Source organism: Arachis ipaensis, chromosome B10 (assembly GCF_059453495.1).
Source record: "Arachis ipaensis isolate K30076 ecotype BB chromosome B10, ASM5945349v1, whole genome shotgun sequence".
Classification (NCBI taxonomy): Eukaryota; Viridiplantae; Streptophyta; class Magnoliopsida; order Fabales; family Fabaceae; genus Arachis; species Arachis ipaensis.
The window spans coordinates 149,357,490-149,418,437 of NC_142435.1; the positions used below are offsets into that span (position 1 = coordinate 149,357,490).

General features: G+C 31.1%; 6 protein-coding genes and 1 long non-coding RNA gene across 7 annotated transcripts; 5 read left to right on the forward strand and 2 right to left on the reverse strand.

Moving 5' to 3' along the window:
• The first annotated feature begins 9,809 nt into the window (after nucleotides 1-9,809).
• On the forward strand, nucleotides 9,810-10,463 carry LOC148582064 (B3 domain-containing protein At3g18960-like). Its single transcript, XM_088495190.1, has 2 exons — nucleotides 9,810-9,863; nucleotides 10,173-10,463. The coding sequence occupies exons 1-2, from the start codon at nucleotides 9,810-9,812 to the stop codon at nucleotides 10,461-10,463; spliced, it is 345 nt and encodes a 114-aa protein (XP_088351316.1).
• A 1,299-nt stretch (nucleotides 10,464-11,762) lies between these two features.
• Nucleotides 11,763-13,333, reverse strand: LOC148582065 (uncharacterized). The gene is made up of 2 exons (XM_088486899.1): nucleotides 13,170-13,333; nucleotides 11,763-13,023 (listed from the first exon to the last, which is right to left on the reverse strand). The coding sequence occupies exons 1-2, from the start codon at nucleotides 13,233-13,235 to the stop codon at nucleotides 12,025-12,027; spliced, it is 1,065 nt and encodes a 354-aa protein (XP_088343025.1). The 5' UTR covers nucleotides 13,236-13,333; the 3' UTR covers nucleotides 11,763-12,024.
• Nucleotides 13,334-13,736: 403 nt separating this feature from the next.
• LOC107624356 (B3 domain-containing transcription factor VRN1) lies at nucleotides 13,737-17,153 on the reverse strand. Its single transcript, XM_016326856.3, has 6 exons — nucleotides 16,994-17,153; nucleotides 15,491-16,088; nucleotides 15,223-15,374; nucleotides 14,868-15,117; nucleotides 14,313-14,434; nucleotides 13,737-14,168 (listed from the first exon to the last, which is right to left on the reverse strand). Exons 1-6 carry the CDS (start codon nucleotides 17,096-17,098, stop codon nucleotides 13,923-13,925), a joined length of 1,473 nt encoding a protein of 490 aa, XP_016182342.1. The 5' UTR covers nucleotides 17,099-17,153; the 3' UTR covers nucleotides 13,737-13,922.
• Nucleotides 17,154-27,931: 10,778 nt separating this feature from the next.
• Nucleotides 27,932-31,433, forward strand: LOC107621184 (uncharacterized). Its single transcript, XM_088486905.1, has 2 exons — nucleotides 27,932-28,567; nucleotides 28,652-31,433. The coding sequence occupies exons 1-2, from the start codon at nucleotides 27,968-27,970 to the stop codon at nucleotides 31,193-31,195; spliced, it is 3,144 nt and encodes a 1,047-aa protein (XP_088343031.1). The 5' UTR covers nucleotides 27,932-27,967; the 3' UTR covers nucleotides 31,196-31,433.
• A 2,173-nt stretch (nucleotides 31,434-33,606) lies between these two features.
• LOC110267514 (uncharacterized) lies at nucleotides 33,607-50,400 on the forward strand. Its single transcript, XR_015883344.1, has 4 exons — nucleotides 33,607-33,742; nucleotides 33,865-33,936; nucleotides 34,032-34,160; nucleotides 50,283-50,400. It is a non-coding gene; the product is annotated as an uncharacterized LOC110267514 (long non-coding RNA).
• Nucleotides 36,069-41,906, forward strand: LOC110262333 (uncharacterized). The gene is made up of 2 exons (XM_016323548.3): nucleotides 36,069-38,784; nucleotides 38,892-41,906. Exons 1-2 carry the CDS (start codon nucleotides 38,116-38,118, stop codon nucleotides 41,823-41,825), a joined length of 3,603 nt encoding a protein of 1,200 aa, XP_016179034.1. The 5' UTR covers nucleotides 36,069-38,115; the 3' UTR covers nucleotides 41,826-41,906.
• Nucleotides 42,872-47,015, forward strand: LOC107621524 (uncharacterized). Its single transcript, XM_016323550.3, has 2 exons — nucleotides 42,872-44,155; nucleotides 44,232-47,015. Exons 1-2 carry the CDS (start codon nucleotides 43,394-43,396, stop codon nucleotides 46,887-46,889), a joined length of 3,420 nt encoding a protein of 1,139 aa, XP_016179036.1. The 5' UTR covers nucleotides 42,872-43,393; the 3' UTR covers nucleotides 46,890-47,015.
• Nucleotides 50,401-60,948: the final 10,548 nt, after the last annotated feature.

Here is a 60,948-nt window from a genome sequence, read left to right on the forward strand (position 1 = left end):
ATCATTTAAAACTCAACTTTCATACAATTAGCTCTTGATAATATTTATAGTTGAAAAAATTCATTCAATTAGTGTAGTTATTATGAAAAAAAAACTAAAGCTAATTTCAAAAGAAGAAACACAAATGGATAGATAATATTCTTTCGAGCCAATTTCTAAGAAAGAACACCAATCTTATTTAAATTTAAAAATTGATTATTATAATGGACATCTAATATGAAGTTCTCAAATTGATTATCAAGTGTCGAAAGTTGAATAAAAAATTATTGTGGGGTCAAATTTAATAATTTAATGGGGACAAATAAATATTATTATTATTATATATTACTCAATAAAATTTCAAATTGTAGCGGGGGCGCTTGCCCCACACGTATAGGAGGGGATCCGTCCCTGCATGCATGGTCTCCAAATTCAACGACCGCATGAAAGTAGGCTCCACAAACGTATGCTGGTTTATTAGTGCATTTACCACCTCTGCCACTATAGTGCCGTCAGCCTGATCTTCGTCTCCACCCGGATCAACGACCTCATAGTTACTTTCAAACTCCTCCTCACTATCACTATTATAATCTTCCAACTCAATATTTTGGTCTGCTTCAGATTGTTCGAACTCAATATACAGTTCGATGAACGATATCTATGAGGGAGTTTTCATATACACTGAAAACATATCTTGTATGCTTGCTTCATCGGTTACATATTTGGTTTGAAACTGAATGAACCCACCAAATACGGATATAGGATACCTATACAAAATGCACGACACTCTCCTAGATATTTGAGAATTCATTTTTCTCACAAACTATACCTTTTAATTCTTCAAACGATAATGTGAGTGGAATAACAATTTTAGTCATATACAAATTCAAAATTATAGCATGAATGAAATTGGGCCGTCCGATTACCATATTCATTTTTTTTTGCAAACACAAATCGGACTATCCAATTTGTGTTCCCCTTCTGCCGTAAAAAAATTGAACAGTCCGATTTCTTTCCACTAACTTCGAAAATCTATTAACCCCTCGTACCTCCATAACTCAGCGTTACACACACTTCATTGTCATATTAAAAATAAGGAAAAGTCCAGGAACTAACTCTCTAACTAGCCAATTTGAACAACTCAATTAATTATATTAATTTTAATTTATCAATTAATTTGAATCATTCTCATTAATGATTATTTTAAAAAAATAGAATTTGCAATTAACCGCCTAATTGGAACATGATTCACGGCCCTGTTAGGACTCCTCCTCTTTCTACACATTAAGCTTAATTCATTTCGCCGACGTTCTCAAGAGACGTAAACAAGTAAATAACACTGCACAAGAAAAATAATTGACCGACAATCCCAAAAAAAAATTAAGTATATGTAATTTAAAGAGCATGAATAATAGAAACCTTATTTTGTTCTTTTTCAATTTTTTGGTCTAAATTAAGTGTGGAATTTAAATATTATGTTTGAAATCTAACATAGAAAGACCCTCTTTATTTAATAGATTTATTGGATTAAGAAAATAATACGATTTTTCGTTACTGATACTACATATCATTATCACTTAAAAAATGATTTCTAATGCAAGTTTTAATTTTAAAAGAGTTTAGTTACTGTACAGGTAAAAAGTAAAACCTAAAAAATATTTTTCATTAAAATTATAAAACTAAAAAATTATGTATGAAATTTAGGCACATTCAAAAAATCTTATTTAGATTTTTATCATTTATAAATTAGAAAATAGAAATAAAAACAAGTAGGACTCATTATAAAATTTTGGCACATAACAAAGAATCTTATTTTATTCTTTTTCAATTATTTATCTAAATTAAATGTTTTTCAGAAATGGTACCTAAAATCTATGTGCATATTAGGAATCTTATTTTTTTATTTACAATTTGAAGAATTTTTTTATTAGTTTTGGATGATTTTTTTTCTTATGTTTTGTATGTTTTTTTCTTTAAGATTTAGATTATTCTTTTTCATTAATTTTGGATGATTCTTTTTTTTGTGTTTTGTATATTTTTTTCTTAGAATTTAGATGATTCTTTATCTTATATTTTATTATTTTTATCTTTTTTAGAATTTGAACTTTTTTTTTAGAAAGAGAAATTAGGATTTGCTTGATAAATAGTAAAAAGTAAATTAGAGTAAGAGGAGGTAATTAATAATTATTATTTTTGTATCTTTTAAAAATTAAAATTTAAATAATCATCAATTAATGATAATTAATGAGTATAGAATGCAATTCAAAAATGTTTGTTAGCTATACCCGTGTTGGTTCCCAAGCAAAATTGTAAAAATAATGAGCCATATTATAGGAATCTGGGAAACTAACAAAAAAATTGAAAAGTGAGACATGCATGTTTTGGAACAAGTAAATAACACTGCACAAGAAAAATAATTGACCGACAATTTCAAAAAAGAAATTAAGTGTGTGTAATTTAAAGAGCATGAATAATAGAAATCTTATTTTGTTCTTTTTCAATTTTTTGGTCTAAATTAAGTGTGGAATTTAAGAATTATGTTTGAAATCTAGCATCGAAAGTCCCTCTTTATTTAATAGGTTTATTGGATTAAGAAAATGATATATTTTCTCGTTACTGATACCACGTGTCATTATCACTTCAAAAATTATTTCTAATGCAAGTTTTAATTTTAAAAGAGTTTAGTTACTGTACAGGTCAAAAGTAAAACCTAAAAAATATTTCATTAAAATTACAGAACTCAAGAATTATGTACGAAATTTAGGCACATTCAAAAAATTTTATTTAGATTTTTATCATTTATAAATTAGAAAATAGAAATAGAAAAAAAAGTGGGACTCATTATAAAATTTAGGCACATAATAAGGAATCTTATTTTATTCTTTTTTAATTATTTGTCTATATTAAATATTTTTCAGAAATTGTACCTAAAATCTATGCGCATATTAGGAACTTTATTTTTTAATTTACGATTTGGAGAATTTTTTTTATTAGTTTTGGATGATTTTTTTCTTATGTTTTGTATGTTTTTTCTTTAGGATTTGGATGATTCTTTTTTTATTAGTTTTGGATGACTCTTTTTTTTTGTATATTTTTTCTTAGGATTTGGATGATTCTTTATCTTATATTTTATTATTTTTATTTTTTTTAAAATTTAGACGTTTTTTTTAGAAAGAGAAATTAGGATTTGCTTGATAAATAGTAAAAAGTAAATTAGAGTAAGAAGAGGTAATTAATAATCATTAATTTTGTATCTTTTAAAAATTAAAATTTAAATAATCATCAATTAATGACAATTAATGAGTATAGAATGCAGTTTAAAAATGTTTGTTGGCTATACCTATGTTGGTTCCCTAGCGAAATTCTAAAAATAATGAGCCATATGATAGGAATTTGGAAAACTAACTAAAAAATTGAAAAGTGAGACATGCATGCTTTGGAACAAGTAAATAACACTGCACAAGAAAAATAATTGCCCGACAATCCAAAAAAAAAAAAAAATTAAGTGTGTGTAATTTAAAGAGCATGAATAATAAAAACCTTATTTTGTTCTTTTTCAATTTTTTGGTCTAAATTAAGTATGAAATTTAAGAATTATGTTTGAAATCTAGCATCGAAAGTCCCTCTTTATTTAATAGGTTTATTGGATTAAGAAAATGATATGTTTCCTCGTTACTGATACCACATGTCATTATCACTTCAAAAATTATTTCTAATGCAAGTTTTAATTTTAAAAGAGTTTAATTATCGTACAGATCAAAAGTAAAACCTAAAAAAATATTTCATTAAAATTATAAAAATCAAGAATTATGTACGAAATTTAAGCACATTCAAAAAATCTTATTTAGATTTTTATCATTTATAAATTAAAAAATAAAAATAGAAAAAAAGTGGGACTCATTATAAAATTTAGGCTTATTCTTTTTCAATTAGTTGTCTAAATTAAATATTTTTTAGAAATTGTACCTAAAATCTATGCGCATATTATGAACCTTATTTTTTATTTACGATTTGGAGAATTTCTTTTATTAGTTTTGGATGATTTTTTGTTATGTTTTATATGTTTTTCCTTTAGGATTTGGATTATTCTTTTTTTTTGTGTTTTGTATGTTTTTTTTTTAGGATTTGGATGATTTTTTATCTTATATTTTATTTTTTTTATTTTTTTTAGAATTTAGATATTTTTTTTGAAAGAAAAATTAGGATTTGCTTGATAAATAGCAAAAAGTAAATTAGAATAAGAAGAGGTAATTAATAATCATTAATTTTGTATCTTTTAAAAATTAAAATTTAAATAATCATGAATTAATGACAATTAATGAGTATAGAATGCAGTTCAAAAATGTTTGTTGGCTATATCCGTGTTGGTTCTCTAGCGAAATTCTAAAAATAATGAGCCATATGATGAGAATTTGGGAACTAACTAAAAAATTGAAAAGTGAGACATGCATGCTTTGGAACAAGTAAATAACACTGCACAAGAAAAATAATTGACCGACAATCCCAAAAAAAGAATTAAGTGTGTGTAATTTAAAGAGCATGAATAATAGAAATCTTATTTTGTTCTTTTTCAATTTTTTGGTCTAAATTAAGTGTGGAATTTAAATATTATGTTTGAAATCTAGCATAGAAAGACACTCTTTATTTAATAGGTTTATTAGACTAATAAAATGATATGGGTTCTCGTTACTAATATCATATATCATTATCACTTTAAAAATAATTTCTAATGCAACTTTTAATTTTAAAAGAGTTTAGTTACTGTAAATGTCAAAAGTAAAATCTAAAAAATATTTCATTAAAATTATAGAACTCAAGAATTATGTATGAAATTTAGGCACATTCAAAAAATCTTATTTAAATTAGAAAATAGAAATAGAAAAAAAAGTGGGAGTCATTATAAAATTTAGACACATAACAAAGAATCTTATTTTATTTTTTTTCAATAATTTGTCTATATTAAATATTTTTCAGAAATTGTACCTAAAATCTATGCACATATTAGGAATTTTATTTTTTTATTTATGATTTGGAGAATTTTTTTATTAGTTTTGGATGATTGTTATCTTATGTTTTGTATGTTTTTCTTTAGGATTTGGATGATTCTTTTTTATTAGTTTTGAATGATTCTTTTTTTTTTTTGTATTTTGTATATTTTTTTCTTAGAATTTGGATGATTCTTTATCTTATATTTTATTATTTTTAATTTTTTTTAGAATTGGGACGTTTTTTTTAGAAAGAAAAATTAGGATTTGCTCGATAAATAGTAAAAAGTAAATTAGAGTAAGAAGAAGTAATTAATAATCATTAATTTTGTATCTTTTAAAATTAAAATTTAAATAATCATCAATTAATGATAATTAATGAGTATAGAATGCAGTTCAAAAATGTTTGTTGGCTATACCCGTGTTGGTTTTCTAGCAGAGTGGTAAAAATAATGAGCCATATGATGAGAATCTGGAAACTAACAAAAAAATTGAAAAGTGAGACATGCATGCTTTGGAATAAGTAAATAACACTACACAAAAAAAAATAATTGACCAACAATCCAAAAAAAAAAAAAATTAAGTGTGTGTAATTTAAAGAGTATGAATAATAGAAATCTTATTTTTTTCTTTTTTAATTTTTTGTTTTAAATTAAGTGTGGAATTTAAATATTATGTTTGAAATCTAGCATAGAAAGATCCTCTTTATTTAATATGTTTATTAGATTAAGAAAATGATATGATTTTTCGTTACTGATACCACATGTCATTATCACTTCAAAAATTATTTCTAATGTAAGTTTTAATTTTAAAAGAGTTTAGTTACTCTACAGGTCAAAAGTAAAACCTAAAAAATATTTCATTAAAATTATAGAACTCAAGAATTATGTATGAAATTTAGGCACATTCAAAAAATCTTATTTAGATTTTTATCATTTATAAATTAGAAAATAGAAATAGAAAAAAAAGTGGGACTCATTATAAAATGTAGGCACATAACAAGGAATCTTATTTTATTCTTTTTTAATTATTTGTCTAAATTAAATATTTTTCAGAAATTGTACCTAAAATCTATGCGCATATTAGGAATCTTATTTTTTTTTTAAGATTTGGAGAATTTTTTATTAGTTTTGGATGATTTTTTTCTTATGTTTTGTTTGTTTTTTCCTTTAGGATTTGGATGATTCTTTTTTATTAGTTTTGGATAATTTTTTTTTTATATTTTTGTATGTTTTTTTCTTAGGATTTGGATGATTCTTTATCTTATATTTTATTATTTTTATTATTTTTAGAATTTGGACTTTTTTTTAGAAAGAGAAATTAGGATTTGCTCGATAAATAGTAAAAAGTAAATTAGAGTAAGAAGAGGTAATTAATAATCATTAATTTTGTATCTTTTAAAAATTAAAATTTAAATAATCATCAATTAATGGCAATTAATGAGTATAGAATGCAGTTCAAAAATATTTGTTGGCTATATCCGTGTTGGTTCCCTAGCGGAATTGTAAAAATAATGAGCCATAAGATGGAAATCTGGGAAACTAACTAAAAAATTAAAAAGTGAGACATGCATGTTTTGAAACAAAAAAATAACACTGCACAAAAAAAATAATTGACCGACAATCTCAAGAAAGAAATTAAGTGTGTGTAATTTAAAGAGCATGAATACTAGAAACCTTATTTTGTTCTTTTTCAATTTTTTGGTCTAAATTAAGTGTAAAATTTAAAAATTATGTTTGAAATCTAGCATAGAAAGACCCTCTTTATTTAATAGGTTTATTGGATTAAGAAAATGATATGGTTTTTCGTTACTGATACCACATGTCATTATCACTTTAAAAATTATTTCTAATGCAAGTTTTAATTTTAAAAGAGTTTAGTTACTGTACATATCAAAAGTAAAACCTAAAAAATATTTCATTAAAACTATAGAACTCAAGAATCATGTATGAAATTTAGGCACATTTAAAAAATCTTATTTAAATTTTTATCATTTATAAATTAAAAAATAGAAATAGAAAAAATGTGAGACTCATTATAAAATTTAGGCACATAACAAAGAATCTTATTTTATTCTTTTTCAATTATTTGTCTAAATTAAATGTTTTTCAAAAATTGTACCTAAAATCTATGCGCATATTAGGAACCTTATTTTGTTCTTTTTCAATTTTTTGGTCTAAAAAAAGTGTAAAATTTAAAAATTATGTCTGAAATTTAGCGCAGAAAGACCCCTTTATTTAATAGGTTTAGTGGATTAAGGAAATGATATAGTTTCTCGTTATATCAGTATCACTTCAAATCCAATGCAAGTTTTAATTTTAAATGAGTTTAGTTACTGTACAGATCAAAAGTGAAACGTACAAAATATTTCATTAAGATTATGGAACTCAAAAATTACGTATGAAATTTAGGTATATTCAAAAAATTTTATTTTGATTTTTATCATTTATAAATTAAAAAGTAGAAATAAAAAAAAAGTGGGACTCATTATAAAATTTAGACACATAATAAAAAATTTTATTTTATTCTTTTTAAATTATTTGTCTAAATTAAATATTTTCAAAAAATTGTGCTTGAAATCTATGCGCATATTAGCAACCTTATTTTGTTCTTTTTCAAATTTTTTTTGTCAATATTAAATGTGAAATTTAGAAATTATGTCTAAAATCTAGTGCATGAAAAACTCTCTTTATTTAATAGGTTTAATAAATTTTAAAAATGATATAGTTTCTCGTTACTAATACCACATATCAGTATCATTTTAAAAATAATTTCTAATATAAGTTTTAATTTTTTAAATGAGTTTAGTTAATTTACAAGTCAAAAGTGATACCTAAAAAGCATTTTCTTAAAATTATAGAGCTCAAGGAATTATATATGAAATTTGGGCACATTTAATGAATCTTATTTTATTTTTTATTATTTATTATTTAAAAGGTAGAAATAGAAAAAATAGTGAAACTTAGTATAAAATTTGGGTATATAACAAGAAACGTTATTTTATTCTTTTTCAATTGTTTGTCTAAATTAAATGTTTTCAAAAAATTGTGCATGAAATTTATGCGTATATTGGAAACTTTATTTTGTTCTTTTTTAATTTTTTTGTCTAAATTAAATGTGAAATTTAAAAATTATATCTGAAATTTAACGCATAGAAAGACCCCTTTGTTTAATAGGTTTAATAGATTAAAAAATAATATCTCGTTCCTGATACCACTTGTCACTATTACTTAAAAAATAATTTTCAATACAAGTTTTAATTTTAAATGAGTTTAGTTACTGTATAAATCGAAAGTGATGCCTGAAAATTTTTTCATTAAAAATTATGAAAATCAAGAATTATATATAAAATTTAGACATATTTAAAGAATTTTATTCTAATTTTTATCATTTATTACTTAAAAAGTAAAAATAGAAAAAAAAGTGGAACTCAATATAAAATTTAGGTACATAATAAAGCACCTTATTTTATTTTTTTTTTAATTTTTTGTCTAAATTAAATCTTTTCCGGAAATTATGAGTGAAATGTATGTATGCGCATACTAGGAACCTTTTTTTGTTCTTTTTTAAATTTTTTTTGTCTAAATTAAATATAAAATTTAAAAATTATGTCTGAAATCTAATGCATAGAAATTTTTTTTATATTTAATAGGTTTAATAAATTAAGAAAATGATATGGTTTCTCGTACCACATATCAGCATTAGTTCAAATATGATTTTCAATATAAATTTTAATTTTAAATGAGTTTAGTTATTGTACTGGTTAAAAGTGATACCTAAAAAATATTTCATTAATATTATAAAAATCAAGAATTATATATGAAATTTAGTTACATTCCAAGAATCTTATTTTAATTTTTATCATTTATTACTTAAAGATAGAAATAGAAAAAAAGTGGGACTCAAAATAAAATTTAGGTACATAACAAGGAACTTTTTTTGTCTAAATTAAATATTTTAAAAAATTATGTCTGAAATCTATGGGCATACTAAGAACCTTATTTTGTTCTTTTTCATTTTTTTTATTTAAATTAAATGTGAAATTTAGAAATTATGTCTGAAATCTAGTGCATAAAAAGACCCCTTTTATTTAATAGGTTTAATGGATTAAGAAAAAGTTTAATTACTCTATTGGTCCTTATAGTTTCGCAAAATTTTCAGTTAGGTTTCTATATTTTTTTTCCTTTTAATTGGATCTCTACACCAATTTTTTAATTACTGCTAAGAGGGACCTAATTGAAAAAAAAATGGTGTAGGGACCCAAATAAAAGAAAAAAAAGTGTAAGGACCCAAGTAAAAAAAAAGTGTAAGGACTCAATTAAAAGGAAAAAAAAAGTATAGGAACCTAATTAAATTTCACGAAACTATAGGAACCGACAGAGTAATTAAAACTTAAGAAAATGATATGGTTTCTTGCCACTGATACCACATATCAGTATCACTTCAAAAATGATCTCTAATGCAAGTTTTAATTTTAAATTAGTTTAGTTACCGTACACGTAAAAAATGATACTTAAAAAATATTTTATTAAAATTATGAAACTCAAGAATTATGTATGAAATTTAGACACATTTAAAGAATCTTATTTTAATTTTTATTATTTATTACTTAAAAGATAAAAAAAAAAGTGAGGCTCAATTAAAATTTAGGCACATACATAAGAGGAACCTTATTTCATTTTTTTATTTTTTTGTCTAAATTAAATATTTTTCATAAATTATGCCTGATATTAATACGCGTAAAGAAAACTTTATTTTGTTTTTTTTATATGTTGTCTTTTTATTAGAGATATCCATGACTATGTTTTCTCTAACTTCCAAAGAAACAAGAATTCTCTTTCCACTATGATCCGTTTCTTTAAGATTGTTCTCAGAAAAAACCTTGATGATGAATATCTAGTGAGAATTTTCTTTCCTTCACCCTTCCTATCATCTTTTTTTTTCTTACCAGCATACTATGCTCCTCAATATTTATGCTTTTTAGTTTTGAATTTTTGATTGTTAGTTAGTTAGAGTAGTAACTGAATCAACAAAGCTGCTGTTAGGGAAGGATAATTCTTAGAAGGTTGTTAAGAGGTTGAGTGATACAAATAGAGTGAGTGGAAACTTATCTGAAAAGTTTCTATAGTGAAGCATAATAATAGTGAAACTTATCTGGCCAATGTTGTGTTATGATTGAGTTTTGATAAGTATGGTTACCAACAACAGTTCAGTAGGAAATATGGTGGTGATATGCAAAATCCAGTGCAACTCCAACCTCCAGATGGCACTGAATGGAGAATAGATTGGACTAATCATGATGGTGAGATTCTGTTTGAAAACGGTTGGAAAGAGTTTGCTACATTTTACACTTTGGAGAATGGTCATTCTAACATCAAAGTACACATATTCGACATGAGTGCCCTCGAAATTGATTATCCTTCCAATGGCCGAATCGGTGATGACAACTCGATGAACCGCCAGCGCGAAGGGGCCGAGGCCGGCCAAAGAAAACAGTGATAGCAGAACCAAAGCAATCATGTTCTTCTACAAGCCGGAGATGTTTGTATCTTTGAGCTCATTAACAGACAAGGTCCAGATCTTAAGGTTCATTTTCGTCAAAGCCATGATTAGCGAATGGCTTTGCTTACTTGTGTTGCAGATCAATGGTGTATGTTCAGGGATCAAGAGTTGTAACACTGAGTCATAGTTTTCATCATACTAAATGGTTCCATTGCAGTGTTATCTCCTTACTACCATAACTAGAAATATATAAGTGATCCATGCAGAAACAACACATGTAGAATTATATATTGTTGGTAGTATAAGATGTTATTTGGACAAAGTACCTAATCAAAAGTTGCCCGACTACTTATTTTCAAAGCAATTTATGGTTTGGATCCTATTTCACTCATTCTCCCTCATTTATTATACTTGTCACTTTTTAGAAACTTACTAACTATTTGCAGAGTTGCAGTAATTACATAAAAAATTCCAATGTAAATAACTTTTAATGAGTGTATAATTTTTTTTAATTCATTGTATTGGACTAATTGGTAAATTGTTACAAGTTTATTATTTCATATTTAAACAAACATAAAATAAAAGTTAATTTTGCTTACTTTATGTAAGATATAGGTATGAATATGTCCATAAATTCTGTCAAATTTGTTGAGAATATGTTCCATTACAATACACAATCTTGTGTATGAAATAAGATCCACAGGTACTTTTCTAATTTCTGATTTGTAGTGAGAACAACACTGCAACAATTAAGTGTGAAATGTGAAGAAAAACATGAATCCATGTCACAACTCTTAATGACTAACATAAATAAGCATTCATGACTAACATTCAAGTTTGATTTTAACAAAGTGGAGTGACACATTTCTTAACCAAATTTCTTGATACAAGAACTCCAGATACTCTAAAGATTGCCTAATTAAGCATCCTGATACTCTAAAGATTGTCTAATTAAGCATCCCTTCGAAAAATATGAGCATCAAGTTCTGCACCTTCTCTGTAAACAAGCTCAAAGATACAAATATCTCCAGCTTTCAGGTTATTGACAAAATGGCAATTTTCTGAGTTGGATAATAGTTCAATGTTACAGGCCACTGTTTCGTAACAGAATATTTGCATGACATGAAATGTTTCTGACAGAGACAAATGTGTCAACTTACTGGTGAAGATCCAGATAGTTGAGTTTGCCTTATCTTGGTTATGAAAGAGGGATTCTTTGACTTGAACTTCTTTGCTTTTTGAACAACTTTACATGTACACCATAAAAAATTTGCATAGAAGTTACTTGTAGCTAAGTTCAAGCTTCAAACAACACAGTAATTTTTATTCATTTGAACGAAATTTAAACACAGACAAAGAACAATAAGATACTTATTGCATAGTTACATGAAATGCAATACGTTCTGGTATGGTATGCAATATGCATACGCTACCTATCTGGTGAATTTGTAACTATGATTTATGCATTTTAGCCACAAAAGCAATACATTAGAAACTACAAAAATAAAAGGATGAAATGATCATGAAATTACATACTATCAGGATCAACACTGGCACTTTAAATTGTTGGCATCTTAAGACCTGTCTCTTCAGATTGACTAGCTTCTTCAATTTTGCAACACTGCATCCAGTTTTGTTTATCAGGGCCCTTCTCTACATCTCCAGTTTTGACAGAACTCCGCAATGTATTACTTGTAGAAGGAGATGATACTTCTACTGCTGCTTTCAATTTTTTCCTCGGCCGGCCTCGGCCTCTTCGTGGCAGTTCATTCTCAACCTTAACCATGTTGGCATCATCAATGTGGTCCTTGGAAGGATAGTCTATTTCAGGGCACCTAGTTTTGGCAGAACTTGTGAACATTTTACTTGTACAAGCAGATGGTGTCTTTGGTGCAGCTTTCTCTGTTTTTCTCGGTCGGCCTCGGCCTCTTCTTGAAGGATAGTCTGTTTCAGGGCACCGTTTCACTGCTCTAGTCTTGGCAGAACTTGTGAACATTTTGCTTGTAGAAGGAGATGCTGTGTTTGCTGCTGCTTTCTCTGTTTTCCTCGGCCGGCCTCGGCCTCTTCGCGGCGGTTCATTCTCAACCTTAACCATGTTGTCATCACCAATGTGGTCCTTGGAAGGATAGTTTCTTTCAGGGCAGCATTTCACTACTTTAGTGTTGGCAGAACTTGTGAACATTTTACTTGTGGAAGGAGATGGTGTCTTTCGTGCTGCTTTCTTTGTTTTCCTCGGCCAGCCTCGTGGCGGCAGTTCATTCAAGATCTCAATCGAATCATCATCGCTGATGTGATCCACGGAAGGATAGTCTATTTCAAGGCAAGTCTTGTCAAAAATGTGTACTTCAATGTTAGAAGTTTGATTGTACTCAAACCACAGCAAATGGCCATGATCCAAAGAGTAATATGAAGCAAATTCTTTCCAACCATTTTCAAATTGAATCGCACCATCAGACTCAGACCAATCCATCTTCCATGCAGTGCCATCTGGAAGCTTCAGATACACTGGATTTGGAACACCGCGACCATATTTCATACTGAACGTTATTGGTATCATCTGCAATTCAAATGAAAGTATGAAACTAGTCTTAGTAATAAGCATAAATGAAAAAAAAAACCTTACAAGGGAAAAATCACAAAGAGAAATGCATGCATTAAATAATATTATAAGTAAAGAGGATATGAAGTGAAGAAAATGCTTACAAGCTTTCCATCTTCAAGGCTATGTCTGAGAACAATTTTGAAGAAACGGATCACAGAGGAAGCCATGGATGTGGTGGTGGATGGTCTCTACTCTCATGAAAGTATATAAGCACGTACTTATATACTTTCATAGGGGATTAAAATTCTAGTGGTAGTTAAAAATGGTTTTATCCTTAATGTATCAATAAGGCTCTTAAATCTGGAAAAGAATAAAAAATTATTTTAAAAGAATTCTTAACCTCTCCAATTTTTATAAATTTTATTTGATAAATAAAAAAAAGTTTCTCTCAAAATAGAAAGCACAAATTTTGTACATTAGTATTCTAACAAAAAAAAAAAAAATCCTACAAATATTGGAATTATAATAGACATAAAATTAATTATAATTATTTTATATTTTATTTATCTTCAATCTTTTTTATGATATACTATTTTAATGCGTTCATAGATTCATAGGCAAATTACAATTTTGAATCAAATCCATGAAAAATTCTGCCTCACTTTTTTATCCTTATACCAAACACAACCTTATCTTTTACTTTGAGAAGATAACAATGCAATCATGAAGTGGCAGCAAAACAAAAAATAAAATTAAAACACTTAGTTCATACATATAAAACTGGTCCACAACAGAAAGGATTGGATACAGTACAAGTTTGATTCAACAGAAAAAAAAAGATAATACATTCTTCACGAAATTAACCTTACTTAAAAATTAAGAGTTCTTAGTTCCTGAAGTTATAAAACATTGGCCTAGCACTGGGCTCTACAGATATGAACATCAAACAGATCTTTTTTATTGATGAGCTCAAAAACACAAACATCTCCAGCTTCTAATTTACTTGCTCTGGCAAAAGAGCTCCAACCAGCCGAAATAAAGCTGTTTTTCGATGACGGATTGTAGATAATCGTAGCAGGCCACAACTCCTTTTCGAACTGTAATTTTACATCCTGTTGATTCTTTTTAAAATACTTTCTGTAAAAGATAGCTGATAAGTTCTGCATCACATTCCATTTTGAATCACCATGGTCAAAAATAATTATAAACTAAAAAATTTGTGAAACTAAGTATAAACTAGCACCCAGAAGTTTGCATGGCATATTATGTTTTGTCATGGATAAAATGTATCGAAATAAACTTACAGGCCTTGATCTCCTTGGATCACTGTCTTTTATCTTGACCATGAAAGAGGGATTTTGTGAGTTGAGCTCCTTAGCTTCTTTCGGGAGCTGAATCACACGAGTCACTGGTTTGGAAAGTGATTCTGATACATAAAAGAATTGTAAAAAAATTAGCATGAATTTTACTTGTGAAGAGTTTTGGATACAAGTATATCTATAGGGTTGGAGACAACAAAAATTTTAGCATAAGATTAGTTTATATAACAAATTGTGGTTACATTAAGGACCAAATACATAGTCACTGCATTCATACTGCATTCTTAGCAAAACTAACAATAGTTTCCTTAAGATTGAAATTCTGCTGCTATAAATGTTTCAAGGAAGGGAAGAATTAGAAATTTGTAAAATGTACTCCAAATCAAACACGGGGTCAATTAATTTTTAATATAATTTTTTTAATGAGGATAATGCTAAATTCTATTCCATTTTTAAAGTTAATTATGTATTCAATGTTGTACTAATATCTTAATTTTTTACAGAATAACACCGCTTAAGAATCCTAAACAATTGCCTTACCGCGGCGTTGTCGACGACAAATGTGAACATCAAACACCGGATCCTTTCTATTGATGAGCTTAAACAAACAAACATCTCCGGCTTGTAATTTACTAGCTCGAGCAAAAAGGTTCCAACCAGCAGAGATAAAGGCAACACATGATGATGGCCTATAGATCAACTTAACAGGGAACAACTTCTTTCCAAACCTTATATTTGCATTTTGTGGATTATTTTCAAAATACTTTCTGAAGAATTTAGTTGAAAAGTACTGCAGCACATCATATTTATATCATCATGGTTAGAAATAAGACACAGTTTGAAAGAACGATAGCACATGGAAGTTCACATGATATATGTATTAACCTATACTTACACATGGTGCTCTCGTTTGAGACCGTTGCGTTATCTTGATGATGAAAGAGGGCTTTTCCCGCTTAAACTTCTTAGCTTCTTTCAGAGATTCAGGTCTTGCAGGACAGAGCCTAACAGAAGATTCAGAATCTTTTCTTCTTCTATTCCTTTTGCCTTGGACATAGGAAATAAAGAATCAGAAACTACCACTATAATGTACAAAAAGCAGTTACAAGTAACAACGGTTGAATCCACAAAAGAAAAGGATGATTCAATTATGAGACACGTACCATTAGAATCTTGATTGACAGACACTGGCACCTCATGGTTTTTCTCTTTGGATTTAATACCGTGTGAACTGAGGCTTCTTTCACCATCCCTAATTTGTGTGTCATTTTCCAACTGTCTACTTTTAGAAGCAGAAGACACTAGTGCTCTCATTTTTTTCTCCGGTTGGCCCCGGACTCCTCCTGGCAGTGGTTCATTCAATCTTTTCTTCTGCTGTTCCTCATTAAGTCTCATGTTTTGGGTGTTGGGACTGCTATCCACATCTCTAGTTTTTGATTCTTTTGGCCTTTTCACCGGCTGCTGGTCCCTGCGTGGCAACTGCTCTTTGATATGATCATTGGCAGGATACTCTATTTGGTGGCAACTCATGTCATGTATGCGTACTTCAATGTGAGAAGTTCCAATATTATACTCAAAGTATAATAAATGGCCATGATCAAGAGAGTAATATGCAACAAACTCTTTCCAACCCTTTTTAAACAAAATTACACCATCATGATTAGTCCAATAGACTTTCCATTCAGTACCATCTGGAGGCTTAAGATACAATGGGTTTGATAAGACAGAACCATATTGTCTAGTGAACTTTTTTGTCAACTTCTGCAACATTATGAACCTAATGTTAGCAACCGTAATAACAATAAGGTGACGCACATTAGCATGTCTTTCACCAAGATGTTGACATGTATTATGTTAAATAGTTTAGTCAAATATCTCGGCTATCATCTTCATATAATAATAACATTAAACTTCCAATTCATCCTTCACTAATAATTATAAATAGTGCAATAAAATAGTCCAAACATATTAGTCTTAAATTTTATATGTAGGTAAAGATTAACCTCTCACCTCTTTTAAAGGAAAAAATAATTTCAAATTTCGAAGGACTATTTTGCAGCATTATTTGCATAATTAGAGATTAGGAGTGAAATAAAAAAAATATTAAGGACGGGATTGTCCAACATAAAAATTGGTAGGGACCAAATCAGTAGTAACAAAATCAGAATTCATGAATAATGAAAAATGATGATGAATATGATAATTTTTCTAATCACCGCAATATGTCCTATAATATTTCATAATCTTGATTAGTGAAAGTGTTACCTAGATCATTTTTCATTAGTAATAATGTAGATTTAATTGTAATTAATTTTATAGTAAGAATACATACGGAGTACATAAAATGTAACCACCTAACAAATATGTTTATAGGTTTTCATTCCATTTTATGTATTTTTTATGTACATTTGCTACAAAATTAATTATAATTAAGTCTAAATTATTACAAATAGAAAATGATCTAGATAACAAGAAGAAAGAGCTTACTGTTACTATATTTGCAGCTAAGAAGTCATGCATGTGTGTTGTTCTATGAAAAAAGTGTTTATAAACGAGAAAAATCATATATAGAGGAATAAGGAGAGAAACTTTTTGTGAACACTATCTCAAAAAATAAACAGATTAAAAGAAAAAAGAGGGCATGGAGAAGACGAGAAAATGCTTACAAAGTTTCCATCTTGAAGAGCTTTTCTGAGAATAATCTTAAAGAAACTGGTCTCAGTAGAAGTAGAAGGAGAATGCTTGTTTTGTTGACGGCTAGAGGAAGCCATAGCAAACGAATGATGGATAGATTTGATTATTGTTGAGGCTCAGTCTCTCTCACCCGGTGCTGGTTAAATAACCTTATTTTGAGATAACAATTAAATTAAAAAAAAATAACAAATGAGTACTAAAATTAATTATATATTTTTAATTTATTTTTAATATAAATTTTATATTTTCATATGTATATATTATATATTTATAAATAATTTTAATATATATTTAATATAGTTTAATAAATTTAAAGGGAAGTTAGGGACCATTCCTTCGTAATTGATTGTAGAGTTATACAACGTTAGTTGATAACGGTGTTGTTAGAGAGACAATATAAAAAAGAGAAAATTCCACTTATCTCACCTCTTTTTAAAGATGTTGAAATAATATATTTTTTTATTCGTCATTTTTTTCTTTTCTAATCTTTAAAAGATCTCCTCTTTAATTCATTTAAAATTTTTTGTGTTAACTAACATTAATTTTACCTATTTTTTTTTTAAAAAATAAATTATATTTTACTTAACAAAAAATTTATTCTTTATGATTAAATTTTAGGATAAAGTATATTTTTTGTTCTTGAAGTTTGACAAAAGTTTCAAAAATATCCCTAAATTTTATTTTGTTTTAATTTTGTCCCAAAAATTTTTTATTTGCATCAAATATATTCTTAATGGCTAAATTTTAAAAAAAATTTAAAACCAATTTAACAATAATACATGAAAATTATACTTGATTTGTTTGGGTTAAGAGTTGTTCTTATGAAATTGTTGTTGAATTGGTCTTAAATTTTTTAAAAAATTAGCCGTCAAATATATATTTGATGCAAATCGAAAACTTTTAGAATAAAATTAAAACAAAATAAAATTTAGGGATATTTTTAAAACTTTTGTCGAACTTCAAGGATAAAAAGTATACTTTATCCTAAATTTTATTTTACTCTTTATTAAATTATTTTTTTACTAATTAAATTATATTTTTATCAAAATATTTTTTTTCTAAAATATTTCCAATGAAAAATAGGCCAAATTAATGCTAGTAAACATAAAAAATTTTAAATATATTAAAAATGATATTTTTTAAAAGTGATAAGAAAAGAAAATGTATATTTTACACATAAGAAGAAGAATGATTTTAATTCTCTCAAAAAAGGTGAATAAAATTTTTTATATAAAAAATAGTCAAAATTTATCTTATAACTATTTTTTTCTATTTTTTTTTTTTTCTTTTTGCTATCAAACATTCTGAAACATAATATGAAATGCCATTAGACAAGCTAAAGAAAAACAAAAGGTGCACATGCAAAGAAACAAAATAGAGGCATAATAAAATGGCACGATGAATGTTAGTACATGGAATAAAAGGTAAATACTAATTATCAATGGAGTTAAGTTAGGTTTTGATTTGATAAAATTTTTATCTTTTAAAAGTAATTTATAAAAATTAATTTTTAAATATAATTTTTTTAAAAATGGTAGTATTTATATTTAATAAATTAAAAATATTTTTAATAAACATAAGAAATAACTAGTGTCTATCATAATATAGTTTTTAAAATTTAAAAATATTATAATAAATATTAATATAATATTAAATTTAAATATTAATTAATATATAAGATTATACTAGATTTTTTAATTTTAATAAATATAAATAAATTTTAAATTTTTTTTTTAAGTGCTTTCAAAAGTACTCAGAACTTTTAAAAGTTGCAAATACACTCACATAATTTTTTTTATTTACTAAATATAAAATAAAATACTTATGCTTTTACACCTTTTTAAAAAATTTTAAGAATAGTACAAATGTACAATTACAACGTGATAAGACATTTAAAAAAATTCAAAATCAAATTGAATTAGAATTGAAAATCAAGTTGTATCTTAAATTAGAAAGTGGTAGAAACGATAAGAATTTAAATTGTTTTTCTAGTGCAAGACAACACAATATTTATGAAAAAATAATAATCATGAATTGAAAGCTTTAATTTGATGACTAAATTTGAAGAATTTGAAACAAATTTAAATAAATAATTTGACTAGTCAAAGTTTTTATTAACTATGAAATATTATAATTGTACTTAGTTGTTATAAAAATTATTATTTTATTATAAAATTTTGCCCATAAAAAAGCTTAAACACATGTATTTTAATCATATTTTCATATGAATGAAAATGTATTGAGTTGTTAGAAATTCTCTTCTCTTCTGTGGGTGTTTTGGTGAGTTTGATAGATGAAAAATGATAGTGTTACTTAAGTGAGTGAGTGATTCTGAGACCAATAAAGTGTGGATATTATACTTATATTTGGTATCGATTCAATCCAGAACCAAGTGTTTGAGAGTTTGTGAAATGTGGGAGAGTTCTCACATAATTATTTGTTCATAGAGTCAGTATAGCAAACACTTTTAATATCGTGTCACTACCATAGTAGCTAGAATCTCGATTTAACTCTTAAAATCTTCCGATATTACGATTTTAAAAGAGTTAATCGATTTTACGAAATTTGTACTAGGTCTGACGATTTTACGATTTAAATCTTGTTAAGATTTTACGTTTTACGTACTTAATTTATTTTTTCAATTTTACGTAAAATCTCGATTTTCTCTACCTTGGTCACTACAATATTTTCAGGTTGAGGCAACATTTAAAAAGTGTTGCTTAAAGGCTGACAAAAAATTGCTTTTGATCTATGGCAACACTTTTGGACCTAAAGCAACGTTTTTGGGCGGCGTTGCATATGCAGCCGTTGCCTTAGATCAAAGCAACACTTTTTTGTTTCAGAGCAACACTTGGTAAGTGTTGCCTTTGGTTGAAAAATAACAACAACACTTCAAAGGTGTGTTTGAGACAACACTTTTGCAGTGTTGTCTCTTCTCTCGTATTTTGGTCACTACTAAGAAGTATTGTCTATTTGCAATAAAATGCAACTCTTTTACGTGTTGCTTATAAGTTGGACACTTGTATAGAAAAAGAGTTGTATAGGAAAAGAGTTGCATTTTATTGCAAATAGACAACACTTTTTAGTAGTGACCAAAATACGAGAGAAGAGACAACACTGCAAAAGTGTTGTCTCAAACACACCTTTAAAGTGTTGTTGTTTTTCAACTAAAGGCAACACTTACCAAGTGTTGCTCTCAAAAGCGTTGCTTTTGAAACAAAAAAGTGTTGCCTTGATCTAAGGCAACGGCTGCATATGCAACGCCGCCCAAAAACGTTGCTTTAGATTCAAAAGTGTTGTCATAGATCAAAAACAACCTTTTGTCAGTCTTTAGACAACACTTTTTAAATGTTGCCTCAACCTGAAAATATTGTAGTGATAAAAAAAAAAAAGATTGCGTTCAGAAATTTAAAATATACCTAATATTAAATATGTCTATTTTGCTTCAGTTTTTGAACTATTTAAAATATACCTAATATTAAATATGTCTATTTTGCTTCAGTTTTTGAACTATCACTTTTCTTCTCCAATTTTTTTTTGTATTAACTGTGATATTTTCTCCAGAAATATTTTTAATGTAGTAAAAAAAATTCGCTTCTTAAATTCCTTTTCTTTTATGTATTTTCTAATTTTTGGCCCTTTCCTTTGCTTGTGATGCTTTTAAGAATTTATAGAGCAGGAAAGACATTTGATATGATTGCACTCCCATATTTTCTAATTCATTTTCTTCATTTATTTAATCATGGTCATAATACATGCAGCAGGTTTAATTTGCATGTTTGTTGATTGGATGTCACAGAGGCAATTTTTGTCTTGAGCCTTCGTTTTTGTCAAACGAATATTGACCTATATTATTAGCCAAACTTTTTCTGTTTTTCTTCTGTTTTTTTTTTTTTTTAATCGATGGAACTGAAATTTTTTTCACACAGAATAATAATAATAATAATTTATATGTTAAATGACAAATGAAACTGATTACGAGAATCTGGAAAAGTAACAAAAATTGAAAAATGAATGCTTTGGAACAACAAAATAACAGTGGACAAGAAAATTAATTCATCGACAATTCCGAGAAAGAAAAGAAAGATATAAAATAAATAGGTAGTGGTCTACACTCTTCATGCACTGGTTATATACCCTGTTGAATGTTTATAATTAATTAGGAGAGTATCTCTAATATTAATTCTAATTTTATTTTATTTTAGGTTTTATAAAAATATTTGTGAAATTATATGTCATAAATAATAATTTAAAATTAAAAATGAATTTTGTTCTTTTAATACTTAATATTAGTTTAATTAAAATTTTATATTATTTTTAATTATTTTATCAACATAATTATACAATTAACAAAATTTTATTAATTCTTTATTAATATAATACTGTATTTCTAAAGTGGTATCAGTTTCATTTCATAAATTAATTTTAATGAAGATTTTAATTTAAAATTATATTTTCTAACTCACTTAAATAAACTTAATTCTAAAATAGTTTTTATTATTTAAATTTAATATTAAATATTATATTTCAATTTATTAAAATCAAATCCAATTTTTTCTTTCTAATTCAATAAAACAAACTTAATTATATAGTTGCTATTTTTTAAAATATATTGACCTTCTTCTTCTTCTCTTGCTATTATATCTTGTTATTTTTCTTTTGTAGTGTATTACTTAATCATGATCATAATACATGCAGCAGGTTTAATTTGCATGTTTGTTGATTGGATGTCACGGAAGCAAGTTTTGTCCTGAGCCTTCGTTTTTGGAGAATCTGGGAAAAGTAAGACACATGCTTTGGAACACTGCAAAAGAAAAATATTTGACGATAACTCCAAAGAAAAGAAAGACTTAATTAACTATGAAGAGAATGGCAACCTCAAATTTGTTTATGTAAACTGCAACATAATTAAAATTTAATAGCATAGTTTTTTTTTTCAAATTAGTTGCTAATAAGGATAACAATTAAATTGATCTTATAATTTTTACTTAATGATAAAATTGGCAAATTGATTAAAACCATACCTACAAGTTAGCTTGCCTAATTAATGGCATGACATAATGTCAAATAACGTTCTAGGTGAACTTTTTTATTAAGATAGAGAAATTATCTTCATATCTTGATTTATGGTTTAATTAAAACTGAAAATAAGTTAGTTTAAAATTGAGAAATCAATTAATTGTTATTTGATTATTTCACGTTCTTTATCATACTTGGACAATTGCTGGATAGTGCAACTATCTTGAATCAAATAAATGATTAAAATTGAGTGTATTTAAATTAATAACAAAAATTAATTCATAAAATAAAAAAGTTATCTTCCGCTTTTAAATAAACTATATTCTTGTAAATATATAGAACTTATAATATGTTTATAATCTTAAATTAGATGTGTATATTTAAAATACTTATACTTATTAATTAAAAAGTGAGAAAAGTAAAATAAATGTAAAAAATAATATTGATGATGGAAATCTGAAAAATTAACTAAAAAATTAAAAAGAAAGATATACATGCTTTAGAACAAGTAAACCAGAAAAATAATTGATCGATAATTTCAAAAAAAATAAAATAAAATAAAATAAAATAAACAGGTACGTGGTCTACATGCACTAGTTTATTATGGCACCTGTATTGTTGTTAGGGATGACAATTACATCTTATCTTTTTTCAAGTAAATGTTGAATTAAATTTTTTTATTAAATATAAAAAATATTTAATTATTAATTAATAAATTAATAGTTTTTAAATAAAAATTAGTTATATTTTAAATTATTACCAAATTTTATAATAATATTACATTTTTTTAAATTTGCAGATAAAATTGAATATATATCTGCAGTTTAAAAAAGAATAAATTAAAATTAAAATATTCTCAACATACAAATAATATTAGAATTAGCTTTAAATTCTACCGAATCCTATCTATAGTCACCCCTAATTGTTGTACAATACTAAACTACACGTAACACACTATGAAGAGAATGCCAACAATCTTTTAATTTCAAATTTGTTTGTGTAACTGCAGACATTATACTCTTTCTTTTACATTCCATAAATATATTTATTATCTTTACTTCTCTGTTGATAGTTGATACAATACTCTCTTTCATTTTTCTTATTTCACATACATTTATTTTCTTGATTTTTATTATTTTATGCCTTATTCACTCATAAATACTTGCAACACAATTCAAATATATATATTTAGGTTTGAACTTATTCTATTTAAATATTAGCAAAGGAAAAAGATATTAAAGGTAATTTTTATTGATAAGAAGCAAGAACATTATAATTTTTTTTAAGAGTCTATTTATTATATATTTTAAAGGTACATGTTAAGATTACAAAACAAAAATTTTTTTATTAAAAATATAAAAAACTTAAGAAAAATTGATAAATCGATATCTGACTTTTCGATCCGCAGATATTTAAATCTTTACGGATTTAAAAATACATTTAAGTTATTGACTTTTTCAAAATCTAGATACATTGATTTATAGGTTTAATTTGTCCCATTTTAAAAACTTTTCACGTGTACATTCGTACCAACAGGTCGGTACAACGGGAGTTACATTTAATTTTTCTGTTGGATCTACAAACCTAAGTGAACATCAGGAATCAATATGTCAAAGTTTTAAAAAAGTTAAGAACTTAAAAAGTATTTTCAAATTCTCGAGAATTTAAATATTCGCAGATCAAAAAGTCAATGATCTATTTGTCTTTTTTTCATTTAAATTTTTAATGTATTTATTTTATAGTCATTATAAAAATATTTAAAACTTTCCACTAGTGGTAAACTTATCATATATCCTTACATCACATATTAGCTAAATCCTTATTTTATGGGTGAACTGACGATTTTTTTTATGAATATTACATGATAAAATGAGAAAAAAAATAAAAAAGACAAAAAATTGTTTTCAAAAATTTAAAATATACCTAATATTGAATATGTCTATTTTACTTCAGTTTTTGAACTATCACTTTTCTTCTCCAACTTATTTTTTTTGTATTAACTTTGATATTCAATAGGCTTCTCCAACTATCACTTTTCAAAAAAATTCGCTTCTTAAGTTCCTTTTCTTTTATGTGTTTTCTAATTTTTGGCCCTCCTCTTTATATGTGATGCTTCTTCAAAATTTGTAGAACATGGAAGACTTTTGACATAATTGTACTCTCATATCTTTTAGCTTATTTCTTTATTTATTTGGAATCTTTTGACAGGTTAAGAAGTGGGCCGGGGGTTAATGCTTTATGCTTTCGTTCAGTGGATAGTTTTATTATTGACGGTCTTTTTCTTCTCTTACTGTCATATTTTATTATTTTTCTTGTGTTGTACTACTTAATTTTGTTAAAGTCCAATAGAAAATTTTGAGCCTTCGTTTTTGGTCTTAAGAAATAGGGGCTATATTGGCTTAGACTTTTTCTTCTGTTTTTCTTCTGCTTTTGATTTTTTTATTGATGGAACTGAACTTTTTTTCACACATAATAATAGGTGCAAACTAAATTATTAACTACTCTCTCTTTTTGCACCCCTTTTAAAAGGCCACCTAAAATAGAATACATCATCATAAATTATATCCAAAAGGTTGGATAAAAGCTTTTAAAAAAGAAAATCTCATCTAAAACGTAAGAAAAAGGGAGATTCTAATAGGCTGGTCTCCTCTCCTTGAATCCTAAATAAAGATTAATATGGACGGCGCTGTCTGTGTAACCACTTTGGAGGGCTGGCTGTGGAGGCATTATTCGAAATCATCAAGAAAGATGGCTAGAAGGATACATGATGAACATTAGAACATGTTCAGCATTTAAAGTAGAATTTTGAGACGTGTTCCAGGGACTTAAAATTGTGTGGGACCTAGGATTCAAAAAAGCTATTCTGGAGACAGATTCCAGAGCTGCAAACTCTGCAGAAGAAGGAAGAAATCCAGAATCATCCGGAGGCTCTGGTCAGAAGCATCGGTCAGATCGTGAAGAGAGATTGGAAGTTGAATATAAAACATGTTTATAGAGAAGTCAATAGAAGTGTAGATTGGCTTGCTAAGAACAGCCTAAAAGCTTTTTCAGGATTTCACTTCATTGACCTTCCCCCACCTGAGTTAAGGCACATTATTGATAATGATAGTAGAAGGGTTTTATACTTTTTTTTTTTTTTTGGTTTCCCACGGTATCCCCCAACCCGGCAAGTCAAGGACTAATCCATCGCGGTATTGAGCTCCATTTAAGGGTTTGTCGCTGGCCAATGGGTTGCTGCATGCACAAGGCGGGATTCGAACCCCCGACACTTGCTTAAGCGGACTAGTGAGCTAACAAAAAAAAAAAACTATTATCTTTTTTTTTTTTAAATATTATGTTGGGTAGGACAAAATTCGGTATTCACACTAGAAAATTAAAAAAAAATTTGAAATCAAATTGAATTAGAATTGGAAATCAAGTTGCACCCTAAATTAGGTAATAGAAAATACAAGAATATAAGTTATTTTTTTAGTTAAGACAACACAATATTTATGAAGAATGAAGAATTATGAATTGAAAGTTTTAAGTTGATGAGTTAAAGAATTTAAAACAAATTTAAATAAAGAATTTAATTAGTCAAAATTTTTACTAAATTCGTAAAATATTACAAATTTCATATGAATGAAAATGTATTAAATTATTAAAAATTCTCTTATTTTTTGTGAATGTGTTGATGAATTTAAAAAATAAAAAATATAATAAATATATTTAAGTGAGTAAATAATCTGAGACTAATAAAATGTAGATATTATACTTAAAAAAAAAATGGATATAAGATAGAGAATGTATAAGTACATTATAAATTCGTGATTTAACTTTTATTCTATTTTGTTTATTGTTTTATGTGTTGTGTTTTCTATTTTATTTTACTTTTTTATAACATGTTCCACTTATAATTGTGTTGAAGTCCCATAAAAAATCTTGAGAAATATTGGGCTATATTGGCCAGACTTGTTCTATTTTTCTTCTGATTTTTTCGTTTTTTTTCTTTTTGTATCGATAGAACTGATTTTTTTTTCACACAGAATAATAAGTGCAAACTAAATTATCAACTACTCTTTTTTTTTAAAAAAAAAATATTATGTTGGATCGGACAAAATTTGGTATTCACATTAGAATATTAAAAAAATTAAAATCAAATTGAATTGAAATTACAGCCGAAGCATGGTTAGATGACAATTTTATTTGTCTCACTTAAAAGTGCACCAAAAATCCTCATAGAAAAAATATAGAACCATGCTAATAGAGTAATAATAGAAGTGGGGTGTGTTGTGTATAACCAAAAAGAAAAATAAAAAATTAAATTGGAATTGAAAACTAAATTACACCCTAAATTAGATAGTAGAAACTACAAGAATATAAGTTATTTTTTTTTAACTGCTTTGTTGGAATATAAATTGATTATTATCGTATATTGTTGGTTTGTAATTTTATTAGTTAAGAATTACAAAACTCACATCATTATATATCTCTTTCATTTAGACAAATTCTTTCATTTATATTTGCAAATAAAAAACTTAAATAATTATTTTACAATTTATATGATCAAACCAAGCATATCATTAACAATACTATATAGTTCACAAAATACCTGAGCTATATTGATATTCAACTTATTATGGGTAGCAAAACAATAAGATTATGTAAGTTGCAAAATTAAGCTATTAATGGAAAAAAGGATACTAAATTAATAAGTCCTCAGCTTTATGCATGTAAATAATTATATAATGAATTTACATTTTAATAAAAAGATTAAAATTTAATAGAATAATTTTTTTCCAAATTAGTTGCTAATAAAGATAACAATTAAATTAATTGATCTAATAATTTTTAATTAATGATAAAATTAGCAAATTGATTAAAACCATATTTTCTACAAGTTAGCTTGTCTAATGGGCAATGGCATGACATAATGTCAAATAACGTTCTATGTCAACTTTTTATCAAGATAGAAAAATTATCTTGATTTATGGTTTATTTAAAACTAAAAACAAGTTAGTTTAAAATTGAGAAATCAATTAATTGTTATTTGATCATTTCACATTCTTTATCATACTTGGACAATTGCTGGGTAGTACAACTATCTTGAATCAAATAAATGATTTAAAATGAGTGTATTTAACTTAATAACAAAAATTAATTCATAAAATAAAAAAGTTATCTTACGCTTTTAAATAAACTATATTCTTACAAATACATAGAACTTATAATATGTTTATAGTCTTAAATTAAATGTGTATATTTAAAATACTTATTAATTAAAAAGTGAGAAAAGTAAGACAAGTGTAAAAAAATATTTAAAATCTAAAATCTAGTAAAATGTTTTAATTTGTAAGCTAAGAGTATAGAAATAGTCAAAATAAGACACTAACTACTTCACTCTTTTAATTAAAAAAGGATTTATCTTTCTCTTTTATATTTGATAGTGGTTACATTATAGTTGATTATTTTCAATTTTCCAAACAATATTTGGGTTCTAATAAAAATAATGTGGAGCTAATATTTATGAATTTTCATATATTAATGGAGAGTGGCATGGAATCCATATCTGATTGCTACATGCTTTGTTTTGCCGTGTTTATAAAGGAAGGAAAAAATGCATATCATGCCATAAACATCAACATATAAATTTAATGAGTGACAAGGATATAACAAAGAATTAGACCAAATTGATACAATTTTTTCCATGCGTATTTGGTACTCCTGGAATAATTAGAAACTGAGAGAGAATCGCTCAAAGACTTTTAAGATAAGCATTGGAGACTAAAACTTTACCACACATACTCAAGACTCTTGGAACGTAAAGGTTGGTTTGATTGATTGTTCCATTATCATGATTATGTATATATAATGTGGTTGAGTGAGTGGAGTGAAAGCCATTCACAAATTAAATATCATCAATAATATCTATTTATATTCCACTGAAAATGGGAATTGGATATCAAAATGTTGCTGCATGCGCAGTATTGGTACTTGTGATGGTGATGGCTGAAATTGCAGGCATTTGTGCAAATTCAAGTACTCTCCTCCACTCTCCGTGTCTTGAAAGAGAGAGGCAAGCTCTTGTGAAGTTCAAAGCATCCCTGACTGATCCATTTAACATGCTTTCCTCATGGCATGGTGATGACTGCTGCCGATGGAAAGGGATCGGTTGTGATAATGTTACTGGTCATGTTGTCATGCTTGATCTCACCACTCCTTACGATCAATATTTAGAAGGTGGGAATGTTAATTCATCGCTGCTGGCACTGGAATACTTGACTCATTTGGACTTGACTGGAATTTATTTCTATCCGAGTCCCATACCCATGTTCATTGGTTCTATGCAACGCCTCAGGTATTTGTCCATCTCTGGAGCTGGTTTTGGCGGGAGAATACCCAGCAATCTTGGAAATCTCACCAACCTCCACTTTCTTGATCTGAGTGACAATGAATTTTCACGAGACAGTAACATCAATTGGATTTCTCAACTGCCATTGCTGGAGCACCTCAACATGATGGGCTCTTTTATTTACAATGAGTTTCAGGTATTTGTCCAAACTTATTACTTGGATAGTTGGATGGTTAATAATTCATGGACTTGACAAAGTTGCTTCTTGTTCCTCGCTCAGGTTAATATTAATCTCACCATCAGTGCTCCTAAACTTCACTTCCTAAGTCTTGCCTACAATAGACTTAGTGTGTCTAATTTGGATGCTTTACAAAACATGACATCTCTTGTGCATCTTGATCTTGGTTGGAACAATCTTACTTCAGTTTCATCTTGGTTTGGCAACTTTAAGAAACTTGAGTATCTTGATCTTTCAGGGTGTGGGCTTCATGGCCCAATTCCAAATGCTTTCCAAAATGCAACTTCCATTGAATTTTTGGATCTTTCTAAGAACAGTTTTGACTCTCTTCCATCCTGGTTTCACAAGTTTGAGAAACTCAAGCATCTTTTTCTTTCATCTAATAACTTCCAAGGTACAATTCCCGTTGCTTTACAAAATATAACTAGCATTGAGTTCCTTGAGCTTTCTCGTAATTCTTTTACTTCAGTTCCATCTTGGTTTATTGAGTTAAAGAAACTTGTCAACCTCAATCTTTCAATTAATAAATTAACATCTATGGAATGTTCCATTTCATCCATTTTGAAAAATATGTGTCACCTGAAAACATTAAATATAGGAGGAAACAAACTCCGAAAAGAATTCATTGGAAACAGTGATTTGTCTACCTGCATTAGACATGATTTGGAGAATCTTGACTTGAGTGAAAATGAATTTAATGATCATTTACCATCTTGGTTAGGACAACTTGAAAATCTAGGCAATCTTGATCTCCAAGATAATTTTTTCTATGGTCCCATTCCCTCTTCTTTTGGAAAATTACTGAAATTGAAAATTTTATATCTATCCAACAACAAGTTAGAAGGGGAGCTTCCTGATTTCATGGGACAGCTTGTAAATTTACAGGTAGTCGATCTTTCAAATAATTCATTTAATGGAACCATTACTCAAAATCTTGAGCAACTTGTAAATTTACAATATTTTGATGTCTCCAATAATTATCTAACGGGATCCATTCCTTCGAGTCTTGGTCAACTTATAAATCTAACCTCTCTTGATTTGTCAAATAATTATTTAAAAGGAATCATACCTACAAGTCTTAACCAACTTGTAAATCTTAGTTGGCTTGATCTTTCAAGGAATAAACTAGATGGGAGAATATGTATTGATTTTCAAAAACTTGTGAATCTATTCAACCTGGATCTGTCTTCAAACAATTTGTATGGAACCATCACAGTGGAAGAAAGTCATCCTTTTATTATCTCAAAAATGTCGTATTTGAATCTCTCATATAATCAAATCAGCGGCTCACTTCCTGAACATATTGGTCATATAATGCCCAATTTGTGGTCCTTGATTCTTGGAAATAACCTCATAAATGGTTCAATTCCAAAATCACTGTGCCAAGTTGATCATTTGAGAATCCTTGATCTTTCAAAGAACAGACTATCTGGTAAAATCCCCAATTGTTGGAAAGATAACAAATTATGGGAAGAAATAAATTTGTCATCCAACAAACTCTCAGGGGCTGTTCCAAGCTCATTTGGGAATCTTTCCTCTCTCTTTTGGTTGCATTTGAACAATAACAGCCTTCATGGAGAGTTTCTAGCATCTATGAGAAATTTGTCACAGTTGTTGATTATGGATCTCGGAGAGAATCAACTTTCTGGCACCATCCCATCATGGAGTGCTAACACATTTTCTTCGCTACAAATTCTAAGATTGCGGCAAAACAGGTTAAGTGGTAGCATTCCTTTGCAGATATGTGAACTATCATCCATTAAAATCTTGGACCTTTCTCGCAACAATTTAAATGGTCCAATACCTTGGTGCATAGGCAATCTTCGAGGAATGAATCTTGAGGCTCCTGCTTTGTCTCCTCCTTCGCTTGTTGCTGAGAGTCCAATAGCAGAAGGTTGGAAAACTGAGGATGTCATAGAAGTCATGAAAGGAAGAGAATTTCACTATACAAAAATCTTGATACTTGTAGTCATGATGGACTTGTCCGAGAATAATTTGGTTGGCTCAATTCCAAAAGGAATAACATTGCTTAATGGATTGCATAGCTTGAATCTATCAAACAATCATTTGATCGGAAAGATCCCTAACATGATAGGGAATATGAGATCACTTGAATCCTTTGATGTTTCAAGTAACCAACTCTCAGGCACAATTCCAAGCAGCATGTCAGCTTTAACATCACTAAGTCATTTAAACTTGTCACACAACGACTTCTCTGGCCCAATTCCTACAGATAACCAGTTTTCAACTTATGATTCATCGAGTTTTGCTGGCAACCCATATCTTTGTGGATCTCCTCTACCCAACAAATGTGGTTATTTACCTGAAGATCATGGGAGCAGCGAATTTGAAGATGAAGACAGCAACTTAGATAAGTTGGAAAAGTGGTTGTTCTACTTTGTGATTGCAATTGGCTTTGCAACTGGGTTTTGGGGAGTTATTGGGACTTTGTGGTTCAAGAAAACTTGGAGGCATGTTTACTTCAGATGGGTGGAAGATTTAGCCGACACGATCTATGTCACAACTGCAATAAGAATGGCAAAATTGAAGAAGTGGATGATGATGAGAAGCCGTGTTGTTGTTTGATCATGTATTCATATGTGTGTTTTTATTTTATTTTGACGAATCAAAAGTGGAAATAAATTAAGGAAAGTAAATGATGGTTGATGCATTTATGAATGTATGTGTATGCATGAATTTGTAATAGAGATTGTCATTTGATGTTTAATCTCCTGAAGAATCTCTGCATAAAACAGAACAACATATCTAACAAAGCTCTAAATTGAAGTTGAGTTAATAGCTCGCTTCTGCAATTCACCTCTTTTGATGCACCAGTTTTCTTAAATTCCTTTTGATGTAATTTTCTCTGAACCTTGATTCAATGCAGCAGTAACCATACCACAACTGTTATGTAACTATACACTTCATTTCTGGTTCAATATACTTCCTGGTTACAGAGGGCAGAGTCTATTGATTCAGTTTTGTTAGCATTCATTCTATAACAAATAATGTGCAAGGGAACACACACCTAATGATCTAATCTAATAAGACTAGTAATTCCTTAAGCTTGTGCAATGCATATGTGACGAAAAGGTCTTATATATCATGTAAAAAAAAATAATAATATTAAAAAAAATCAATTCTCTAGCAATATACTATAGCATTCTGTATAGTTTAGTCTTGATGACAGTAAATTATTTGATTCAATTAAAACACTAATTCTCAGTTCATCACAATCAGTTAGTGGAACAACAATGCTAAAATATAAACCACGGGGGAGGGGACAAAAAAGATAAAAGATTCAAGATATGATCAATATAAACAAATTTCAAGAACATAAAACCATTATGAGAAATGCAAAAGTGTGTAATGAGGAAAAAAATTAAGAGAAAACTAGCTAAGACACCTACTAAATCATACACAAGCTACGTTGCAGCTTTTATAAGACTATTAAAAACTGTATATGAGAATATGCATATTTCTCAAGGTGTATTTGGTCCGGGGAAAAATAAGAGCTACATTTTCACTAAGATGATAAAACAAGAGACAATATTTACAAGAGAGATTGCCATAGTAAAAGTTCAATTTTACAAGATAACTGCTACATATTTACTAAATTACTTGGTTTAAGAGCTACTGAAGTTTTAATGGATTGCTTAACCATTGGCTCTATAAATATGAGCATCAAGCACTGGATTTTCTCCACTAATGAGCTCAAAGACACAAACATCTCCAACTTTTAAATCATTTTCAAGACTAAAAGGCCGCCAACCTTCGAGATATAGGCAGGCTACAACTTGCCTTCGTACCGTATCTCTACATTCTGCTCCTTGTTTTCAAAATACTTTGTGTAGAAGGAAGCTTTAAAAGGATTTGACAAACAATTAGAAAGGATCTTACTTATGGAATAAGGCAGTTACCACATATTAGTTCCTTTGGAAGAATGTGGTTAAATCTAACTAAGAAATAAATAAAGACAGCTGTCATAAGTCAACTAAATTTTGAGCCAAAAACTAACTTCCATTGGCCTGAGATCTGGCCTCTGATGTTATAAGTGTTGCAAAGGTTGGTTAATCAGAGATTTAGAATCTTTCTTTTTTCCTTTTGGTGGCTTTGTATATATAAAGAAAGTAAATAAGAAAAACCATAATTCAAACATACCATTAAGATTTGTAGTATGTTTGGATTAAAATCAATTGTAGATATGTTTGGTATCTTCTGCAGTGCAAATGAACCTGATGTTAGTAATTATAATAATCAAGACTCTGAGCATAAAAGGAAACTAAAGAGTGATGACACATCTCCCTCTATCTATGTCACACTATGTAACTGAGATTAAGAATCAGTTATATTTTTTCAAGTTAGTTAGATGTGAACTAAAACTACTAATTAGTCACAAACATTATAGTGTATAAAATTATGTATTGCATTGCACTTCATAACTTGTGCTATTCACTTTAGCTTTTTCACAATCAGCGAAAAATCATCTTCCATGGTTTATCTTTTGTTGGTTAGTTGATATTAATAAACTGAATTTCTCTAATCCACTGATCAAATGCATGGACACAGAAGGAGCATTGAACAATCCATTTTGCAAAAATTAAAAATTAAAAAATTTACCAAATAGACTAATAGAGCAAACATGTGCTAAATAGCTTGAAGTCAAATATTATACAAACTTAAACAAAAACCCTAAAATAATAATTAAAAAAATACAAAAAAATATGGTTATAGGAAGAAATACACTTCACTATATTCTCAGTATTGGATGCCATTTTTTTTAATATAGTAACTAATAATTGACGTTCACTATTTATATTTTTATTGTATTATTGATTAAATAATCTTATTTGCAATCCTAAACTATTTATTTTTGGACATGGTAAACGAAGCCCGGCCCACACACTTACCCAACCCGAGCCCTAGAAACCGCTCAGCCTAACCCTCCCTAATTCAAACTACCTCTCCCTCTCAACGTAACTCTCTCACCTAACCCGCTGAACACCAGAATCTAACTCCCCAAAGCAAACATCAAAGTTGGTTAGAAACTTAGAATAGCTGTTGACTGCGACCATGCTCGCTGCGTTGCTCCGCTGCACTTTCTTCTTCTATCTTCGCTGTTGTTTGCACAAGGTATCCCTTTTCTTTTCTTTGGCTCCGTTGATGGATTCTTCAACATATATATATTTTTTATTTTTTATTTTTTGTATATTTTACTTGATTTATCCTTCATTTTGCCTTTTGTCTTCAAGCAGGTTGGCCTTAGTGGTTCTGCTAATGGGAGGAGTTCTCCTTGGCTTCTCTGCATTGATGAGTTTCCTGAGCTGGTAAGGCGGATTCGTGCTCCAGCTTAACTGAAGATTCCCTGTCTTCATTAGATTTGTTATCGTGTGAGCTGAGCTTGCCCTGATTTTTCTTGCAGTTCCATCTTTTACTGAACCGCTGTCATCCCTGATTACTGCAACCATCACCCCTGTTTTGCTGTGCTCTGAGAACGCTGCATCTCTGTTGATCTCGAGGCATTCTTTGGGCGGTGGCCTCCACTTTACTGGTATGCTTCCTCTTTTAACTGCCTTTGATTCTATTTGCTCTGTGGTATCCCTGGCTTTCTTGTACTCTAGCTTGGATTATAGTGCTTAGAGGATCTGCTTTTAGATTGTGAAATATTGCTGCATTTCTCGTCTTCCATATAGCCCAGATCATGGGCCCCATGCTGCTCGATCTGTCATCCCTCTCTTCTTTGCTCGCTTCCTTGAATTTGTGCCAATTCTCTCTCATCCATTCTCCCATTGATAATACTTTCTGCTTGCATTAGCTATTCCCATCTCGAAGGAGGAATGCTACTTTCAACTTGATCATTTATCTTCATTATTGTTGGTATCGTGAGAAGATATTATCATTCCACTTTTAATAATATAACTTAAATTTGATCAAATTTTTGTTATAAATGTGATTTTTATTTTAAAAAAAAGGTATTTTCTAAATAAAAATGACATGATCAATTTGCTGCTCTATTGGTGTTCTGCCTCACACTTGTATGATCGTCATTGAAAGTTTTGATTTGTTAACATGAGTCTTCATTGTCCCTAAAGGCATCGACAACCCAAGCACACTCTTTCACCTTGCAAACATCCCTACATCTAATATTATCATGTTTCTTGAACTTAATCCTCCTGCCCTCTTGAATAGTATACTCTTACAGCCTCTCTAAAGTCATATTTAGTGTTGAACTTCATTCTTACTTGGAGCTGTAGCTCACCGAATCTTGCACCATTTCTAAAGATTGAAAATTCATCTGAGTCCTCATAGCTCATCCTCAGAATTAGGAGGAGTCTTCATTTCTTTTGAATGCCAAGAAGTAGCACCATTAGATTCTACACATGGATCAAGTGCTTCATACACATTATGAATTCCTAGAGTTCCCATAAAACCCAAATCCATCTCTCCATCTAACACATCCTCAATCAAACCATCATCCGATTGCATTATTTTCTCTTTTTCCATAGCCACACTGCCACAGCAGATGCACTTCTCTTGCTATTTCTAAGTAGAGCTGCACATGGATCGGATAATATCCGCATATCCGCGGTAATTATATGCATCCGATCCGAATTTTGCGGATATTATCCGATCCGCAGAGCCATCGGATCGGATCGGATCGGATACGCACTATGGTAGGATCGGATTGCGGATTTGGCAGTGATATCCGCGGATCCGATCCGCAAATCCGCATATCCGCACATCTCATATAAATAGCATAGTTTAAGAAAATAAACCCTAATGTGATATGGATTTTAGTGTGTTGTTTTATGAATTTTATGATATCTTGTTTTTTATTTTTTATGTTGTGCTTCGACTTAGACTAATTAAACTTAAATCTTGTGTTATTATTTTTTTGTTATTCAAGAAAATTTTTATTGATAATAGTTTAGAATTAAATATGCTTAAAAAGGTGAAAAATGAATTTTTTTTTGTTGTAAAAATAGCCAAATGAAATTTGAAAACATTTTTTTTTAATTATGCGGATATGCTCGATATCCGATCCGATCTGATCCGCAAACTTGCGGATCGGATCGGATCGGATCTGGCCTGAAAAATTGCGGGTATCGTATCCAATCCTATCCGATGAATGCAATGCGGATCGGATAGAATTTTAGGCTATATCCAATCCGATCCGATCCGTGTGCAGCCCTATTTCTAAGCTCTTTATTCCTTGGTTTGGAAATATTTGCATTGTCTTCACTACTAGAGCTGTCTTCTTGCTAGGGATGTTCATGGGCTGGGTCGGGCTGGATTTAAGTAGATTCATATCCGGCCCTAAAATGACAGCGGATCTCCTTTGACCCGACCTGAAGTGATCTGAAAAAAGGGGTTAAACTGGATCAACCCGATGGAACATTAGTATATATAAATTTGTAAATTTTATATATTAAAATAATAAAAATTTACTTTTAAAAGATAAATTTAACAAATATTATATCATATTTATATTAAAATAAATTATTTTGAAACAAAAATAATACCGTATACTATAAAAAATATTAATTAAATCATAAAGTAAAATATAATATTACTAATTAATTCAAATATATATATTTTTATTGTAAAAATTAAAAGGTAACTTTAGGCCGGGTTGGGTGATCCGACCCGAAAAATAACGCCGGTAAAAATTGGAAACCCAAACCCGACAAAACATGTCTCGGGTTCGGGGCGGGTTTCGAGTCGAGGCGGGTCTTGAACACTTCTACTTCTTGCATTGACTTAAATGAACTATCCTCTCGTCACTAGAGTCATTATTCACAGTTAAATCAACATGAAAAACTTCTTTGTTCTTATTAGCAGACCTTCTATATGTTCCAACAGCTTGAGATTTTGTAATCCTCCTAGGTAAAAACTTAAGTTTGGACTTCAAATTTGAGTTGCCTTTGCCCTTTGGTGTGGAACTAGCCTTGATAGTCTCTTACAGTTTGGGCTTCGGATTTGGGTTGGACTTCTGAATTAGCTTTTGGGTAAGTTTTGGTTTGGAGATGGACGAAGGGTTGGGCTTTGACTTGGGCTTGAGCTTTGGGTTAGATTTGGGCTTAAGAATGGGTTTGAGATGAGTTTGAGGAGGATTTAGATTAGGGGTTGTGTTAGCATCAGTGGGGTTTGGAATAGGGTCAGAGTTGGTTTCAGGAGGGTTTGGGATAGAATTGGGGATAGAGTTTGAGTTGGCATTTGTATCAGCATGGCTTGGGTTGGAGAATGAAACGGATTCTGGATTCGGTTCTGTAGTTGGGTTGGCGGTGTTAGCGTTAGATTTGGACCCTCACTTGTGTTCTTCTTGCTCATCAAGTCTCTTTCACTAGGATATTCTTCTCTATCATCAAGATATATCACAACTTCCTTCCCTATTAACAATTATGGTGTAGACACTCCATGGTATAAATATACATCAATAACTCCATCATTCTTCTGTGCATGAAAGCACATCTCCCTTAACTCATCATCACTTGTAAGAGCTCTCAGTCCACTCTCTAAGTTCCTCCCCGGAGGCAGCCACCAACACTAAACTATCTTGTCGTACCCAAATAGACTAATAGAGCAAACATATGCTAAATAGCTTGAAGTCAAATATTATACAAACTTAAACAAAACCCCTAAAATAATAATGAAAATAAAAATACAAAAAATATGGTTATAGGAAGAAATACTATTTACTATATTATTAGTATTGGATGCAACTTTTTTTTAATATAGTAACTAATTGACGTTCACTATTTTTACTGCATTATTGATTAGATAATCTTATATGCAATCCTAAACTAGTCTAGTTTTAGTTAGGATGCATGTTCTTGGACCTTGAGAATAATATTTTCTGCTTGCATTAGCTATTCCTATCTTGAAGGACGAAGGTTACTGTCAACTTGATCAATTATGTTCAATATTGTTGGAATCGTGAGAAGATATTATGATTCCACTTTTAATAACTTAAATTTGATAAAAAAAAATTTGTTATAAATGTGATTTCTATTTAAAATAAAACGTATTTTCTAAATAAAAATGACATTATCAATTAGAGAGTAACATAACAGAATATCTTCATTCATTGCTATTAAAAAATAAAAACCAAATTAACGAAAGAGTGGCATCCATCTCTGAGTGCTACATACTTTGTTTTTTGCCGTGTTTATGAAGGAAGGAAAAAATACAGATCATGTCAAAAACATCTACATATTGATTGAGAGTGACAAGGATATAGCAAAGAATTAGACAAATTTGATATACATTTTTCTCCACGCGTATTTGATACTCCTGGCATAATTAGAAACTGAGAGAGAATAGCTCAAAGACTTTTAAGATAAGCATTGGAGACTGAAACTTTACCACACATATGCAAGACTCTTGGAACGTAAAGGCTGGGTTGATTATTCCATTATCATGATTTGCTCATCATCATTATGTATATATAATGTGGTTGAGTGAGTGGAGTGAAAGCCATTAACAAATTAAATATTCCACTGAAAATGGGAATTAGATACCAAAACGTTGCTGCATGCGCAGTACTGGTACTTGTGATGGCTGAAATTGCAGGCATTTGTGCAAATTCAAGTACTACTCTGCACTCTCCATGTCTTGAAAGAGAGAGGCAAGCTCTTGTGAAGTTCAAAGCATCCCTGACTGATTCATCAAACATGCTTTCCTCATGGCATGGCGATGACTGCTGCCGATGGGAAGGGATATTCTGCGACAATGTTACCGGTCACGTTGTCACCCTTGATCTCGCCACTCCTTTTGAGAAATGCTGGAGTAGATCCATGTCGGAAGAAGAATATTGGTTAAGAAGTCATGACGAGAACAACTGTTTCCTTTTACATAATCAATATTTAGAAGCTCAGGATGTTAATTCATCGCTGCTGGAACTGGAATACTTGACTCATTTGGACTTGAGTGGAAATTATTTCCATTGGAGTCCCATACCCATGTTCATTGGTTCTATGCAACGCTTGAGGTATTTGTTGCTCGCTCATGCTGGTTTTGGCGGGAGAATACCGAGCAATCTTGGAAATCTCACCAACCTCCGATTTCTTGATCTGAGTTGGAATGTATTTTCACAAGACAGCAACATCAATTGGATTTCTCAACTGTCATTGCTGGAGCACCTCGACCTGAGCCGTGCTTACAGTTCATTACAGGTATTTAAACATGCTTCCATTGTCTCTATCTGTTGTCCTAACTTATTACTTGGATGGCTAATAATTTTTGGACTTGACAATAAAGCTGCTTCTTGTTCCTTGCTCAGGTTAATTTTATTAACCTCACCAAACTTCAATTCCTAAGTCTTGCCGGCAATGAACATACAGTGTCAATTTTCGATGCTTTACAAAACATGACATCATCATCACTTGTGCATCTTGATCTTGGTTGGAACAATATTGCTTCAATTCCATCTTGGTTTGGCAAATTCAAGAAACTTGAGTTTCTTGATCTCTCAGAGTGTTGGTTTCATGGTTCAATTCCAAATGCTTTACAAGATTCAACTACCATTGAATTATTGAACCTTTCGGGGAACGAATTTGAGTCTCTTCCATCCTGGTTTCACAAGTTTAAGAAAATTAAGCATCTTTTTCTTTCATTTAATAACTTCCGGGGTCTGATTCCTGATGCTTTACAAAACATGACTACCATTGAGTCCCTTGACCTTTCTCGCAACACTTTCACTTCAGTTCCATCTTGGTTTGTTGAGTTAAAAACACTTGTCTACCTTGATCTTTCATTTAATGAATTAAGATCCATGGAATGTTCCATTTCATCTATTTTAAAAAATATGTGTGACCTAAAAAGGTTATATTTAACAGGAAATAGACTCCGAAAAGATTCCATTGGAAACAATGATTTGTCTACCTGCATGAGACATGATTTAGAGAATCTTGATTTAGGTGGAAATAGATTTAATGCTCATTTGCCATCTTGGTTAGGACAACTTGAAAATCTAGGCAACCTTTATCTTGAAGGAAACCTTTTTTATGGTATCTTTCCATCTTCTTTTGGAAAATTACTGAAATTGAAAAATTTATATCTATCTAACAACAAGTTAGAAGGAGGCCTTCCAGATTCCCTGGGACAACTAGTAAATTTACAAGTTGTCGATTTTTCAAATAATTTTTTTAATGGAACCATCAGTCAAAATCTTGGACAACTAGTAAATTTAAAAGTTCTTGATGTCTCAAATAATTATTTGAAGGGAACCATTCCTCAAAGTCTTGGCCAACTTGTAAATTTATATGTTCTTGATGTCTCAAATAATTATTTGAAGGGAACCATTCCTCAAAGCCTTAGCCAACTTATAAATTTATATGTTCTTAATGTTTCAAATAATTATTTAACGGGAATCATTCCTCAAAGTCTTGGCCAACTTGAAAATTTACAAGTTCTTGATCTCTCAAATAATTATTTGATGGGAACCATTCCTACAAATCTTGATCAACTTGTAAATGTAACTAGCCTTCATTTTTCAAATAATTTTTTAAATGGCTCCATTCCAAAGGGACTTAATCAACTTGTAAATCTGCATACACTTGATCTTTCAAGGAATAAACTAGATGGGAGAATTTGTATTGATTTTCAAAAACTTGTGAAACTATCATACTTGGATCTATCATCAAATAAATTGGATGGAACCATTACAGCGGAAGAAAGGTGGCCTTTGATTATCTCAGAAGTGTCGTATTTGAATCTCTCCCATAATCAAATGAGTGGCTCGCTTCCTGAACATATTGGTCATATAATGCCCAATTTGAAGTACTTGCTTCTTGGAAATAACCTCATAAATGGTTCAATTCCAAAATCATTATGCCAAAATGACCAGTTGAGTATCCTTGACCTTTCAAAGAACAGGCTATCTGGTAAAATCCCCAATTGTTGGAAGGATAACAAAGCATGGGAAGAAATAAATTTGTCATCCAACAAACTCTCAGGTACTTTTCCAAGCTCATTTGGGAATCTTTCCTCTTTATCATGGTTGCATTTGAATAACAATAGCCTTCATGGAGAGTTTCTAGCGTCTGTGACAAATTTACCACAGTTGTTGATAATGGATCTCGGAGAGAATCAACTTTCTGGCACCATTCCATCATGGTGGACTGCTAACACATTTTCCTCACTACAAATTCTAAGGTTGCGAAATAACATGTTGAGCGGTAGCATTCCTTCACAAATATGCCAACTATTATTGCTTAAAATCCTGGATCTTTCTCGCAACAATTTAAACGGTCCAATACCTTGGTGTATAGGCAATCTTCAAGGAATGACTCTTAAGAGTCCCACTTTGTCTCCTACTTCACCAGTTGCTGGGTATCCCACTTTGCCTCTTGCTTCAATTGTTAATGTAGGTCGTTTTTTGTCTCGCACTCCATCTCATTTGTCTCCGCCTCCACCATTTTTGTCTCCTCCTCCACATCCACCTCCACCTCTACCTCCACCTCCACCTCCACCTCCATCTCTACCTCCACCTCCTCCTCCATCTCCTCCTGACTCTCCAAAAGATTGGCAAACTGAGGATGTCATAGAAGTCATGGAAGGAAGAGAACTTGACTACATAAAAATCTTGAAGCTTGTAGTCATCATGGATTTGTCCGAGAATAATTTGGTTGGCTCCATTCCTAACGGAATAACGATGCTCAATGGATTGCTTGGCTTGAATCTATCAAACAATCATTTGATGGGAGAGATCCCTGAGATGATAGAGAATATGAAATCACTTGAATCCTTTGATGTTTCAAGTAACCAACTCTCAGGCACAATTCCAAGCAACATGCCAGCTTTAACATCACTAAGTCATTTAAACTTGTCATATAATAACTTCTCTGGACCAATTCCCACAGATAACCAGTTTTTAACTTATGATTCATCGAGTTATGCTGGCAACCCATATCTTTGTGGATTTCCTCTACCCAACAAATGTGGTTATTCACATCAAGTTAATGGGACCACTGAATTTGAAGATGAAGACAACAGCTTAGATAAGTTGGAAAAGTGGTTGTTCTACCTTGTGATTGCAATTGGCTTTGCAACTGGGTTTTGGGGAGTTATTGGGACTTTGTGGTTCAAGAAAAATTGGAGGCATATTTACTTCAGATGGGTGGAAGATTTAGCTGACACGATCTATGTCACAACTGCAATAAAAATGGCAAAACTGAAGAAGTGGATGATGATGAGAAACCGTGTTGTTGTTTGATCATGTGTGTTTTTGTTTCTATTTTTATTTTAAAGAATCAAAAGTGGTAATAAATTAAAGAAAGTGAAACATGTTTGAGTATGTATGAATATGTACGAATTTGAAATAATGATTGTCATTTGATGTGTAATCTCCTGAAGAGCTTCTGCATAAAATAGAATAACATATGTAACAAATTCATTAAACAAAAATTGAAATAAATAGTATAAATAATACAAAGCGTGATGTTAAAGTAAAAAAATTGGAGACACTTCAACGAATTGCGGCATAAAAAGTATATGTGTAATGAGTAAACCATATTAATTATGAGAAGTGTGAAGAGAGATTTATTAAAGGACAAACACTTTTTTCGTTCTAAAGTTAGATTTGAAGTGATCTTTCATCAAGTAATCAGAAATTTTATTTAAATTTAATAAATTATAGGTTTTTAGAGTTTTATCAAATTTTCAATAAAAAAATCTCTATAGTTTAAAAGTTTATAATTAACTTCTTATGTTAAATACAAAAATTTTCGATTAGATTCCTAACAAGTAACAACAGGTGTTGTTAAAAGAAAAAGAAAAAGAAACATTCTTTGAAGAAGAACATAAAGGCAGTATGAGAAATGCAAAAGTGTGTAATGAACACAATCATTAAGAGGAAACTTGCCAACAAACTATAGTTCAAATGGCATAGTATTCATATACTCATTTAGAGATCGCGGATTTGTGTCTTATTCCTAACTTTAGAAAAAGCATACATATGCTGCATATCCAGTTTTTATTAGACTATTAAAATCTGTATATGGGAATATGCATATTTCTACACGTATATATCATAATAAATTCATTTAATTGTGCATTACCAAAAGCTGATTTATCATCTAGGTTTGATTTCATGATTTGTATGATTATCATTGTTGTTTATGTATTTTAAAAGTGAAAGCATTGGTTTACCTCAATTTAATTTGGTCCATCGAAAATGCTCCTTCTATGTTATTATTCATGCTAATTTAACTTAATTTTAATAAAATTTTATGTATCAATTTTCATTTTTTCCCCCTTTCATTATTTGGTGCTTGCATTGGCTGTGTATCTTGAAGAAATGCTACTTTTCAACTTGATCTGCTTCATTGACACATCTGAATCTGATAAGATCATGTTCTATATGTATTTTATATTGAGAATAATATCTCTTAAATAAAAGTGAAATGATTAGTTTGAAAAAAACACAAGGATCAAATAAAAAGGAATCGGAAATAAGCATTGAGTTTTGTTGGCGTAAGAAGAGGGGATAGAGTCAATGAGTCGTCGGTTAAGGGATCATGCACATGCAAAATGAAAAGAAAGAGTGGCATCCATGTCAGATTGGTACACATTTTTTTCCAACACGTATTTGTTACTCCACCAATAATTACAAACTCACAGAGACTTCTTCAAAGACTTGGAGACTGCTGGGACCGTACCACACATGCAAGAGTTGACTCTTGGTCTTGGAACGTAAAGGTTGGGTTTATTTTTCCATTATGATTCTTCCAAGAAAGTAACCATCATTATTCATAACTTGTTCATGATCAGTATGTATATATAATGTGGTTGAGTGGAGTGAAAGGCACAAACAAATCAGATATCATCAATAATATCTATTATATTCCACTGAAAATGAGAGTTAGATACCAAAGTGTTACTGCATGCGCACTATTGGTACTTGTAGTGGTGGCGGCTGAAATTGCAGAGTTATGTATTTCTGCAAATTCAACGACTCTCCTCCACCCTCCATGTCTTGAAAGAGAAAGGCAGGCTCTTATGAAGTTCAAAGCATCCCTGAATGATTCATCAAACATGCTTTCCTCATGGCATGGCGATGACTGCTGTCGATGGAAAGGGATCGGTTGTGACAATGTTACTGGTCATGTTGTCATGCTTGATCTCACCACTCCTTATGTGAAATGCAGGAGATCCGAGGCACAAATTGAATACACGTCGGAAGAACATGATTATGAGGAGTCGTTATCAAGTGAATGTGACCCTTTCATCGATCAATTAAAAGCTACGAATGTTAATTCGTCCCTACTGGAACTGGAATACTTGACTCATTTGGACTTGAGTGGAAATCACTTCTGTTGGAGTCCCATACCGATGTTCATTGGTTCTATGCACCGCCTCAGGTATTTATCCCTCGCTGATGCTGGTTTTGGCGGGGGAATACCCAGCAATCTTGGAAATCTCACCAACCTCCACTTTCTTGATCTGAGTTGGAACGAATTTTCACCAGACAGCAACATCAATTGGATTTCTCAATTGCCATTGCTGGAACACCTTGATATGAGCTTTATTTACACTTGGTTTCAGGTATTTGTCCTAACTTATTACTTGGATGGTTCATAATTCATGGACTTGACAAAGTTGCTTCTTGTTCCTCGCTCAGGTTAATATTAATCTCACTATCACTGCTCCTAATCTTCAATTCCTAAGTCTTGCCCACAATGGATTTAGTGTGTCAAATTTGGATGCTTTACAAAACATGACATCTCTTGTGCATCTTGATCTTGGTGGGAACAATCTTACTTCAATTCCATCTTGGTTTGGCAACTTCAAGAAACTTGAGTATCTTGATCTTTCATGGTGTTATCTTCATGGCCCAATTCCAAATGCTTTTCAAAATGCAACTTCCATTGAATTTTTGGACCTTTCTGAGAATAATTTTGACTCTCTTCCATCCTGGTTTCACAAGTTTAAAAAACTCAAACATCTTTTTCTTTCATCTAATAACTTCCAAGGTAGAATTCCCGTTGCTTTACAAAATATAACTAGCATCGAGTCTCTTGACCTTTATGGCAACTCTTTTACTTCAGTTCCATATTGGTTTATTGAGTTAAAGAAACTTGTCTATCTCAATCTTTCAATTAATAAATTAACATCTATGGAATGTTCCATTTCATCCATTTTGAAAAGCATGTGTCACCTGAAAAGGTTATATATAGCAGGAAATAGACTCCGAAAAGAATCCATTGGAAACAATGATTTGTCTAGCTGCATTAGACATGATTTGGAGAATCTTGACTTGAGTCAAAATGAATTTAACAATCATTTGCCATCTTGGTTAGGACAACTTGAAAATCTAAGCAACCTTGATCTCCAAAATAATTTTTTCTATGGTCCCATTCCCTCTTCTTTTGGAAAATTACTGAAATTGAAAACATTATATCTATCCAACAACAAGTTAGAAGGGAATCTTCCTAATTTTTTGGGACAATGTATAAATTTACAGGTGGTCGATCTTTCAAATAATTCATTTAATGGAACGATTATTCAAAATTTTGAACAACTTGTAAATTTACAAAATTTTGTTGTTTCAAATAATTATCTAACGGGATCCATTCCTTTGAGTCTTGGCCAACTTATAAATCTGACTATCCTTGATTTGTCAAATAATTATTTAAAAGGGATCATCCCTGCAAGTCTTAACCAACTTGTAAATCTGTCTTTCCTTGATCTTTCCAGGAATAAATTAGATGGGAGAATTTGTATTGATTTTCAAAAACTTGGGGTTCTATCACACTTGGATCTATCTTCAAACTATTTGAATGGACCCATTATAGGGGAAAAAAGTTGGCCTTTGTTTATCCCAGAAATGTGGTATTTGAATCTCTCACATAATCAAATCAGCGGCTCACTTCCTGAACATATTGGTCATATAATGCCCAGTTTGGGGTCCTTGATTCTTGGAAATAACCTCATAAATGGTTCAATTCCAAAATCATTGTGTCAACTTGATTATTTGAGTGTCCTTGACCTTTCAAAGAACAGTCTATCTGGTAAAATCCCCAATTGTTGGAAGGATAACAAAGAATGGGGACAAATAAATTTGTCATTCAACAAACTCTCAGGGGCTGTTCCAAGCTCATTTGGGAGTCTTTCCACTCTGTTATGGTTGCATTTGAACAACAACAACTTTCATGGAAAGTTTCTAGCGTCTGTCAGAAATTTGACGCAATTGTTGATCATGGATCTCGGAGAGAATCAACTTTCTGGCACCATCCCATCATGGAGTGCTAACACATTTTCTTCACTACAAATTCTAAGATTGCGGCAAAACAGGTTAAGTGGTAGCATTCCTTCACAGATATGTGAACTATCATCACTTCAAATCTTGGACCTTTCTCGCAACAATTTAAATGGTTCAATACCTTGGTGCATAGGCAATCTTCGAGGAATGACTCTTGAGGCTCCCGCTTTGTCTCCTACTTCACCTGTTGCCCAGGCTCCCACTTTGCCTCCTACTTCACCTGTTGCCGAGGCTCCCAATTTAAATGGTTCAATACTTTTTGCTGAGGGTCCCAATTTGTCTCCTGATTCATCTATTGCTGCAAGTCCCGCCCCTCCTCCAGTAGATTGGCAAACTGAGGATGTGATAGAAGTCGTGAAAGGAAGAGAACTTGACTATATAAGAATATTGAAGCTTGTAGTCCACATGGATTTGTCCGAGAATAATTTGGTTGGCTCCATTCCAAAAGGAATAACATTGCTCGATGGATTGCATACCTTGAATCTATCAAACAATCATTTGATCGGAAAGATCCCTAACATGATAGGGGATATGAGATCACTTGAATCCTTTGATGTTTCAAGTAACCAACTCTCGGGTACAATTCCAAGCGGCATGTCAGCTTTAACATCACTCAGTCAGTTAAACTTGTCACACAATAACTTCTCTGGACCAATTCCCACAGGTAACCAGTTTTTAACTTTTAATCCATCCAGTTATGCTAGCAACCCATATCTTTGTGGATCTCCTCTACCCAACAAATGTGGTTATTTACATGAAGATCATGGGAGCAGCGAATTTGAAGATGAAGACAGCAACTTAGATAAGTTGGAAAAGTGGTTGTTCTACTTTGTCATTGCAATTGGCTTTGCAACTGGGTTTTGGGGAGTTATTGGGACTTTGTGGTTCAAGAAAACTTGGAGGCATATTTACTTCAGATGGGTGGAAGATTTAGCTGACACGATCTATGTCACAACTGCAATAAAAAAGGCAAAACTGAAGAAGTGGATGATGATGAGAAACCGTGTTGTTGTTTGATCATGTGTGTGTTTTTATTTTTATTTTGAAGAATCAAAAGTGGTAATAAAATAAGAAAAATGAGAGATGTTTGATGCATGTATATGTACGAATTTGAAATAGAGATTTTCATTTGATGTTTAATCTCCTGAAGAGCCTCTGCATAAACAGAACAACATAGCTAATAACAAAGTCATTAAAGAAAAATTGAAATAAATAGTATAAATATAGATTCATGATGTTAAAGTAAAAAAATTGGTGACACTTCAACACCTTTACATAGTAGTAGAGAAGTTGAGTTAATTGCTCCCTTTCTGAAATTCACCTCTACTTTTGATGCACCATTTTCTTAAACTCCTGTTGATTCATTTGCTCTGAATCTTGATTCAATACAGCAGTATCCATACCTTAAGCTTAAGCTTGTGGTGAAGTATATGTGGCCAAAAAAGTTCCATTATATCATGTAAAAAATAATAATTTAAAAGAAGTTCTATTCTCTGGCAACAACACACTCTAGCATTCTGCATAGTTTATTATTGATGACAATAAATTATTCGGTTCAATAAAAAACACTAATTACCAATTGATTGAAGATAACAAGTAACATTTAGTGGAACAACAACGCTATATCATTAACAATACTATAGTTCAGAAAATACCTGAGCTATATGGAATATGGATATTCAACTTCTTATGAGTAGCAGAACAATAGGGTTATGCAAGTTGCAAAAGTAAACGATTAACAGAAAAAAGATACTAAATTAATAAGTCCTCAGCTTTATGCATGTAAATAATTATATAATGAATTTACATTTTAATAAAAAGATTAAAATTTATTTATTCAAATTACGATTTATTGCAACATAATTAAAATTTAATAGCATAAAATATTTTTTTTTCAAATTAGTTGCTAATAAGGATAACAATTAAATTCATCTTATAATTTTTACTTAATGATAAAATTGGCAAATTGATTAAAACCATACTTATAAATTAGCTTGTCTAATGGCATGACATAATGTCAAATAACGCTCTACGTGAACTTTTTATCAAGATAAAGAAATTATCTTGATTTATGGTTTAATTAAAACTGAAAACAAGTTAGTTTACATTTACAATTGAGAAATCAATTAATTGTTATTTGATTATTTCACATTCTTTATCACTAGAATGAGATCCGCGCGATGCATAAAACGGTAAATTAATGATAGTATATAATAAATATTAGAAATTGCTATGTTTTGTAGAATTAAATTAAATATGTATAAACTAAAGTTAAATTTAAAAGGTGTTTTATTTAAAATAATTTGTAGTACAAAAGATTTGGATGTTAAAATTGTACAAAGTGACATTTTTATTTGGTGATTTAATTTTTACATTTGCTTTTGTTGATAGACTTAGTCTTTTTATGTAGTGTTCGTCCTCCTTTTTCTTTATTGGTTGAGTTGTATGCACTTTCTATTGTGTTGTTTGTTCCATCTTTGCGTGTATGTTCTTCTTCCGAAGATGTGTCTTGAATTTGTATGATTTTCTTTCTCCTTAATTTCTTGATGGGTATGTGATTTTCGTCTGATGATATTAGTATTGGCGAAGTTGGTTCCTATAATCAATGAATAATTTAAATTAGAAATAAAAATGATGTCTTAAATAAGTGAATTTTTTCTGGAGTATAAACTGTTTTATTTGTTGTAATGGGTGTTGAGGTTCAGTGTCTTTGGTTGGAGCAAATGTCTTGGTAACAGTGTATTGTTGACAATCTTTTTTGAGATTAAAATCATTTACTTTGACTTCAAATATAAGTGTAAGGTTGCATAAATTTTTCAATTGGGGTTGTAACATCTCAAGATATTTTGAAACATTTTACATATACCCTTTAATTTTATCAAAATACCTAAACTACCCTTTACCCCTTTTCTAAACCCTAACCCTCTCCTAACACACACACACATACCCTGCTGAGAATGAAAGAAAGAAAAATAGCGAGAGAAAACAGAGAGGGAGAAGAAAGGAAGAAGAGGGGGAGAAGGGGGTGACACCGGTGAGGCTGGACGTCGCCGTCGTTGCTGCGGATCAGGTAGGGAGAGGGAGAAGGAGTTCGAAACAGGGAATGGGGGAAGGAGAAAGGAAGATGCGCGAGAGAGGAGGTGCTGTCCCTGGAGACTGTCCCTACCGCTGGAAGGGGAGCTTCGTTGTTGCTGTCGCGGCTGCAGGTATGGGGCTTCGAAGAGAGAGAGAGGAGCTCTCAGAGAGAGAGAAACACAATGCCTAGAGAGAGGAGAGTCTCGCGAGGAGGGGGAGCTGGTATGCCTCCGCCGTTGTCGCAAGCTGCGCCACCGTGCCTCTGGTCACCGGGGATCGCGCTGACGTCGCCGGAAGCCGCTGTTGGAACCTCTGCAAGTTTGCCCTAGCTCAGCTTTGCTTCTGCCTGTTCTGTCCTTGCCGGTGGGGGGTCACCGGAGCTGCTGATGCTCCATCCTCTTATTTCCTTTGGGCTGTTGTTGAGGTTGCTGCAGTGAGAAATCGAAGTTGTTGCTACTACCTCGGTCCAAATTTCGTGCTCTTTCATTCCGTTCTACTTCAACCTTCCTTGGCACTCTGGTTTGGTTTCTTCGGTCCCTTGGGACCAATTTGTGAGTAGGCTTTACATTTATAACCGTTAATTTTGTTGGTTTATGCTATTCTGAGTTTTTAATTACATTTATAAAACTATTGTTGAAGAACTTTGATTTGATTAAAATAATTAATTTATTATAATTGAAAAAAATATTTTTATGAAGTTCATATCTTAGAAATTTTACATGAGACTATATATATATTTGATGAAGTTTTATATTATTTTAGAACATTTGATTTTACTCGAATATATACTTTTGAAGCATTGAAGTATTTGTTAGTACTTATTGACTTTGAAATTATGAAATATGTTTCTATGATTGAAAAAGTATGATTTGAAAATATTTCTGATAAGAAAGTATTATCTGATTGATTTGATTCGATACCTTGTATATTTGAGAGATTAAAGAATTATTGTATTTGAAACTATATGTTTTGAATTGGTTTGAGAGGCTCGTATTAGAAAACCGTAGTTAACGGCGGTTATGACGTTAACTTAGATGCATCTGACTCAGACTCCAGCTAGCAGGGGTGTTGCTAGCCTAACGTGTAGGCCACACGTTAGATCTGATATTCCGTTAGGACACACAAGAGGAAAGGGCTACCCATAGAGGTGGAGCCGCCCAAGTGTGGACTTTTGATTTGATTTCTGTATGAGAACTCCCTTATTGATTCACTTATTTATATAAATTATTATCTTCTAACTAAAATTATATTTATATGGTCTCATGTGAATTATAGATGTACTGTCTAGTCACTGGGTTGCAAAACTCACTCCGTTTTTCTAAAAATATTTTTCAGGAATAAATATTTGATTATGTGAGTCTTTCTATTCAAGAGTAATGATCTGCAATGGGTATCTATTCGTTGTTGAGTTCTTAGACGTCATCTGCTCCATATGTCACAGGCAGGATCCACCCATATTTATTTTATTTTTGTTTGTTAAAAATATGTAATTATTTATTTTAGACATTGTAAATTTATTTAAAATATTTGTAATTTTCTTATTCAACTTATATTTGAGTCGGTTAGGCTTGCTGGGGGATTATTTCCTGAGCGCCGATCATGGCTCATTTTGGGCCGTGACAAAGTGGTATCAGAGCTTAGGTTTAATCTGTGTAATATGGAGCAAGTGTCCTATGGTAGGATCACAATTGTATAAATAGAAGCGCGCCTATTTGTACAAATTGTGGCACTATCAGAGGCCTATAGGAATGTCATCCTTGTCTTTCTGTCATTCTTGGCTTCTGGTTCTTGTCATCATGAGTCATCTGTCGATTCTTGACACCTCTTTCCTCTTCTTTGTACCCAACCTTGAGTTATTATTTGGTAGCTTTTCTTGAACTAGCTTTTGCAATGACTTTAGTTTCGGTTTTGGTTCACGATTCCTGCCTTGTAGCTAGTTCCAATCTTCCTCGTTTTTGTGAATATTTGCTTTAATATTCTTCATATTCATGTTGCTTTCTATGGTTTTTGATTTCAAGATTTTATCCATTATCTAGAAGATTCGATATGTTTTTGCTGTGAATTTTTATCTTATTCCTGTTATAGAATTGTATTTAGATTTGTGGATTGTGGATTTACTTAGCTGCTGATTTAGATGTTTTGTTCTGGATTTCAATAAAACAAGTTTGTTCTTCTTATGTTGATGATCTTTGAAGTTAACAGAATTTTGAACCACTCGTGATTCTTTCTTTCGAATCAATAAATTTAAAAACTGTTATTCGGTTGCTCTGGTAGAAGAACTACGTGACAAACATATATATGGAGTGTTATTCTTGTTTGCTAGATTGGAATTATAAATTTCTCTGTTTAGGTGTGGAAAATTTTTTTATGATGTGTTAGCTGATTTGAAGATCTTTTTCTATCTGAAAGTTTGATTGAGCTTTTTGTTTGATAATTTGTTCTGCTATGGTTTTGTTTGTTGAACGTGGCTTTTCTTTCAAGGGTACTATTTCTTCTGGAACCTTCAAGTTCTTCTCTTTTCAATCTTAGGATTCCTTTAATTCTAAAATTTTTGGATTTCAACTTTGACTCATTTTGCTTCTGCTCTATACTGACAACGCTTCATATTTTTCATGGTAAGAAAACTCAAAATAGCGTGCAAATTATGGGGCATGAATTTTGTGTATAGAAATTTCTGTGTAGTAATCACTTCTTTAAAACCCGTGCTTTCTTTTTCTTTTTCTTTTTGTTTTCCTACTGGTTGATGCTGCTTTGGATTAATACTCTTGTCTTGCTGTGAAAAATAACTCAAACCAGTTTAGTTTATTGTGTATTGAATATTGTATTGAATTTTGAAGAAGGTCTTTCTTTCCTCCTAAATTTGTTTTTCAATCATGTTCTGAAATCTAAAATTCTTTGTTGTTTTTCAACGCCCGAATTGAGCATTGTGTTCAATACCTTTCAAAAGTTTTGAACTTATACTTGTTGGTTAGTTCTCTCTTTTTATGCATTTTATTTGTTTGATTTTTGAATACTGTAACATTATTTATTTTATGGTAAAGTGCTTTGAATGTTTAAGATTCCTTCCTTTATAGATCTTTGTTTTAAACTTTTAATCAATGCAAGTTTTACTCTCGCACTTCTGCAATGCTTTGCTTGTTTGGATTTTTATTGAAGACCCTTTACTTACAAGTTCCTAATCTGTTTACTGATTTTCAGTTGTTTCTTGTTTTAAATTTATGATCCCAAAAAAAAAGCATTTTGCTTCAAGTTACTTTACCTTGTGCAAGTTAATCATGTTCTGGTTTGAACCTTGAATTGTTGCATATGTTGGGAGTTTTATTGTTAAGTGTTATATTAATGGAGTGCATGGGACAATGCTACTTTTTTTATGATTTTTTTTATCACCATGAATTAATTGGTGTAATCTTTTCCAAAAAAAAAAAAAATTCTTTTCTTCTTATTAATTCTTACAACAAAGACATTGACACGTACCACACTTGTCATTTCTCTTGCCATTCATGTGATATAGTTGCTTTTTGGTTTTTGTATTTTGTGTATATACTTAAATGCTATTCTTGTGACAGAAAATACAAAAACGTTTGACCTAAAATAGAGAGTTGTCAATAAATCTCTTATACTTTCTAATACACTGAAATTGCATCCTTTCCAGTTTGTCTTGCCAGATCTTGTACTTTGATTTTGATAATCTAACTGATATTTTACATTAATTTTATTATAGTATACTAAATATTAATTTTGTAATTTTGATTGATTTTTCTTATATTTTGATAATAAGATAATAAAATATAACATGAGCTAAATGTTTCTTAGAAAGCTACAAGCTTACAATTTGTATACATGTGCACTCAAGACAATAATATATATGAAGAAAAGAGTGATAAATGAATTTCTACTATGATTGAACCCAAAATATGGTTATATGACTAATATTAATAGAGATCATTGAGATTTTCTAAGTAACAAGCAAGTCAATTTCTTTGGTGATTGGACTATTGAGTTTCTTAATTTGTATGTAATGGTTATTTTTGGGTTTCTTAGTCTCACTTCTGGGTTGGAAATTTGTGAAAGGCTCCGTATATACCAAAAAAAAATTCTTTATATATTTTCCAAGATACGACAAGGATTTGGGAGATATATTTTCAAATATTTAGATTTAATATATGTATTTGAGTTTGTCCTAAGTTTATGAGCTTTAAGTTCACTTGACTATTTATGAAGGTGAATTTTCTTTTTGGTGTTTTATCTTTATAAAAAATATGACCTCATACCAATTTTCTAAATTTCTTTTACTATGTGTTGGATTATATTTAAAAAAAATAGTTATTTTAACTGATTTTAGTATATTAATTGGCAGTACTTCAAAGTTTAGTTTTATTATTATCAGTATTTTATTTGTGAATTTATTTAGAACTTCATACTAAGTCTAGCTGCATGATTATAAGAAATCACATGACTGTATTTTACCAACAGCGACCATAAGGAGTTAAATACCTAAATGTATATGTAAATTCTTGCTTAAGGGACAAGGAGATCAATTACATTTCTTGCTATGTATTACATAACTTTCTACTATTTTGAGTTAGGAGATATCAAATTTTATATTGATGTAACTATTTAAGGTCCAAAGTCATGGTAATAAACTAATAATCTCAAAGGTACTTAGTCGAAGATTTCTATAGAAAGGGAAAAGAAGCATGCCGACTTTGTGATAGTTACTATTTTTTTATTTTATGACTGTTAAGTTGTCTATTCCAGAATGTGTTATCTTATTTTAATTTATATTTTGCTTGCTTTCTCTGTTGTTGATTTTGTCTTTTTACTAATGCATATCCTCGCTTGATTGTGCATCTAGTATCCCCCAAGGTTCTTGAAAAAAAAAAAAAACCTTTGCCCTTGATTGCTATTAATCTTAAATTCATAAACCTTGAATCTTTTTGTTTCAACTTGAATTTGTGTGACGTGATAACTTTATGCTTTTATTATTTCTTTTGAAATGTTTGTCTCATATTTTTCCTTGAGGATGTGAAATAATTCTCTTAGTTTTATTCATTGTTGATGGATGTCTTATTTGATTGTGTTTCTAATCTTTCTTTTAAATCCTTGTGAACATTGTCATCGACTTTAGTGGCCATCTCTTGTGAGCTTTGTACTTCTTTTATTCATTTTGAACTTGTTCCGACCTAATACTCCATCTTCCCTTTTATTGCTTCCATCGAAGTCCCTCGATTCAAATTTCCTTGTTAATATGTGGCTTAACTCTCTTTTGGCACATTTCATTGTTTCTGTACATCCTTGTTTAATTATTGCGATCTTACACATCCTTTCGAATTCCTGCGAACAGCATCTGAGATGCTTGTTCTTCTCTTCCTAAGTTTTGTATTCCTTTGAGTAAACTCGAGATTCTATTGGTTAACGTGTAATCTCTAGATACAGCGAGCAATACGTTAGTTTTAGGACCTTGCGACGTCAAGAAGATTATGAATTAAGAGTATTTCGAGGAGGAAGTTAAGGAGATTTTGGTACAAGTAGAAAAGTTAGTGTTGACGTTTGACTTTCGAATGTACTTTGGGAGTGATGGACAAAGTGAAAAGCGCCATGTGTGTTTGACTTATCAAGAGAACAAGAGGGCGTAAATGTCAACCGCATCATTTTAACACACACCTATGCTGTAATTTTTGCACCCGATTATACTTCTTTCTCATGTTTGGAAAAAGGGCTAAAACCATTTAACATTTTTCATACAGTATCAATTTTCGAGGGCGAAAATTTTTTTTTTAGGGGGGTAGAATGTAACATCTCAAGATATTTTGAAACATTTTACATATACCCTTTAATTTTATCAAAATACCTAAACTACCCTTTACCCCTTTTCTAAACCCTAACCCTCTCCTAACACACACACACACACCCTGCTGAGAATGAAAGAAAGAAAAATAGCGAGAGAAAACAGAGAGGGAGAAGAAAGGAAGAAGAGGGGGAGAAGGGGGTGACACCGGTGAGGCTGGACGTCGCCGTCGTTGCTGCGGATCAGGTAGGGAGAGGGAGAAGGAGTTCGAAACAGGGAATGGGGGAAGGAGAAAGGAAGATGCGCGAGAGAGGAGGTGCTGTCCCTGGAGACTGTCCCTACCGCTGGAAGGGGAGCTTCGTTGTTGCTGTCGCGGCTGCAGGTATGGGGCTTCGAAGAGAGAGAGAGGAGCTCTCAGAGAGAGAGAAACACAATGGCTAGAGAGAGGAGAGTCTCGCGAGGAGGGGGAGCTGGTACGCCTCCGCCGTTGTCGCAAGCTGCGCCACCGTGCCTCTGGTCACCGGGGATCGCGCTGACGTCGCCGAAAGCCGCTGTTGGAACCTCTGCAAGTTTGCCCTAGCTCAGCTTTGCTTCTGCCTGTTCTGTCCTTGCCGGTGGGGGGTCACCGGAGCTGCTGATGCTCCATCCTCTTATTTCCTTTGGGCTGTTGTTGAGGTTGCTGCAGTGAGAAATCGAAGTTGTTGCTACTACCTCGGTCCAAATTTCGTGCTCTTTCATTCCGTTCTACTTCAACCTTCCTTGGCACTCTGGTTTGGTTTCTTCGGTCCCTTGGGACCAATTTGTGAGTAGGCTTTACATTTATAACCGTTAATTTTGTTGGTTTATGCTATTCTGAGTTTTTAATTACATTTATAAAACTATTGTTGAAGAACTTTGATTTGATTAAAATAATTAATTTATTATAATTGAAAAAAATATTTTTATGAAGTTCATATCTTAGAAATTTTACATGAGACTATATATATATTTGATGAAGTTTTATATTATTTTAGAACATTTGATTTTACTTGAATATATACTTTTGAAGCATTGAAGTATTTGTTAGTACTTATTGACTTTGAAATTATGAAATATGTTTCTATGATTGAAAAAGTATGATTTGAAAATATTTCTAATAAGAAAGTATTATCTGATTGATTTGATTCGATACCTTGTATATTTGAGAGATTAAAGAATTATTGTATTTGAAACTATATGTTTTGAATTGGTTTGAGAGGCTCGTATTAGAAAACCGTAGTTAACGGCGGTTATGACGTTAACTTAGATGCATCTGACTCAGACTCCAGCTAGCAGGGGTGTTGCTAGCCTAACGTGTAGGCCACACGTTAGATCTGATATTCCGTTAGGACACACAAGAGGAAAGGGCTACCCATAGAGGTGGAGCCGCCCAAGTGTGGACTTTTGATTTGATTTCTGTATGAGAACTCCCTTATTGATTCACTTATTTATATAAATTATTATCTTCTAACTAAAATTATATTTATATGGTCTCATGTGAATTATAGATGTACTGTCTAGTCACTGGGTTGCAAAACTCACTCCGTTTTTCTAAAAATATTTTTCAGGAATAAATATTTGATTATGTGAGTCTTTCTATTCAAGAGTAATGATCTGCAATGGGTATCTATTCGTTGTTGAGTTCTTAGACGTTATCTGCTCCATATGTCACAGGCAGGATCCACCCATATTTATTTTATTTTTGTTTGTTAAAAATATGTAATTATTTATTTTAGACATTGTAAATTTATTTAAAATATTTGTAATTTTCTTATTCAACTTATATTTGAGTCGGTTAGGCTTGCTGGGGGATTATTTCCTGAGCGCCGATCATGGCTCATTTTGGGCCGTGACAGGGGTGGTGTTTCAATGTCATTAGATTTGAAGCAGTTGTGTCCAACACCTTTTTTTCTTCGCCATCAAATAGTACAAAAATTGTTGTAGCACTTTGATCTGAAATAAGTATTGGGTTAGTAACTAATAATTTAATAAATGAGATTATGAAAAGTATATAGAGTTACCTTATTGTTAGATATTGTGGTGTTTGATTACATGTGCAATAAATATAGTTGTCTCTTTTTCATCTAATATAATCATTTCTAAGCAAAGAGGCTCCTCTTCGTTTGTGGTTGTTAATGTTTTTCATAGACGAACCACGCAAACTTTGATAAACCAATTGTCTGTTTGTTTGATAATATTGTCCAAAGAATAATGCTTCATTGAGTAAGTTTGAGATATTTTGTAGTTCGAAAATAAATTTCTTGTTCTAAATTTGATGTTATTTGAAGGAATAGTGATAAGAGACTTATATAAGTAGGTCAAATACTATGAAATTTGAATATTTGTAACGTAAATTTTTTTATGATTAATAATATTATTATGACATTTGTAATACGGATGTTTAATAGATTTAATGAGTTATTTATATAAATTAATTATTGGAGTTATAAACTTATTGTATTGTTTATAATGGTAAGATATAATAAATATAAGAATATGCATTCAATGTCTTTGTAGGTTAATTTCTAATTATTAGTGTTTTTATTTTTTTTGTATTTTTTTTTTTTTGCAGATTTGGAAATAATAGGTGATTTGACGAAAATTGAGCGGTTGATTTTAAAATTTTGCCAAGTAAGCAATGTTGTTGACATGACATTAGTAGGAGGAGAAACATGTCTTAAAAGTAATATGGATAAACTTATGGGAAGTGGTTCAGGCACCTAAAAAGGCTGGGGTTGGGGTCGGGGATGCAGTGCTCAGGAACACAGCACTGCTGTTTAAGTGGTGGTGGCGGTTTTTCAAGGAAGATTGTTCGTTATGGAAGAAGATTATCTGTTCGTGTAACAATTTGAATCCCAAGGTTATGCTTTCTAGTCAGACTTTACTGGTGAAGGGTGGCCCCTAGAAAGAGATCTGTCAGTTGGATATAAAAGCACAGGGAAAAGAAAAAGTTATTAGTGGGCTGGCAATGGAAGTTGGTGATGAACGAAGGACACTGTTTTGGGAAGATAACTGGGTCCAGAGTGGTCCTCTGAAAGCACATTTTCCAAGGTTCTTCTCTGTTTTAAACCAGCAAAGATTTTGGTTAGAGTGGATTTGGAATTTCCATTAGAGGAGGGAGCTGTTTCAATGGGAGTTGGAACTAGTTCACCAACTTTATGATAGGTTAAGACCAGTGAAGCTATCAGCTGACAGAGAAGATAATCTTGTTTGGAAATTTGATAATAAAGATATTTTATCTACTAACTCTTTTATGCAGGTGTTGCAATCGGAGACTCTTTCGGAGGAGATTACGAGTTATAGCTTCACAAGTTCGATCTGGAAAGGGTTGGTTCTGCCTAGAATTGAACTGTTTGATTGGTTTGTTTTAGTCGGTAGAGTGAATACTAAAGAAAGGTTGAGTAGATTAGGCATAACGCGCCAGTATGATAGTATTTGTGTCTTGTGTAAAAAGAAGATCAAATGTGTTCATCATTTGTTTGTGTTCTGTGAGTTTGGAAAAGTATAGGTAAACAATGAAAATATTAAATAATGTAAACAATAGATATATCGGATGTTCATTTTACTAGTGTACGGATGGTTATTTTAATATTAAAATTTAGAAGATTAATTTAGAGGTGTAGTGTGTTTTTATTTGATTGGTGGTTGTTCATATTGTTCAACAAAGTCATTGTCCCCCTAATATTCCCCTGTGAGTTTACGTGACAGGTGTGGTGCGGTTGAGATGTTTTTATAGAGATTGGGCTGTCCCAGAAAGCATTAAAGGCTTGTTTGAGAGTCGGAATGGAACACCTAATAGAAAAAAGGAGTAGATGTAAAATTCCTATAATACCCTTCTCTTTTTTTTCCAAACCAAAATTCTAACCCTAACTTTGACATAGCACACTCCCTCACACACTCACCAAAACCCTAGCCACCCTTACCCCTTCCAACAGCAGAACAAAAGAACAGAAAGGGAAAAGAGAAGAGGGGGAGAACCGGAGAGGGAAGAGAAGAGGAAGGAAGGGAGGTGGCGCCGGTGGGCATCACTGCCACTGTCGCCGCCGTGGTGTCATCGCGAGGAAGGCCAGAACCGAGGGAGAGAGAGCCGCGCAAGGAGAAGGAGGCATCACCGTCTCGTGTCGCCGTCGTCACCGTCGAGGTCTTCATCGTTGCCGTCCATGGAGGTTTGCAAACAGAGGGAAGACGCGCCGTTCTACCCAGAGCCGCCACGGGAAGGGTCGTCGCCGTCAAGCCCAGCCACCATCGCGGCCGTTCGTGCCTCCGTTTCGCGCCGCCAGATCTGTCGCCGGGAGAGAAACAGAACGCGCGTGGAGTGAGAAGTGGTCGCAGGGAGGTTCTACCGCCGTTGGAACTCCGCTGCTGTTGCTGCTGCTATGGCCACCGCACCTCTGCCGCCAAGGAGGGACGTCTGTTGCTGCGTTGTTCCTGTCGCTGTTTGGATGTACCTGAACCAAGTCGTCGTTGCCACCGGAGCTGAACTGTTCCTGTCATTATCCCGGTCCAGCCTTTTTCTTTGATTTTGCTCTACCTTTCATGTCCTATTATGCCACCATTTAATCTGTCTTGTCCTTGTTTTAATTCAATTTTAGTTTTGCCTGTTTTAGATTTCCGGGACTATCGCCAGCTCCATTTTGTCGCTACTCCGGTCCAAATTCTGCGCTCATTCGTTTTATTCTACTTCAATCCTCCTTATCTTGAATTCGACACTTTGGGTTTGGTCTCTTCGGTCCGTTAGGACCATGCTGTGAGTAGGCTTTACATTTATAACCGATAAGCTTTTGGTTGATGTTATTATGAGTTTTTTAATTATATTTATAAAACTGTTATTGAAGAACTTTGATCTTATTAGAATAATTGATTTATTATAGCTGAATAATTATTTTTATGAAATTTATACTTTAGAAATTTTACATGAGACTATATATATGTTTGATAAAGCTTTATATTATTTTAGAATATTGATTTTATTCGAATATATACTTTTGAAATATTAAAGTATTTGTTGGCATCCACTTTGAAATTATGAAATATTTTTTTATGATTGAGAAATTATGATTTGAAAAGATTTCTGATAAAAAAATATTATCTGATTGATTTGATTCGATACTTTATATATTTGAGAGATTGAAGATTCATTGTATTTGAAACTATATGTTTTGAATTGGTTTGGGGGGCTCGTATTAGAAAACCGTAGTTAACGGCGGTTATGACGTTAACTTAGATGCATCTGACTCAGACTCCAGCTAGCAGGGGTGTTGCTAGCCTAACGTGTAGGCCACACGTTAGATCTATTATTCTGTTAGGACACACAAGAGGAAAGGGCTACCCATAGAGGTGGAGCCGCCCATGTGTGGACTTTTGATTTGATTTCTGTATGAGAACTCCCTTATTGATTCACTTATTATTATCAACTGCTATTTTCTAATTTAAATTACTTTGATAATAATGTTTATATGGTCTCATGTGGATTATAGATGTATTGTCTAGTCACTGAGTTGCAAAACTCACTCTTTTTCTAAAAATATTTTTCAGGAACAAATACGTGACTATGTGAGATTTTCTAATCAAGAGTCACGATCTGCAATGAGTATCTATTTTTGTCGAGTTCTTAGATGTATATGCTCCATATGTCACAGGCAGGATCCATCCATATTTTATTTATTTTATCTTTTATTAAAAATATGTAATTATTCATTTTAGAAACTGTAATTTTCTATTTCAAATATTTGTTTTTTTTTTTTTTAATTTATCGTTGAGTCGGTTAAGCTTGCTAGGGATTATTTTCCTGAGCGCCGGTCATGGCTCGTTTTGGGCCATGACAAAGTGGTATCAGAGCTTAGGTTTAATCTGTGTAATATGGAGCAAGTGTCCTATGGTAGTATCACAATTGTATAAATAGAAGCGCGCCTATTTGTACAAATTGTGGGACTATCAAAGGCCTATAGGAATATCCTCTTTGTCCTCTATGTCATTATTGTCTTCTGATTATTGTGATCATCTGTCCTCTGCCTCTTCTTACTACTCTTGTCATTTTGTACCCAATCTTGCCCTATTCCTTGCTAGATTTTCTCGAACGTGTTCTTGCAATAGTTTCAGTTTCAGTTCCGGTTCGCGATTTCTGCCTTGTAACTAGTTCTAATCTTTTCCCTTTTTGTGAATGCATGCTTTAATCTTTTTCATCTTTGTGTTGTT

What these genes read in the sequence shown, in the direction of transcription:
- LOC148582064 (XM_088495190.1), top strand. Translation starts at nt 9,810, where the DNA reads ATGATCCGTTTCTTTAAGATTGTTCTCAGAAAAAACCTTGATGATGAA. An exon ending in ACCTTGATGATGAATATCTA is followed by an intron (nt 9,864 to 10,172) that starts GTGAGAATTTTC and finishes TACCAACAACAG; the next exon opens with TTCAGTAGGAAATATGGTGG.
- LOC148582065 (XM_088486899.1), bottom strand. Translation starts at nt 13,235, where the DNA reads ATGGCTTCCTCTGTGATCCGTTTCTTCAAAATTGTTCTCAGACATAGC. An exon ending in GCCTTGAAGATGGAAAGCTT is followed by an intron (nt 13,024 to 13,169) that starts GTAAGCATTTTC and finishes TTTGAATTGCAG; the next exon opens with ATGATACCAATAACGTTCAG.
- LOC107624356 (XM_016326856.3), bottom strand. Translation starts at nt 17,098, where the DNA reads ATGGCTTCCTCTAGCCGTCAACAAAACAAGCATTCTCCTTCTACTTCT. An exon ending in CTCAAACGAGAGCACCATGT is followed by an intron (nt 15,118 to 15,222) that starts GTAAGTATAGGT and finishes GATGTGCTGCAG; the next exon opens with TACTTTTCAACTAAATTCTT. An exon ending in ATCCAAGGAGATCAAGGCCT is followed by an intron (nt 14,169 to 14,312) that starts GTAAGTTTATTT and finishes AATGTGATGCAG; the next exon opens with AACTTATCAGCTATCTTTTA.
- LOC107621184 (XM_088486905.1), top strand. Translation starts at nt 27,968, where the DNA reads ATGGGAATTGGATATCAAAATGTTGCTGCATGCGCAGTATTGGTACTT. An exon ending in TTATTTACAATGAGTTTCAG is followed by an intron (nt 28,568 to 28,651) that starts GTATTTGTCCAA and finishes TTCCTCGCTCAG; the next exon opens with GTTAATATTAATCTCACCAT.
- LOC110262333 (XM_016323548.3), top strand. Translation starts at nt 38,116, where the DNA reads ATGGGAATTAGATACCAAAACGTTGCTGCATGCGCAGTACTGGTACTT. An exon ending in GTGCTTACAGTTCATTACAG is followed by an intron (nt 38,785 to 38,891) that starts GTATTTAAACAT and finishes TTCCTTGCTCAG; the next exon opens with GTTAATTTTATTAACCTCAC.
- LOC107621524 (XM_016323550.3), top strand. Translation starts at nt 43,394, where the DNA reads ATGTGGTTGAGTGGAGTGAAAGGCACAAACAAATCAGATATCATCAAT. An exon ending in TTATTTACACTTGGTTTCAG is followed by an intron (nt 44,156 to 44,231) that starts GTATTTGTCCTA and finishes TTCCTCGCTCAG; the next exon opens with GTTAATATTAATCTCACTAT.